Raw genomic sequence first — 72,089 nt, 5'->3', positions numbered from 1 at the left:
GTTTTGGGCCGAGTCTGTTGCTGGCTTTACATTTTTTGTTTTTGGGCCGCGCCTGTTTTGCGGGCTTTCTTTCTTTTTGGGTCGCGCTTGTTGCTGGCTGTCTTTTTTTTTGGCCGCGTCTGTTGCTGGTCGTTAGTTTTCGTTTTGGGGCCATTTTTTTATTTTTGGATATTCTTTTTTGCATACAACACATGAGACATTTTTTAAAAATAGATACCTTTTTTACTCATTTTTTTTGTTTTTCTATTTTTTTCTGGATACATAAAATGCCAGATAGGGTTGCTACAAGCTTGAACATCGTCAAAGAAGGGATGTCTAGGCTTCGTCTAGTCAATGGGTCCCCTGTTGCATGTCAAGCATCGACTCACAACTAGGGTGTGTGTGTGTGTGTCTATATGTGTGTTTTATTTGTGGCCCCCCAGTTGCAAATTCATCATCAACTCGCAATTATGGGACGTGTGTATGTGTGTCGAGGATCCCTAATTATTGCATGTCGATAACCGACTTGCGACTAGAGTGTATGTGTGTGTGTGTGTGCTTTATTCGTGGCCCCCAATTGCAAGCTGACCACCAACTCGCAACTAGGGGATGTGTGTCTAGGATCTCCAATTGCATGCCGATAAATGACTCGCAACTAGGGGTGTGTGTGTGTGCCTTTTTTGTCAAGGGGTCCCGAGTTGCGTGTCAAGCATCGACTTGCAACTAGGGGGTGTGTGTCTGTATGTGTGTTTTATTTTGTGGCCCCCCAGTTGCAAGTTGACCATCAACTCACAACTAGGGGATATGTGTGTGTGTGTGTCGAGGGTCCCCAATTGCATGTTGATAACCGACTTGCAACTAGAGTGTGTGCGTGTTTGTCATTTTGTCAAGGGGTCCCCAGTTGCATGTCAAGCATCGACTCGCAACTAGGGGGATGTGTGTGTTTGTTGACGACCCCTAGTTGCAAGTTGACCATCGAATCGCAACTAGGGGTGTGTGTGTATGTGTGTGTGTGTGTCTTTATTCGTGGCCCCCAGCTGCAACTTGACCATCAACTCGCAACTAGGGGTTGTGTGTCTATATGTGTGTTTTGTTTGTGGCCCCCAGTTGCAAGTTGACCATCAACTCGCAAATAGGGGACGTGTGTGTGTGTGTCGAGGGTCCCCAGTTGCATGTCGATAATTGACTTGCAACTAGAGTGTGTGCGTGTTTGTCATTTTGTCAAGGGGTCCCAGTTGCATGTCAAGCATCGACTCGCAACTAGGGGGATGTGTGTGTTTGTCGATGACCCCTAGTTACAAGCTAACCATCGACTCGCAACTAGGGATGTGTGTGTGTATGTGTTTTGTCGTGGGTCCCCAGTTGCATGTCGAACCACTGACTACAACTAGGGGGTGTGTGTGTCTGTATGTGTGTTTTATTTGTGGCCCCCAATTGCAAGTTGACCATCAACTCGTAACTAGGGGATGTGTGTGTGTCGAGAGTCCCCAATTGCATGTCGATAACCGACTTGCAACTAGAGTGTGTGTGTGTGTGTGTTTGTCATTTTGTCAAGGGGTCCCCAGTTGCATGTCAAGCATCGACTCGCAACTAGGGTGTGCGTGTTTGTTGAGGACCCCCAGTTGCAAGTTGCCCATCAACTCGCAACTAGGGGTTGTGTGTATGTATGTGTGTTTTATTTGTGGCCCCCAGTTGGAAGTTGACCATCAACTCGCAACTAGGGGATGTGTGTGTGTGTGTGTCGAGAGATCCCCAATTGCATGTCGAAAACCAACTTGCAACTAGAATGTGTGCGTGTTTGTCATTTTTTCAAGGGGTCCCCAGTTGCATGTCAAGTATCGACTCGCAACTAGGGTGTGTGTGTTTGTTGAGGACCCCCAGTTGCAAGTTGCCCATCAACTCGCAACTAGGGGTTGTGTGTATGTATGTGTGTTTTATTTGTGGCCCCCAGTTGCAAGTTGACCATCAACTCGCAACTAGGGGGTGTGTGTGTGTGTCGAGGGTCCCCAATTGCATGTCGATAACCGACTTGCAACTAGAGTGTGTGTGTGTGTGTGTGTGTGTTTATCATTTTGTCAAGGGGTCCCCAGTTGCATACCAAGCATCGACTCACAACTAGGGGGATATGTGTGTTTGTTGATGACCCCTAGTTGCAAGTTGACCATCGACTCGCAACTAGGGTGTGTGTGTGTGTGTGTATGTGTGCGTGTGTGTCTTTATTCGTGGCCCCCAGTTGCAAGTTGACCATCAACTCGCAACTAGGGATTGTGTGTCTATATGTGTGTTTTATTTGTGGCCCCTAGTTGCAAGTTGACCATCAACTCGCAACTAGGGGATGTGTGTATGTCGAGGGTCCCCAATTGCATGTCGATAACCGACTTGCAACTAGAGTGTGTGCGTGTTTTGTCATTTTGTCAAGGGGTCTCCAGTTGCATGTCAAGCATCGACTCGCAACTAGGAGGTGTGTGTGTGTTTGTTGACGACCCCTAGTTACATGCTAGTTTAATCTGTTTGTGCTTTTTTTTCACGCTCGAGTGATCGCACGCGTCGCGATCGATCTGTGTCTCGTCGTATTGTCTTGTCGGACTGGGAGGCCTGCAATGGAGTGCGACTATTTTTTTTGTTGGGCCGCCATCACCTTGGTTTGATATGGGCTGTTTTAGAATACGAAGAGTCTAGCCCCAGAGTACATTAAATCGATACGGCAGCCTCCACCGAGTTTTTCACTCTCCTTTCGCCTGTTCCCCTCACGCTGTTGTCCCGTTCTCCTCCCTTGTTCTTCCATTTTTTTTCATTTGTTTTTGTTTCAAAATCTGAAGAAGAACATCGACTCGCAACTATAGAAGGAGGGGGGTGGTGTATGTGTGTTTATCGATGGCCCTAGTTACAACTCCATAATCGACTCGCGACTAAAGTTGTACCATCAACCCACAACTGGGGGGTGGTATTTGTGTGTGTTTGTCATGGTCCCCAATTTCATGTCACCCATCGACTCGCGACTAAGGATGTGTGTGCTTGTCGAGGGCCCCCAGTTGTAAGTCAACCATCGACTCGCAACTGGGGGGGCGTTGTCAATGTGTGTTTGTCGAGGGCTCCCAGTTGCAAGCCAACCATTGACTCACTACTCAGGAAGGGGAAGGGGACTATGTTTCTATGGGTCCAGTTGCATGTCAACCATCGACTCACAACTAAGGGGGTGTGTGTTTGTTGGGGGCCCCTGGTTGCAAGCAGACCATCGACTTGCAACTAGGTGAGTCTGTGTTCTGTCGAGGCTCCCCAGTTTCATGTCGACCATCGACTCACAACTAAGGGTGCTTTTTGTGTGTTTGTCATGGCCCCCAATTGCATGATGACCATCGACTTGCAACTAGGGTGTGTGTGTGTGTTTTGTCGTGGGTCCCCAGTTGCATGTCGACCATCAACTCGCAACTAAGGGTGTGTGTGTGTGTGTGTGTGTGTGTGTGTGTGTGTGTGTTTGTCGAGGGTCCTCAGTTGCAAGCCGACCATCGACTCACAACTAGAGGGGGTGTGTGTTTGTCGAGGGTCCCCAGTTGCATGACGACCATCGACTCATAACTAGGGGTGTGAGTGTTTGTCGAGAGTCCCCAGTTGCAAGCAGACCATCGACTCGCAACTAGGCGAGTCTGTGTTTTGACGAGGCTCCCCAGTTTCATGTCGACCATCGACTCACAACTATGGGTGCTTTTTGTGTGTTTGTCGTGGTCCCCAGATGAATGACGACCATCGACTTGCACTAAGGGTGTGTGTTTGTTTTGTCGCAAGTCCCCAGTTGCATGTTGGCCATCGACTCGCAACTAAGTGTGTGTGTGTGTGTGTGTGTGTGTGTGTGTTTGTCGAGGGTCCCCAGTTGCAAGCCGACCATCGACTCGCAACTAGAGGGTGTGTGTGTTCGTTGAGGGTCCCCAGTTGCATGACGCCCATGGACTCGCAACTAGGTGTGTGTGTGTGTGTGTGTGTGTGTGTGTGTGTGTGTGTTTGTCGACGGTCCCCATCTGTATGCCGACCATCCAGTCACAGCTAGGGGGTGTGTGTTTTTTCGTTGGTCCCCAATTGCATGTGGACCATCGACTCGCAACTAAGGATGTGTGTGTTTGTCGAGGGTCCCCAGTTGCAAGCAGACCATCGACTCGCAACTAGGGGCGTGTGTGTGTTTGTCGAGAGTCCTCGGTTGCAAGCAGACCATCGACTTGCAACTAGGCGAGTCTGTGTTTTGTCGAGGCTCCCTAGTTTCATGTCGACCATCTACTCACAACTAAGGGCGCTTTTTGTGTGTTTGTCGTGGTCCACAGTTGCATGACGACCATCGACTTGCAACTAGGGCTGTGTGTGTGTGTTTTGTCGTGGGTCCCCAGTTGCATGTCGACCATCGACTCACAACTAAGGGTGTGTGTGTGTGTGTGTGTGTGTGTGTGTGTGTGTGTTTGTCGAGGGTCCCCAGTTGCAAGCTGACCATCGACTCGCAACTAGAGGATGTGTGTGTTTGTCGAGGGTCCTCAGTTGCATGACGATCATGGACTCACAACTAGGGATGTGTGTTTTGTCGAGAGTCCCCAGCTGTATGCCGACCATCGACTCACAACTAGGGGGTGTGTGTTTTGTCGTGGATCCCCATTTGCATGTCGACCATCGACTCGTAACTAAGTGTGTGTGTGTGTGTGTGTGTGTGTGTGCGTGTGTGTGTGTGTGTGTGTGTGTGTGTTTGTCGAGGGTCCCCAGTTGCAAGCACACCATGGACTCGCAACTAGGTGAGTCAGTGTTTTTTCGAGGCTTCCCAGTTCATGCCGACCATCGACTCGCAACTAAGGGTGTGTGTGTAGAGGGTCTCCAATTGCATGTCTACCATCAACTCAGAACTAAGGGTGTGTGTGCTTATCGAGGGTCCCCAGTTGCATGTAAATTATCGACTCGCAACTACAGGGATGTGTCTTTGTCGAGGGTCCCCGGTCGCATGTCGACCATCGACTCACAACTAGAAGTGTGTATGTTTGTCGAGGGTTCCCAGTTGTAAGCCAACCATCAAACTCGCAACAAAGGGGTGTGTGTTTGTCGAGGGTCCCCAGTTACATGACGAAACATGGACTCACAACTAGGGGTTGTGTATTTTGATTTTTTTACATATATTAGAACTGAAAGAAAACTACAGCTGAAAGAAAAAAGAAAAAAATTGAAAATAAAAGAAACAAAAGGAATAGAAAGCACAAATCGTTACTACGTACGATCGTCTACAGCTACAGGCCGTAGAGTGAGCAAGCGTGTGAGGCACGCTGGGCCTTGCCCATGCGAGCGTGCTATGGTCACGCTGGTCACACACACAAAAAAGACAAGGCCCTAGCGATCCAATAACAAAAAGAAAAAACAACAAACAAACAAACAAACAAAAGGTTATAAACATATGGTGATTTTAACTTAGATGTGACATAGTTATGTTACATCTAGATGCGTCCTAGACGGACCCTTTGTTTTAACTAGTGAGCGGGCTAGATCGGATGCCACTCTGCATCCCTGCTTGTGGTGCCACCGTGGCCGCCTCTGATATTACTATTTACTCAAATTACAAGATGATGTACGTCGGCACGTCCAAAAAAACTTTCCTCGTAAATGTGGAAACTATGTCTAATATATGATTGAAGTGTAGAGCTGCCGCCGGCCGGCGCCGCGCAGGGCGGACGGGGCGGTGGTGGAAGTGGAGATCTGCCGGCGTGCGCCGCGCAGGGCGGACAGGGCGGCGGTGGAAGTGGAGAGCTGCCGGCCGGCGCCGCGCAGGGCGGACACGACGGACATGAGATGACCACAACGGGGCTTGTCCTTGCAGCAGACGCAATGCGCTGCAAATCAGGAGGCACAATCGAGGCGATAGGTATGCAACAGATCTCGGACTGTGACGTGTAAACCCTGGACACATGCGCGAATATAATCGTGACATGGCTACTGCTATCAAACGTCATATTTTATGTGCACGCCTCAGGAAAATTGGTTTCACAAAATAGATATCTCTTCCCGATTTGCAACACCGACCCATTGTAAACGCAGATTTTTTTTGTCAATCCGTTTGCTGTTCCTGCGTTGCTCTCGAAATCCGTAACCCCTTAAAGATCGGGCCGGAACATGCAGCCAATGCCATGCAGGAAAGGCGGAATGAGGCTCGCGCTACTTGTCGGCCGGTGACCTTTTGCAACATCAACCGGGTCGGCAGCCGTTCGATCTCGTGTTTGGAGCCGTTGGATCGTATTGATGCCATTGTAATACTGAAAACGCAGTCATCCATTGCAACATGGGTAATGTTGTTGACGACGTTGCGGTCACTGTGTGGCAGCACAGCACAATGTCACGTCATTGCATGATGGATCCCAGCGAGCTTCCGTGCCTCTCCCGACGGTGCAACCCAGCAATGTGTGCCCGAAGAACCGGTGTGGTTGCGAAGCGCCAACTCAGCCCATGGTGGCTACCATGCAAGACAGGGCATCTTTCTCACCGCGGGGGGGTCGAGGCCAGCATCCGTGGCTGGATCAATTGTGTGTCCAAGAAAGGATGCGAATTGGTTGAGAATCATTTCACCAGCAACAAAAGATGCTTCAGCTAAAAGCAAAAAATCAACACAAAAATAGATGGATGCCGGTGTAGATGAGTCCGGATATCGAATTGAATTTTCGAGATATATCACAGTTTAATACGAAAAAGATGAAACCAAACCCGTGGTTTTTTGACAAATTTGACCGCGATTGTGGGGCTTCTTTTTCTTCGCTACTCCTATAAGCTATAAGTACTACCCCTTATATTTAGGAACTGCAGAAACATTTATATTTCGGAACTGCGGATAAACCCGACGGATCTCTAGCACTCAACAAATGACTCGAACCAAACAATTCTTCTAGCGGGTAAGACATGGCTCGGTGACAGTGACTTCGCACCGCAAGATCAGGCAGTCGTTCTTGAGATGCTTCACCGTCATCAGATCCTGGCATTTGACGATGGCGTTTGTCCACCAGTCGAGGGAAGTGTCCTTGGAGTTGGAGGTGATCTGTTTCTGTTCCGGCCGCCCTTCCAGATCCTCGTGGCTGATGAAGTCGTTCCAACCCCAGGTGTCGCCGTGACCCGAAAAGCGGTACTCTTCTTTGGTTTTGCTGCAGGTGGGCTTGGAGTACTCGTTGCGCACTATACTCATCTGAACCTTTGCGGTGGTACTCCCGTGGTCGGCATACTCGAGGAAGACGGAGAGGAAGCCCGCGTACTTGCCGCTGGAGCCGTTTGGACAGCACAAGATACGCCAGAGCTTGTCGCCCACGACGAAGTGCCGTGATCTGAGGTCCTGCCCGACGGCCAGCTTCTCCTTGACTTGCGTGTAGTTTTTTATCTGGAACACCATGGAGCCGGTATCGCTCGGGGCGATGGTGGAAGTGGAAAGCTGGCGCCGGCCGGCGCCGCGCAGGGCGGACAGGGCGGACAGGGCGGTGGTGGAAGTGGAGAACTGCCGCCGGCCGGCGCCGCGAAGGGCCGACAGGGCGGCGGTGGAAGTGGGGAGCCAGCGGCCGGCGCCGCGCAGGGCGGACAAGACAGACATGAAACGACCGACGGGGTTTGTCCTTGCAGCAGACGCAATGTGCGTCAAATCAGGGAGGCACGAGCCGATAGATAAGCAACAGATCTCGGACTGTAACGTGTCATCTCTGGGCACGTGTACGAGTATAATCGTGACTTGGTCTACCGCCAACAGTCATCACGTTACTATTTGCACGTCTCAAGAAAACTGATTTCACAAAATAGATATCTCTTCAGGGTTCAGGCAGTCCCGGTTTGCAAGGCTGACAAATTAAAAACAGACGTTTCGATCGATCCGTTTCATGTTTCTACCATAGAAATCCATAGCCCTTGCTTGTGACACTAATGCGGAAACGGGCCATTCAATCATGTTCGTATACATTTTGAACCGAATTTCAACAAACTGGATGAATTACATGTAAACCGGATAATTTTCATCTAAATCAGACAAAAATATTTATATTTCGAACATATTTCAATTTAAATATAGCGAACCAGGCTAGACTATTCTAACATAGTCTATCGCCCGCCGCATCGGCGCCCATTTCCCTCGCCAAGACTTTCCTATGTCGGAAGCAAGGTAATTGGACTGCGTGAGCCCCGGAGGTAATGCTTCAGCGAGAGGAAGAATAACCACCGCAAAGCACGGATCAATGGTTAGTTTTGGGCGGGGAAGATGGTGGCGGTGGCCTACGCCTTTGTGAACAGGGACAAGTCACCGGTTGTGTGGCCTTCTTCGGACCCTAGCGGACGTGTTGGCTCTATTGTCGTGTTGATGAGGCGCAGCCGACACGGGTCTGGCTATGTTGTCCGTTTCTTCGTCAAATTCCACCGCCGCCTCGTTGACCTCTGCGTATATGACTTCCTCTTCCACCTGCATGACGTGGTGCCGCAATCGATCATGGCGGATGTCAACGGTGGCTCCTGCAGGTCTACGTCTGCCATGATGCCCTTGCCGGCGAGTTGCTCCTCCACGAGCCATGTGCCGGCGATTTGCTCCTTCGTGAGCCTGTGCTCGTCGAGGAGGCAGAGGTTGTACCTCTGGTCGGCCTACGCCTGCCGAAACGCAGCATCCCGCTCTTCCAACACCATGTCGGTGCAGTGTGCCCATGCCTCACCCATGGTGATGCCGGCATGGACCGGCGAGGACGGTGGCACCTACTCGTCGTCGGTGTCCTCTTCCATTGTCTCATTCGTAGTGTTCGCCTCCGGAGAGCTCCTCCATGTGCGGTCTTGCTAGTCGGCCGCAATGCCGGTGATCTCCTTCTTCTGTTCATCCAAGAGGCTCTCCCATGGGGCTTTGAAGCTCGAGGTCATGGCGGGTGTGGTGTAGAGAGGAGATAGGTTGCGGAAGAGGTGGGATGATGCTGCTGCAGGGCCTGGCGTTCAAAAGACCAGCGGATGCTAAGCCAAGCGTTGAGGTCTTCAATGGTGGTCGGTAGACAGACAGACAGGTGGCATTTGCATGCGGGCGTTGAAGTAGTTTCCTCGGCAACCGTGCATGTTTATTGGACGGAGGCGGACAGATGGATGTCGTTTGAGTGCGGAGAGGATGTGCATGCATCAGGAACTGGCGCGAGCGGCGCTCTTGGCCGGTGCGCTGCTTCAATGCCGGTTCCAGTGAGAGGTCGCGTCCGCTCTGGGCCGGCATTAATGCAGTGTTGACGCTTTGGAGCGGCGCTGACCGCTTTCGGCGGGAAAGGGAGAAAGCACAGGAGGGGGTTCTGGGTGGCCCACTACAAGAAATATGTCAACTTGTGACCTTCTGTTAGTGACCCTAGAAGAATTGGTCATAGATCTATGACCATTTCAGACCAATTGGTCAAAAATTGTTCGAGGGGCTCCAAAACCTAAACTATAACGACCATTTTGGTCAGAAAGGTCGTAATTTCCTTACACGAAATGGTCATAAAGCAGATAGCACTGGTCTGTTGCCTTATTTCTAGCTGATCATGACTAATATAGATGGTCATAACCTTGTAAATTATGGTGGGTTGCTATGACTAGGCGCCACCTCATCAGTTTTTGTTGGGGAACATAGTAATTTCAAAAAAAATCCTACGCACACGCAAGATCATGGTGATGCATAGCAACGAGAGGGGAGAGTGTGATCTACGTACCCTTGTAGACTGACAGAGGAAGCGTTAGCACAACGCGGTTGATGTAGTCGTACGTCTTCACGGCCCGACCGATCAAGCACCGAAACTACGGCACCTCCGAGTTTTAGCACACGTTCAGCTCGATGACGATCCCCGGACTCCGATCCAGCAAAGTGTCGGGGAAGAGTTCCGTCAGCACGACGGCGTGGTGACGATCTTGATGTTCTACCGTCGCAGGGCTTCGCCTAAGCACCGCTACAATATTTATCGAGGATTATGGTGGAAGGGGGCACCGCACACGGCTAAGAAAACGATCACGTGGATCAACTTGTGTGTCTCTGGGGTGCCCCTGCCTCCGTATATAAAGGTTCAAGAGGGGGAGGCCGGCCGGCCATCATAGGGTGCGCCAGGAGGAGTCCTACTCCCTCCGGGAGTAGGACTCCCCCCCCCCCCAATCCTAGTTGGAATAGGATTCGCGAGGTGGGAAAAGAGGGAGAGAGAAGGAGGGGGGCGCCGGCCCCCTCTCTCCTTGTCCTATTCGGACTAGGGGGGAGGCGCGCGCGGCCCAGCCCTGGCCGCCTCTCCTCTTCTTCCACTACGGCCCACTAAGGCCCATATAGCTCCCGGGGGGTTCCGGTAACTTCTCGGTACTCCGGTAAAATCCTGATTTCACCCGGAACACTTCCGATATCCAAACATAGGCTTCCAATATATCAATCTTTATGTCTCGGCCATTTCGAGACTCCTCGTCATGTCCGTGATCTCATCCGGGACTCCGAACAACCTTTGGTACATCAAAACGTATAAATTCATAACATAACTGTCATCGAAACCTTAAGTGTGCAGACCCTACGGGTTCGAGAACAATGTAGACATCACCGGGACACGTCTCCGGTCAATAACCAATAGCGGGACCTGGATGCCCATATTGGTTCCTACATATTCTAAGAAGATCTTTTATCGGTCAGACCGCATAACAACATACGTTGTTCCCTTTGTCATCGGTATGTTACTTGCCCGAGATTCGATCGTCGGTATCCAATACCTAGTTCAATCTCGTTACCGGCATGTCTCTTTAGTCGTTCCGTAATACATCATCCCGCAACTAACTCATTAGTTGCAATGCTTGCAAGGCTTAAGTGATGTGCATTACCGAGATGGCCCAGAGATACCTCTCCGACGATCGGAGTGACAAATCCTAATCTCGAAATACGTCAACCCAACATGTACCTTTGGAGACACCTGTAGAGCACCTTTATAATCACCCAGTTACGTTGTGACGTTTGGTTGCACACAAAGTGTTCCTCCGGCACACGGGAGTTACATAATCTCATAGTCATAGGAACATGTATAAGTCATGAAGAAAGCAATAGCAACATACTAAACGATCGGGTGCTAAGCTAATGGAATGGGTCATGTCAATCAGATCTTTCAACTAATGATGTGATCCCGTTAATCAAATGACAACTCTTTGTCCATGGTTAGGAAACATAACCATCTTTGATTAACGAGTTAGTCAAGTAGAGGCATACTAGTGACACTCTGTTTGTCTATGTATTCACACATGTATTATGTTTCCGGTTAATACAATTCTAGCATGAATAATAAACTTTTATCATGAAATACGGAAATAAATAATAACTTTATTATTGCCTCTAGGGCATATTTCCTTCAGTCTCCCACTTGCACTAGAGTCAATAATCTAGATCACATCGCCATGTGATTTAACATCAATAGTTCACATCTTTATGTGATTGGTTCACATCTTCATGTGACTAACAACCAAAGGGTTTACTAGATTCAATAATCTAGTTCACATCGCTATGTGATTAACACCCAAAGAGTGATCATGTTTTGCTTGTGAGAGAAATTTAGTCAACGGGCCTGCCAAATTCAGATCCGTATGTATTTTGCAAAATTCTATGTCTACAATGCTCTGCACGGAGCTACTCTAGCTAATTGCTCCCACTTTCAATATGTATCCAGATTAAGACTTAGAATCATCTGGATCAGTGTCAAAAACTTGCATCGACGTAACCCTTTACGACGAACCTTTTTGTCACGTCCATAATCGAGAAACATATCCTTATTTCACTAAGGATAATTCTGACCGCTGTCCAGTGATCTACTCCTAGATCACTATTGTACTCCCTTGCCAAATCAGTGCATGGTATACAATAGATCTGGTACACAGCATGACATACTTCATAGAACCTATGGCCAAGGCATAGGGAATGACTTTCATTCTCTTTCTATCTTCTGCCGTGGTCGGGCTTTGAGTCTTACTCAACTTCATACCTTGTAATACAGGCAAGAACTCTTTCTTTGACTGCTCCATTTTGAACTACTTCAAAATCTTGTCAAGGTATGTACTCATTGAGAAAACTTATCAAGCGTCTTGATCTATCTCTATAGATCTTGAAGCTCAATATGTAAGCAGCTTCACCGAAGTCTTTCTTTGAAAAACTCCTTTCAAACACTCCTTTATGCTTTACAGAATAATTCTACATTATTTCCGATCAACAATATGTCATTCACATATACTTATCAGAAATGTTGTAGTGCTCCCACTCACTTTCTTGTAAATACAGACTTCACCGCAAGTCTGTATAAAACTATATGCTTTGATCAACTCATCAAAGCGTATATTCCAACTCCTAGATGCTTGCACCAGTCCATAGATGGATCGCTGGAGCTTGCACATTTTGTTAGCTCCCTTTGGATCGACAAAACCTTCCGGTTGCATCATATACAACTCTTCTTCCAGAAATCCATTCAGGAATGCAGTTTTGACATCCATCTGCCAAATTTCATAATCATAAAATGCGGCAATTGCTAACATGATTCGGACTGACTTAAGCATCGCTACGGGTGAGAAGGTCTCATCGTAGTCAACCCCTTGAACTTGTCGAAAACCTTTTGCGACAAGTCAAGCTTTGTAGACAGTAATATTACCGTCAGCGTCAGTCTTCTTCTTGAAGATCCATTTATTCTCAATTGCTTGTCGATCAACGGGCAAGTTAACCAAAGTCCATACTTTGTTCTCATACATGGATCCCATCTCAGATTTCATGGCTTCAAGCCATTTTGCGGAATCTGGGCTCACCATCGCTTCTTCATAGTTCGTAGGTTCATCATGATCTAGCAGCATGACTTCCAAAACAGGATTACCGTACCACTCTGGCGCGGATCTCACTCTGGTTGATCTACGAGGTTCAGTAGTATCTTGTCCTGAAGTTTCATGATCATTATCATTAGCTTCCTCACTAATTGGTGTAGGTGTCGCAGAAACAGGTTTCTGTGATGTACTACTTTCCAATAAGGGAGCAGGTACAGTTACCTCGTCAAGTTCTACTTTCCTCCCACTTACTTCTTTCGAGAGAAACTCCTTCTCTAGAAAGGATCCATTCTCAGCAACGAATAACTTGCCTTCGGATCTGTGATAGAAGGTGTACCCAACAGTTTCTTTTGGGTATCCTATGAAGATTTACTTCTCTGATTTGGGTTTGAGCTTATCATGTTGAAACTTTTTCACATAAGCATCGCAGTCCCAAACTTTAAGAAACGACAACTTTGGTTTCTTGCCAAACCACAGTTCAGATTGTGCCGTCTCAACGGACTTAGATGGTGCCCTTTTAAACGTGAATGTAGCTGTCTTTGCATAACCCCAAAAACGATAGTGGTAGATCGGTAAGAGACATCATAGATTGCACTATATCCAATAAAGTACGGTTATGACGATCGGACACACCATTATGCTGTGGTGTTCCAGGTGGCATGAGTTTGTGAAACTATTTCACATTGTTTTAATTGAAGACCAAACTCGTAACTCAAATATTTGTCTCTGCGATTAGATCGTAGAAACCTTATTTTCTTGTCATGATGATTTTCCACTTCACCCTGAAATTATTTGAACTTTTCAAATGTTTCAGACTTATGTTTCATCAAGTAGATATACTCATATCTGCTCAAATCATCTGTGAAGGTCAGAAAATAACGATACCCGCCGCGAGCCTCAACACTCATTGGACTGCATACATCAGTATGTATTATTTCCAATCAAGTTTGTTGCTCGCTCCTTTGTTCCGGAGAACGGAGTCTTAGTCATCTTGCCCATGAGGCATGGTTCGCAAGTACCAAGTGATTCATAATCAAGTGGTTCCAAAAGTCCATCAGTATGGAGTTTCTTCATGCGCTTTACACCGATATGACCTAAACGGCAGTGCCACAAATAAGTTGCACTATCATTATTAACTTTGCATCTTTTGGCTTCAATATTATGAATATGTGTAACACTACGATCGAGATCCAATGAACTATTTTCATTGGGTGTATGACCATCGAAGGTTTTATTCATGTAAATAGAACAATAATTATTCTCTGACTTTAATGAATAACCGTATTGCAATAAACATGATCAAATCACATTCATGCTCAACGCAAACACCAAATAACACTTATTTAGGTTCAACACTAATCCCGAAATTATAGGGAGTGTGCGATGATGATCATATCAATCTTGGAACCACTTCCAACACACATCGTGACTTCACCCTTAACTAGTCTCTGTTTATTCTGCAACTCCCGTTTCGAGTTACTAATCTTAGCAACTGAACTAGTATCAAATACTGAGGGGTTGCTATAAACACTAGTAAAGTACACATCAATAAGATGTATATCAAATATACTTATGTTCACTTTGCCATCCTTCTTATCCGCCAATCACTTGGGATAGTTCCGCTTCTAGTGACCAGTCCCTTTGCAGTAGAAGCACTTAGTCTCAGGCTTAGGACCAGACTTGGGCTTCTTCACTTGTGCAGCAACTTGCTTGCCGTTCTTCTTGAAGTTCCCCTTCTTCCCTTTGCCCTTTTCTTGAAACTAGTGGTCTTGTTAACCATCAACACTTGATGTTTTTCTTGATTTCTACCTTTGTCGATTTCAGCATCACGAAGAGCTTGGGAATTACTTTTGTCATCCCTTGCATATTATAGTTCATCACGAAGTTCTACTAACTTGGTGATGGTGACTAGAGAATTCTGTCAATCACTATTTTATCTGGAAGATTAACTCCCACTTGATTCAAGAGATTGTAGTACCCAGACAATCTAAGCACATGCTCACTAGTTGAGCGATTCTCCTCCATCTTTTAGCTATAGAACTTGTTGGAGACTTCATATCTCTCAACTCGGGTATTTGCTTGAAATATTAACTTCAACTCCTGGAACATCTCATATGGTCCATGACGTTCAAAACGTCTTTGAAGTCCCGATTCTAAGCTGTTAAGCATGGTGCACTAAACTATCAAGTAGTCATCATATTGAGCTAGCCAAACGTTCATAACGTCTGCATCTACTCCTGCAATAGGCCCGTCACCTAGCGGTGCATCAAGGACATAATTCTTCTGTGCAGCAATGAGGATAAACCTCAGATCACGGATCCAATCCGCATCATTGCTACTAACATCTTTCAACACAATTTTCTCTAGGAACATATCAAAATAAACACAGGGAAGCAACAACGCGAGCTATTGATCTACAACATGATTTGCAAAATACTACCAGGACTAAGTTCATGATAAATTTAGGTTCAATTAATCATATTACTAAAGAACTCCCACTTAGATAGACATCCCTCTAATCCTCTAAGTGATTACGTGATCCAAATCAACTAAACCATGTCTGATCATCACGTGAGATGGAGTAGTTTCATTGGTGAACATCGCTATGTTGATCATATCTACTATATGATTCACGCTCGACCTTTCGGTCTCCGTGTTCCGAGGCCATATCTGTATATGCTTGGCTCGTCAAGTATAACCTGAGTATTCCGCGTGTGCAACTATTTTGCACCCGTTGTATTTGAACGTAGAGCCTATCACACCCGATCATCACGTGGTGTCTCAGCACGAAGAACTTTCGCAACGGTGCATACTCAGGGAGAACACTTCTTGATAATTAGTGAGAGATCAGCTTAAAATGCTACCGTCAAACTAAGCAAAATAAGATGTATAAAAGATAAACATCATATGCAATCAAAATATGTGACATGATATGGCCATCATCATCTTGCGCCTTTGATCTCCATCTCCAAAGTACTGTCATGATCTATATCGTCACCGGCATGACACCATGATCTCCATCATCTTGATCTATATCAATGTGTCGTCGCGTGGTCGTCTCACCAACAATTGCTCTTGCAACTATTGCTATCGCATAGCGATAAAGTAAAGCAATTATTGGATGCTTGCATCTTATGCAATAGAGAGACAACCATAAGGATTTTGCCAGTTGCTGATAACTTCAACAAAACATGATCATCTCATACAACAACTTATATCTCATCACGTCTTGACCATATCACATCACAACATGCCCTGCAAAAACAAGTTAGACGTCCTCTACTTTGTTGTTGCAAGTTTTACGTGGCTGCTACGGGCTTAGCAAGAACCGTTCTTACCTATGCATCAAAAACCACAACGATAGTTTGTCAAGTTGGTGCTGTTTTAACCTTCGCAAGGACCGGGCGTAACCACACTCGGTTTAACTAAAGTTGGAGAAACTGACACCCGCCAGCCACCTATGTGCAAAGCACGTCGGTAGAACCAGTCTCGTGTAGGCGTACGCGTAATGTCGGTCCGGACCGCTTCATCCAACAATACCGCTGAACCAAAGTATGACATGCTGGTAAGCAGTCTGACTTATATCTGTTGGAAATATGCCCTAGAGGCAATAATAAAAGTATTATTATTATATTTCCTTGTTCAGGATAATTGTCTTTTATTCATGCTATAACTGTATTATCCGGAAATCGTAATACACGTGTGAATACATAGACCACAATATGTCCCTAGTGAGCCTCTAGTTGACTAGCTCATTGTGATCAACAGATAGTCATGGTTTCCTGGCTATGGACATTGGATGTCGTTGATAACGGGATCACATCATTAGGAGAATGATGTGATGGACAAGACCCAATCCTAAGACTAGCACAAAAGATCGTGTAGTTCATTTGCTAGAGCTTTGCCAATGTCAAGTATCTCTTCCTTCGACCATGAGAGCGTGTAACTCCTGGATACCGTAGGAGTGCTTTGGGTGTATCAAACGTCACAACGTAACTGGGTGACTATAAAGGTGCACTACAGGTATCTCCGAAAGTATCTATTGTTTTATGCGGATCGAGACTGGGATTTGTCACTCCGTGTAAACGGAGAGGTATCTCTGGGCCCACTCGGTAGGACATCATCATATGCGCAATGTGACCAAGGAGTTGATCACGGGATGATGTGTTACGGAACGAGTAAAGTGACTTGCCGGTAACGAGATTGAACAAGGTATTGGATACCGACGATCGAATCTCGGGCAAGTAACATACCGATAGACAAAGGGAATTGAATACGGGATTGATTAAGTCCTTGACATCGTGGTTCATCCGATGAGATCATCGTGGAACATGTGGGAGCCATCATGGGTATCCAGATCCCGCTGTTGGTTATTGACCGGAGAACGTCTCGGTCATGTCTACATGTCTCCCGAACCCGTAGGGTCTACACACTTAAGGTTCGATGATGCTAGGGTTATAAAGGAAGTTTGTATGTGGTTACCGAATGTTGTTCGGAGTCCCGGATGAGATCCCGGACGTCACGAGGAGTTCCGGAATGGTCCGGAGGTAAAGATTTATATATGGGAAGTCCTATTTTGGCCACCGGAAAATGTTCGGGATTTTTCGGTATTGTACCGGGAAGGTTCTAGAAGGTTCCGGAGTGGGGCCCACCTGCATGGGGGGACCCACATGGACGTGGGTAGTGGGGGCAAGGCCCCACACCCCTGGTCAAGGCGCACCAAGATCCCCCCTTAGAAGGAATAAGATCATATCCCGAAGGGATAAGATCAAGATCCCTAAAAAGGGGGGATAACAATCGGTGGGGAAGGAAATAATGAGATTTCTTTCCTCCCACCTTGGCCAACGCCCCAATGGACTTGGAGGGCAAGAAACCAGCCCCTCCACCCCTATATATAGTGGGGAGGCGCATGGGAGCTATACACGAAGTTCTGGCACAGCCCTACCTCTCTCCCTACTCCTCCTCTCCCATGGTGCTTGGCGAAGCCCTGCTGGATTGCCACGCTCCTCCACCACCACCACGCCGTTGTGCTGCTGTTGGATGGAGTCTTCCTCAACCTCTCCCTCTCTCCTTGCTGGATCAAGGCGTGGGAGACGTCACCGGGCTGTACGTGTGTTGAACGCGGAGGTGCCGTCCGTTCGGCACTAGGATCATCGGTGATTTGAATCACGACGAGTACGACTCCATCAACCCCGTTCACTTGAACGCTTCCGCTTAGCGATCTACAAGGGTATGTAGATGCACTCTCTTTCTACTCGTTGCTGGTCTCTCCATAGATAGATCTTGGTGACACGTAGGAAAATTTTGAATTTCTGCTACGTTCCCCAACAGTGGCATCATGAGCTAGGTCTATTGCGTAGATTCTTTGCACGAGTAGAACACAAAGTAGTTGTGGGCGTTGATGTTGTTCAATATGCTTACCGTTACTAGTCCAATCTTGTTTCGACGGTATTGTGGGATGAAGCGGCCCGGACCGACCTTACACGTACTCTTACGTGAGACAGGTTCCACCGATTGACATGCACTTGGTGCATAAGGTGGCTAGCGGGTGCCAGTCTCTCCCACTTTAGTCGGAACGGATTCGATGAAAAGGGTCCTTATGAAGGGTAAATAGCAATTGGCATATCACGTTGTGGTCTTGCGTAGGTAAGAAACGTTCTTGCTAGAAACCCATAGCAGCCACGTAAAACATGCAACAACAATTAGAGGACGTCTAACTTGTTTTTGCAGGGTATGCTATGTGATGTGATATGGCCAAGAAGAATGTGATGAATGATATGTGATGTATGAGATTGATCATGTTCTTGTAATAGGATTCACGACTTGCATGTCGATGAGTATGACAACCGGCAGGAGCCATAGGAGTTGTCTTTATTTATTGTATGACCTGCGTGTCATTGAAGAACGCCATGTAAACTACTTTACTTTATTGCTAAACGCGTTAGTCATAGAAGTAGAAGTAGTCATTGGCGTGACAACTTCATGAAGACACGATGATGGAGATCATGATGATGGAGATCATGGTGTCGTGCCGGTGACGATGATGATCATGGAGCCCCGAAGATGAAGATCAAAAGGAGCAAAATGATATTGGCCATATCATGTCACTATTTGATTGCATGTGATGTTTATCATGTTTATGCATCTTGTTTGCTTAGGACGACGGTAGTAAATAAGATGATCCCTTACAAAATTTCAAGAAGTGTTCTCCCCTAACTGTGCACCGTTGCTACAGTTCGTCGCTTCTAAGCACCACGTGATGATCGGGTGTGATGGATTCTTACGTTCACATACAACGGGTGTAAGACAGTTTTACACAGCGAAAACACTTAGGGTTAACTTGACGAGCCTAGCATGTGCAGACATGGCCTCGGAACACGGAGACCGAAAGGTCGAGCATGAGTCGTATGGTAGATACGATCAACATGAAGATGTTCACCGATGATGACTAGTCCGTCTCACGTGATGATCGGACACGGCCTAGTTGACTCGGATCATGTGATCACTTAGATGACCAGAGGGATGTCTATCTAAGTGGGAGTTCATAAGATGAACTTAATTATCCTGAACATAGTCAAAAGACCTTTTGCAAATTATGTCGTAAGCTCGCGCTTTAGTTCCACTGTTTAGATATGTTCCTAGAGAAAATATAGTTGAAAGTTGATAGTAGCGATTATGCGATCAGTAGAAAGCTTATGTCCTTAATGCACCGCTCAGTGTGCTGAACCCCAACGTCGTTTGTCGATGTTGCGAACATCGGACATACACGTTTTGATAACTACGTGATAGTTCAATTAAATGGTTTAAGTAGAGGCACCAAAGACGTTTTCGAAACGTCGCGGAACATATGAGATGTTTCGAGGGCTGAAATTGGGATTTCAGGCTCGTGCCCACGTCAAGAGGTATAAGACCTCCGACGATTTTCTTAGCCTGCAAACTAAGGGAGAAAAGCTCAATCGTTGAGCTTGTGCTCAGATTGTCTGAGCACAACAATCACTTGAATCGAGTGGGAGTTGATCCTCCAGATGAGATAGTGATGTTTCCCCAAAGTCATTGCCACCAAGCTGCTAGAGCTTCGTGATTAACTATAACATATCAGGGATAGATATGATGATCCTTGAATATTCATGATGTTTGACACCGCGAAAGTAGAAATCAAGAAGGAGCATCAATTGTTGATGGTTGGTGAAACCACTAGTTTCAAGAAGGGCAAGGGAACAAAGGGATACTTCATGAAACGGCAATTCAGCTGCTGCTCTAGTGAAGAAACCCAAGGTTGAACCCAAACCCGAGACTAAGTGCTTCTGTAATAAGGGGAACAACCACTGGAGCAGCATTACCCTAGATACTTGGTAGATGAGAAGGCTGGCAAGGTCGATAGAAGTATATTGGATATACATTATGTTAATGTGTACTTTACTAGTACTCCTAGTAGCACCAGGGTATTGGATACCGGTTCGGTTGCTAAGTGTTAGTAACTCGAAATAAAAGCTACGGAATAAACGGAGACTAGCTAAAGGTGAGCTGACGATATATGTTGGAAGTGTTTCCAAGGTTGATATGATCAAGCATCGCACGCTCCCTCTACCACCGAGATTGGTGTTTGCGTTGAGCATAGACATGATTGGATTATGTCTATCGCAATACGGTTATTCATTTAAGGAGAATAATGGTTACTCTATTTTTGAATAATACCTTCAATGGTCTTGCACCTAAAGGAATGGTTTATTGAATCTCGGTCGTAGTGATACACATTTTCATGCCAAAAGATATAAGATAGTAATGATAGTACCACTTACTTGTGGCACTGCCATGTAAGTCATAATGGTATAAAACGCATGAAGAAGCTCCATGTTGATGGATCTTTGGACTCACTCGTTTTTGAAAAGTTTGAGACATGCGAACCATGTCTATTGGTGTATATGCATGAAGAAACTCCATGCAAATGGATCGTTCGGACTCACTTGATTTTGAATCACTTGAGATATGCAAATCATACCACATGGGCAAGATGACTGAAAAGCCTCATTTTCAGTAAGATGGAACAAGATAGCAACTTGTTGGAAGTAACACATTTTGATGTGTGCAGTCGAATGAGTGCTGAGGCATGCAGTGAATATCATTATGTTCTTACTTCACAGATGATTCGAGTAAATGTTGAGTATATTTACTTGATGAAACACAAGTCTGAATTATTGAATGGTTCAAGTAATTTCAGAGTGAAGTAGCAGATCATTGTGACAAGAGGATAAAATGTCTATGATATGATCATAGAGATGAATATCTGAGTTACGAGTTTTGGCACACAATTAAGACATTGTGGAAATTGTTTCGCAATTAATACCGCCTGGAACACCATAATGTGATGGTGTGTCCGAACATCATAGTTGCACCCTATTGGATATGGTGCGTACCATGATGTCTCTTATCGAATTACCACTATCGTTCATGGGTTAGGCATTAGAGACAACCACATTCACTTTAAATAGGGCACCACGTAATTCCGATGAGATGACACCGTATGAATTATGGTTTAGAGAAACCTAAGTTGTCGTTTCTTAAAAGTTTGGGGCTGCGACGCTTATATGAAAAAGTTTCAGGTTGATAAGCTCGAACCCAAAGCGGATAAAATGCATCTTCATAGGAAACCCAAAACAGTTGGGTATACCTCCTAATTCAGATCCGAAAGCAATATGGATTGTTTCTAGAATCGGGTCCTTTCTCGAGGAAAAGTTTCTCTCGAAAGAATTGAGTGGGAGGATGGTGGAGACTTGATGAGGTTATTGAACCGTCTCTTCAACTAGTGTGTGACAGGGCACAGGGAGTTGTTCCTGTGGCACCTACACCAATTGAAGTGGAAGCTTATGATATTGATCATGAAACTTCGGATCAAGTCACTCCCAAACCTCGTAGGATGACAAGGATGCGTACTACTTCAGAGTGGTACGTAATCCTGTCTTGAAGGTCATGTTGCTAGACAACAATGAACCTACGAGCTATGGAGAAGCGATGGTGGGCCCGGATTCCGATAAATGGCTTGAGGCCATAAAATCCGAGAGAGGATCCATGTATGAAAACAAAGTGTAGACTTTGGCAGAACGGCTCGATGGTCGTAAGGCTAATGAGTACAGATGGATTTCAAAAGGAAGACGGACAATGATGGTAAATGTCACCATTAAGAAAGCTCGACTTGTCGTTAAGATGTTTTCCGACAAGTTCAAGGAGTTGACTACGATGAGATTTTCTCACTCGTAGCGATGCTAAGAGTCTGTTGGAATTATATTAGCGATTACTGCATTATTTATGAAATCTTGCAGATAGGATGTCAAAACATTGTTTCCTCGACGATTTTAATGAGGAAAGGTTGTATGTGATACAACCGGAAGGTTTTGTCAATCCCGAAAGATGCTAATAAGTATGCAAAGCTCCAGCAATCCTTCTAAGGACTGGAGTGAGCATCTCGGAGTTGGAATGTATGCTTTGATGATGATCAAAAATTTTGGGTTTGTACAAAGTTTATGAGAAACTTGTATTTCCAAAGAAGTGAGTGGGAGCACTATAGAATTTCTGATGAGTATATGTTGTTGACATATTGTTGATCAGAAATGACGTAGAATTTCTGGAAAGCATATAGGGTTATTTTGAAAGTGTTTTTCAATGGAAAGCCTGGATTAAGCTACTTGAACATTGAGCATCAAGATCTATAAGGATAGATCAAAATGCTTAATAATACTTTCAAATGAGCACATACCTTGACATGATCTTGAAGGTGTTCAAGATGGACCAGTCAAAGAAGGAGTTCTTGCCTGAGTTGTAAGGTACGAAGTTAAGACTTAAAGCTCGACCACGGCAGAATAGAGAGAAAGGACGAAGGTCGTCCCCTATGCTTAAGACGTAGGCTCTTCAGTATGCTATGCTGTGTACCGCACCTGAAGTGTGCCTTGCCATGAGTCAGTCAAGGGGTACAAGAGTGATCCAAGAATGGCTCACAGGACAGCGGTCAAAGTTATCCTTAGTAACTAGTGGACTAAGGAATTTTCTCGATTATGGAGGTGGTAAAAGAGTTCGTCGTAAAGGTTACGACGATGCAAGCTTGACACCTATCCGGATAGCTCTGAGTAGAGAGACCGGATACATATAATGGAGCAATAATTTAGAATAGCTCCAAGTAGAACAGTTGTTTGGAATAGCTCCAAATAGAGCGTGGTAGCTGCATCTAGGAGATGACATAGAGATTTGTAAAGCACACACGGATCTGAAAGGTTCAGACCCGTTGACTAAAACCTCTCTCACAAGCAACATGATCAAACATAAAACTCATTGAGTGTTAATCACATAGTGATGTGAACTAGACTACTGACTCTAGTAAACTCTTGGGTATTAGTCACATGGCGATGTGACCTGTGAGTGTTAATCACATGGCGATGTGAACTAGATTATTGACTCTAGTGCAAGTGGGAGACTGTTGGAAATATGCCCTAGAGGCAATAATAAAAGTATTATTATTGTATTTCCTTGTTCATGATAATTGTCTTTTATTCATGCTATAACTGTATTATCCGGAAATCGTAATACACGTGTGAATACATAGACCACAATATGTCCCTAGTGAGCCTCTAGTTGACTAGCTCGTTGTGATCAACAGATAGTCATGGTTTCCTGGCTATGGACATTGGATGTCGTTGATAACGGGATCACATCATTAGGAGAATGATGTGATGGACAAGACCCAATCCTAAGACTAGCACAAAAGATCGTGTAGTTCATTTGCTAGAGCTTTGCCAATGTCAAGTATCTCTTCCTTCGACCATGAGAGCGTGTAACTCCTGGATACCGTAGGAGTGCTTTGGGTGTATCAAACGTCACAACGTAACTGGGTGACTATAAAGGTGCACTACAGGTATCTCCGAAAGTATCTATTGTTTTATGCGGATCGAGACTGGGATTTGTCACTCCGTGTAAACGGAGAGGTATCTCTGGGCCCACTCGGTAGGACATCATCATATGCGCAATGTGACCAAGGAGTTGATCACGGGATGATGTGTTACGGAACGAGTAAAGTGACTTGCCGGTAACGAGATTGAACAAGGTATTGGATACCGACGATCGAATCTCGGGCAAGTAACATACCGATAGACAAAGGGAATTGAATACGGGATTGATTAAGTCCTTGACATCGTGGTTCATCCGATGAGATCATCGTGGAACATGTGGGAGCCATCATGGGTATCCAGATCCCGCTGTTGGTTATTGACCGGAGAACGTCTCGGTCATGTCTACATGTCTCCCGAACCCGTAGGGTCTACACACTTAAGGTTAGATGACGCTAGGGTTATAAAGGAAGTTTGTATGTGGTTACCGAATGTTGTTCGGAGTCCCGGATGAGATCCCGGACGTCACGAGGAGTTCCGGAATTGTCCGGAGGTAAAGATTTATATATGGGAAGTCCTATTTTGGCCACCGGAAAATGTTCGGGATTTTTCGGTATTGTACAGGGAAGGTTCTAGAAGGTTCCGGAGTGGGGCCCACCTGCATGGGGGGACCCACATGGACGTGGGTAGTGGGGGCAAGGCCCCACACCCCTGGTCAAGGCGCACCAAGATCCCCCCTTAGAAGGAATAAGATCATATCCCGAAGGGATAAGATCAAGATCCCTAAAAAGGGGGGATAACAATCGGTGGGGAAGGAAATAATGAGATTTCTTTCCTCCCACCTTGGCCAACGCCCCAATGGACTTGGAGGGCAAGAAACCAGCCCCTCCACCCCTATATATAGTGGGGAGGCGCATGGGAGCTATACACGAAGTTCTGGCACAGCCCTACCTCTCTCCCTACTCCTCCTCTCCCATGGTGCTTGGCGAAGCCCTGCTGGATTGCCACGCTCCTCCACCACCACCACGCCGTTGTGCTGCTGTTGGATGGAGTCTTCCTCAACCTCTCCCTCTCTCCTTGCTGGATCAAGGCGTGGGAGACGTCACCGGGCTGTACGTGTGTTGAACGCGGAGGTGCCGTCCGTTCGGCACTAGGATCATCGGTGATTTGAATCACGACGAGTACGACTCCATCAACCCCGTTCACTTGAACGCTTCCGCTTAGCGATCTACAAGGGTATGTAGATGCACTCTCTTTCTACTCGTTGCTGGTCTCTCCATAGATAGATCTTGGTGACACGTAGGAAAATTTTGAATTTCTGCTACGTTCCCCAACAATATCGCCCACAACTCACTTGTGTTCTACTCGTGCATATAACATCAACACATAAAACCTAGGCTCTGATACCACTGTTGGGGAACGTAGTAATTTCAAAAAAAATCCTATGCACACGCAAGATCATGGTGATGCATAGCAACGAGAGGGGAGAGTGTGATATACGTACCCTTGTAGACCGACAGCGGAAGCGTAAGCACAACGCGGTTGATGTAGTCGTACGTCTTCACGGCCCGACCGATCAAGCACCAAAACTATGGCACCTCCGAGTTTTAGCACACGTTCAGCTCGATGACGATCCCCGGACTCCGATCCAGCAAAGTGTCGAGGAAGAGTTCCGTCAGCACGATGGCGTGGTGACGATCTTGATGTTCTACCGTCGCAGGGCTTCGCCTAAGCACCGCTACAATATTATCGAGGATTATGGTGGAAGGGGGCACCGCACACGGCTAAGAAAACGATCATGTGGATCAACTTGTGTGTCTCTGGGGTGCCCCTGCCTCCGTATATAAAGGTTCAAGAGGGGGAGGCCGTCCGGCCATCATAGGGTGCGCCAGGAGGAGTCCCACTCCCTCCGGGAGTAGGACTCCCCCCCCCCATTCCTAGTTGGAATAGGATTCGCGAGGTGGGAAAAGAGGGAGAGAGAAGGAGGGGGGCGCCGGCCCCCTCTCTCCTTGTCCTATTCAGACTAGGGGGAGGGGCGCGCGGCCCAGCCCTGGCCGCCTCTCCTCTTCTTCCACTATGGCCCACTAAGGCCCATATAGCTCCCGGGGGGTTCCGGTAACCTCCCGGTACTCCGGTAAAATCCCGATTTCACCCGAAACACTTCCGATATCCAAACATAGCCTTCCAATATATCAATATTTATGTCTCGACCATTTCGAGACTCCTTGTCATGTCCGTGCTCTCATCTGGGACTCCGAACAACCTTTGATACATCAAAATGTATAAACTCATAACATATCTGTCATCAAAACCTTAAGCGTGCGGACCCTACGGGTTCGAGAACAATGTAGACATGACCGGGACACGTCTCCGGTCAATAACCAATAGCGGGACCTGGATGCCCATATTGGTTCCTACATATTCTACGAAGATCTTTTATCGGTCAGACCGCATAACAACATACGTTGTTCCCTTTGTCATCGGTATGTTACTTGCCCGAGATTCGATCGTCGGTATCCAATACCTAGTTCAATCTCGTTACCGGCAAGTCTCTTTACTCGTTCCGTAATACATCATCCTGCAACTAACTCATTAGTTGCAATGCTTGCAAGGCTTAAGTGATGTGCATTACCGAGAGGGCCCAGAGATACCTCTCCGACGATCGGAGTGACAAATCCTAATCTTGAAATACGTCAACCCAACATGTACCTTTGGAGACACCTGTAGAGCACCTTTATAATCACCCAGTTACGTTGTGACGTTTGGTTGCACACAAAGTGTTACTCCGGCACACGGGAGTTACATAATCTCATAGTCATAGGAACATGTATAAGTCATGAAGAAAGCAATAGCAAGATACTAAACGATCGGGTGCTAAGCTAATGGAATGGGTCATGTCAATCAGATCTTTCAACTAATGATGTGATCCCATTAATCAAATGACAACTCTTTGTCCATGGTTAGGAAACATAACCATCTTTGATTAACGAGCTAGTCAAGTAGAGGCATACTAGTGATACTCTGTTTGTCTATGTATTCACACATGTAATATGTTTCCGGTTAATACAATTCTAGCATGAATAATAAACTTTTATCATGAAATAAGGAAATAAATAATAACTTTATTATTGCCTCTAGGGCATATTTCCTTCAGTTTTGCCTATGTGTCATGTCCATGTGGCAGTTTTTGCCCTAGGTTGTGAACATATACTGGTTAGTGTTAGTCATACTATTTATCTACATGGCATTTGATGTCAATTTTTGCTTATAAGTTATTGGATTCCTCATTGGCTATTGTTTGATGTTCTATACACATTCTTATTCTTATATTTTCATTCTTATTCTTTGCACAGGTGAAGTGCAAATCAAAGTCTGAAGCTGTGAAGCATATCAACAAACAGTAGCATATTATGTGTTGTAATTGTAGGCAGTATGTGATAGCCTGGCTTATTAGGGATGATAGACTACTCATATCAATAAGGAATTCCTTCTTTTCCGGGAGCCCATTCGGACAGAACTCCAAAGTTAAGCGTGCTCAGCTTGGAGTAGTTTCAGGATGGGTGACCGACCGGGAAATTGCTCCCGGGTGTGCATGAGTGAGGACAAAGTGCGCAGAAAAGACTAGTATTGATCTGAGGGGCCAGTCTAGATTCCGCCAGGAGTAACGACCACCGGCGGGTGTGTCCGGGGCGTTACAAGTTGGTATTAGAGCCGACCCTCGCGGTTACACGGATGGTTGCAAACAGGTGCGTGGTCATGTTGTTCATGACGTTTGTGACCCGTCGTGGCACACGGCATGGCACATGTACTGGACTGGAAGCACAGACGTATGTGCCGAGAGGGAACGTTCCTGTGGCCCGACGAGGACGTCGATTCCTCTGAGTGGGGGTGTATATGATAGCCTGGCTTATTAGGGATGATAGACTACTCATATCAATAAGGAATTCCTTCTTTTCCGGGAGCCCATTCGGACAGAACGCCAAAGTTAAGCGTGCTCAGCTTGGAGTAGTTTCAGGATGGGTGACCGACTGGGAAATTGCTCCCGGGTGTGCATGAGTGAGGACAAAGTGCGCAGAAAAGACTAGTATTGATCTGTGGGGCCAGTCTAGATCCCGCCAGGAGTAACGACCACCGGCGGGTGTGTCCGGGGCGTTACATAGTAGTAGGCATATCTGGCTTGTAGTATATTGTAATGATTGTAATAGACCAATGTAGTGTTGTTTTGGATGAATTTCGTTTGCTCTCTGGTCTGATAATTATTGTGTATGTGATTTGAATACCTGTGAAATGATATAATGGTTGTTTGGCAAAGTTCGAAATTTTGATGTGTGGGACCAATTTTGGGATAAGCATGACAAGTGGGACCAATCTGTGGTAGGACCAGCTGCAAAATAAAATGGTTGAAAATAGAAAATCAATAGACTAGCAAAAAGGCTATGCCTAGAAAATAAAAAGGCCAAATTATTGGGCCAAGCCCATGTAGCTAGAGAAAATTAATAGATAAAATATACAGTAAAAAGGCCGAATTGTTGGGCTAGGCCCATGTAGAAAATCGAATTGGACCGGGCTGAATCTTGTGCCACATCAGATTGCCATGCTGGATGCCTACGTGGCCTGGGGAGGTTGCTAGTGACCAAAACGCCACAGTAGACGTATTTTGGTCATAAACGTCTACGACCATTCCAGAAGAAAGGTCGCTATAGTCAGTTTATGATGGCCAGCTTTTGACCTTATGTTTTTGGTCACAAAAAGGTCACAAATTAAAAGCAGTGACCATTCAGTGACCAATAGTGCTGGTCACAAGTTGACATATTTCTTGTAGTGGCCCAGGGTTGTCGTATGCCTGCAGCCCCCCCCCCCCGATTTTCTTTCGGTTTGCAGGAAAAAAGACGGCCGGACCAGTCCACTGATAGATGCAGGACTCCGTAGGATATAAAAATATGTGCCGGTTAGTGCAAATTGTCCAGCGAAACTGAAGGATGCTATTCACGGAGGAATGGAAAGTGAAACAGAAGCTCTAGCTAGGAGGTACTTGGGCCTACTGTGATAGCCTGACTTATTAGGGATGATAGACTACTCATATCAATAAGGGATTCCTTCTTTTCTAGGAGCTCATTCGGACAGAACTCCAAAGTTAAGCGTGCTTAGCTTGGAGTAGTTTCAGGATGGGTGACCGATCGAGAAGTTGCTTCTGGGTGCGCACGAGTGAGGACAAAATGCGCAGAAAAGACTAGTATTGATCTGTGGGGCCAGTCTAGATCCCGCCAGGAGTAACGACCACCGGCGGGTGTGTCCGGGGCGTTACAAGTTGGTATCAGAGCCGGCCCTTGCGGTTACAGGGATGTTTGCAGACAGGTGCGCGGTCATGTTGTTCATGACTTTTGTGACCCATCGTGGCACACGGCATGACACATGTACCCGACTGGATGCACAGACGTATGTACCAAGAGGGAACGTTCCTGTGGCTCGACAAGGATGTCGGTTCCTCTGAGTGGGGGTGTATGTGATAGCCTGAGTTATTAGGGATGATAGACTACTCATATCAATAAGGAATTCCTTCTTTTCCAGGAGTCAATTGAGTAGTTTCAGGATGGGTGACCGACCGGGAAGTTGCCTCCGGGTGCGCACAAGTGAGGACAAAATGCGCAGAAAAGACTAATATTAATCTGTGGGGCCAGTCTAGATCCCGCCAGGAGTAACAACCACCGACGGATGTGTCCGGGGCGTTACACCTACCCACGGCCGTGGGGTGGTTGACAGAGTAGTTTTGATCACATTGCAACAAGTATAAGAAGCTAGTTAATGGATGGGCACCCAAGCTCGTGAACAGTGCAGCCAGGGAGGTCTTGATCAAGGCCATCTGTCAAGCTCCATATATCCCTTTTTTTCGTGAATACACAAAGATTGCGTATTTTTTCATTGATAGAAGGAGAATTACAACATGATACCCACCTATTCCATGACATGTCTTAAATTGTCAAAGAAAACCTGCAAAAAGATTGTTATTATTATTGCCAGGTATAGGTGGGGAGGAGATGAAAATTAGCAGAAAATGCATTGAAAGAAGTGGAAGGACATTGCTATCCCCAAATGTGTGGCTGGAATGGGCTTCCAGGACTTTCATCTCTTTAATCAGGCCATGCTCGCAAAATAAGGATGGATACTAATCCCCTACCCAGAATCATTATGTGCACAAGTACTATACGTGGGAAATATTCTCATGGGAAAGAGTTCATGGATGTTTCAAAGCGCAGGGGATCATCACACACCTGAAGGGGATACAATCAAGGTATGGGAAGATCCTTGGATACCGGGCTTCACATGCTACGATTACACATGCTAGTGATCTGCTTTCATGAGGATCAGCAAGGCTGGAATGGCCAGGTAGTAAGAGCTAATTTTATACATGCTGAGGCAATTCTGCAGATCCTGATAATCTTAGACATGATTTCTGGGCATGGCAGACGGATAAGAGCACAGTTAATAGTATAGCCAACTGATGACTACGATTTTGCCACGTTATTTATAGCTAAGCTCATAGATGACAAATACAATAGTTGCATATAAATACTCCCTCCTTCCATCTATATAGGGTCTAATGTGTTTTTCAAGGCTAATTTTGACCAAATGTTAGAGCAATAATATATGACATGCAACTTACACAAAGCACATCATCAAATTCGTATGTGAAAGAAGCTTTCAATGATATAATCTTCACATTATGCATGGCAGGTATTATTAATTTTATCAATAGTCAAAGGCGGTCTTGAAAAACGCATTAGGCTCTATATAGATGGAAGGAAGGAGTATGTAATATACTACTTTGTTAATATATGGTCCATCTTTCTCTTTTACAAAATGTTAGAAACATGGAAGCGAACTAGGAGCACTCGGCGAGGCAGCACGCTGAAATCTAAGTCCGCTCCTATGCTCGTTTGGGATGCATGCACCTTTTGACGAAATGATTCTTATTTGTAAATTCCTGACCGATGCGTACACCGGAACAATTTGTACCTGTCTATTGTTATTCAATACTATATGCAGCCTGATGGATCCATAGTGTTAATTGGTCTGTACAGTTTCCAAGACAAAGACTTCAGGATGACTTTTGCACGTCGTCTCAGGCTGGTCACAATGGGCAAGAACATAAGCTAGTAACTTCACACTTCCCTAGACTATGTTACTACCTCCATAGTGGGTAGGAACATCTATGTAGTGTCATGCAATGATGTATTTATTAGGTTATAGACTCATTGTTTCTTGGAGTGTGTGATGTTCCGGTAACTTAGCTAGTTATCACAAACACCTCTCTCTTCATTAAATACGTGCCACATAAGCAAAGTTGTATTGGAGTGTGTGATGTTACTCCTAAGTTCCTCCCCACTGTGACCAGCCTCATTAATTGTAGGGTGCAAAATAATGTCCAGGTAACTTTGGTGTGTGAAAATGTGGGTGTTTCGGGGAAGTAGATGTGGCAGTAATAATAAATTTATGCGGCGCATTATGACATGTCGCCGGGTGAAATGCATGGTACAAATTGAAGGTCCGTAATTAATAATTTGATTCGTCCAAAGATTCACATAAACACATTTAAGATTAACACTAGTAGTAGGTCGTACGAGTTCCATAACACGTATTATCTCCGTTCTGGTTTATTAGTTCCCTTTGTAGTATTCAGTACCAAATTTTGACCTTAAATTTAATTAACAAAATATTAGTGCATGTTATAAAAAATAATATAATTAAAAACTATGTTCAAATACAAATCCAGCGATATAATTTTTAATGACATGCATTAATATTTTATTAGTTAAATTTCTAGTCAAATTTGACACACAATACAAAAGGGACTTATAAATCAGGACGGAGGTAGTAGCAACCAGGTCCGGCGCTTTGGAATAAAAAACATGTAGTAGTTGATAATCCATGTCTGGCACACATGGATAGAGTTTGATGCAATAGCATTGGCGTCTCAGCAGCATCCCACTGCTCAGGCGACCTTTGAGACAACGTAAAGCACAGCAAGCAGGTTGAGGACTAGAAGCATCAGGATGATATGATGAAATTTCCTCTGTTCACGATTTGGGATGATGAAGATTTTGGGCCAGATTGCACGGATAAAGTTGATGTAGTATTCTTTCCATTTTGAGAAGTTGCACTTGCCAAACTACAATAACGGACAAGGGAAAGATCAATCCAGCCGTGCTAGATGGAGCTGAAATTATAGATGTATGTGCGGTGGACTTGCCCGTTCATGTTTTTTTTTTTTTTTGCGGCTGCAACTTGCCCATTCATGCTGGCACTTGTAGAAGTGATTCCCTGGGTTAGAAATTGTACGATAGACCCACCATATTGTACCATGCCGTTGTTGCAGTATGGATAAACCATCAGCGGCATTGAAGGTTGCTAGTCGAGGTCAACATGCGATGTGCTTGAACTTGACATGGTTGCCTGTATCGGTTCAATCGGCGTTCCAGAGGCACTTTTTATCACTAACCGGAGAAAAAACTAGGGGGCTTTGTGGACGTCCGGATTGCTGCAACGCCTAGCAATCATGACCCACCCAATAACCCCACCTCCCTCTCCTGCACTTCCTTCTGATGCATGCGCCGCTTCCCGCGCCTTAAAATTCAAGTTAGAGAGGGTCTTTATCCTCATCGTATTCTTTATATAGAAATCCGGTGCCAGGGATCATTCCCTTGACTTGTACTGATGATACATTTTTTACTCCACGAGAAATTAAACAGAAAGCTGTCGAATTGGCCTATTTCTTGCGCGTACCAATTGAAGTATTTTGAGGTATCTTTTTTGAAATGAGTTGAATGAAGAAAAGAAGAATTGAAAGAAGAAAATTTTTCTCAACACACGAAGGAAGTCCCTTCTAAATTGGATTTGTTATTGTAAGGAAATTTTTAAGTATTTATCTAAAGGAAGGAACAAATGATGAAAAGAGAAATTTCTTTTAATTTTTTATCCAAGTGAGATATATCGCATACTAATCTTCATCAATGCTGGCGTGCTTTCGGCCGTCATTGATGTCGCATGATGTGACCGGACGGGAGGGCGGTGCTGACCGACGCTACCTCTCGAAAGTTGCCACTTCAATGTGGGCGCAGCTTCTGAAGGAACCAACTCTAGCTGCTGCGGTTGGTCGTCCTTTCGTATGGTTTGGCCAAGGCATTATAAGCCGTGCTCTGGCGCCGTCCACATCACACTCGCTGCATCGCTCCGCACGTTCGCCTCCTCGCCTCCCTTCTTCCTTCATAAACTCAGGCTATGGACAAGTCGTGGGCCTCGACGCCGGCAGGCGGCGGCTCCAGGACGGGCTTTGGAGGATCGTGGCGACGCCGCCCTCCAAATTCGGGGTCGTCGTCCTCATCGATGGGCGGCTCCTCAACTAAGGTGAAGATCGTCATCTCCTCCCGCAACGAGGAGGACCAGCCGCAACAGCAGCCGCCTCCACAGCAGTCTACGCCGGCGACGCAGGGCGCGGTGTACACCGCCACGGACACGGAGTACGAGCAGTAGATGGAGTTGATGCTCTAACACTCTGTCATCCAAATGAACGGCTCGGTGGCGGGCACAGGGGATGCTCCTTCCTATGGAGTTGGAGCCCATGCCCCCTCCGTGCTATCCATCCCGCAACCGCGACGTCCAAATTAGACGTCGCGTGAAGGAGGAACCCCTCTCTTCGTCGCCCCGGCATGTCAAGGAGGAGCAGCGCTCTCCGCCGCCCTGCCGCGTCAAGGAGGAGCGTCCCTCGCCACCTCCCATGCCCCATGCCTCGGCCGCATTGGCCACTACCTCGGCAGAGACAACTGTTCGTTGCCCCGGAGCGCCCTAACGACGCAGGAGTATGCCGACAAGGAGCGGCGCCGGCGGGACAAGCGCAACCGGCGCGTCAATTGGAGTTTGCAGACTCCGACGTCTTGTTGGCACACATCACGGTAGACCTGGACCTGGCGTACATCTAGGCCTTGGACCGCTCCATGACGACGGTGAATATCGCCAAGTATGGCGAGGTGTGGTCTCTCAGCGAGATCGTCGCCGCCAACACCGCCTCCTTCAAGGCCTGCCGTCCCCCTCCCTCCACGTCCACGGCGTCGGTGGTCGTAGCTGCACTACACACGATGCAGGAGGAAGCGAAGAGGATCATTCGCGAGCGTCAGGTGGCTGCCGGGAAGCCCTGCCACGACGCCACCCCCTTTCGTCGCCAATATACTCCGACAACGGCTTCGGCGACGATGACGAAGGAGCCGCCAGCCAGCCCGGCATGGCCTACGAGGTCCAAGTATATGGTAGTGTAGGGTTAGGTTTTTACTAGTTGACTAGACGAAATATCGTCCGGTTTCACTTAAAATTATCCTAGTTTAAATAAATACTGTCTGTTTTGTTCAAGTTTGAATCATTTTTTTCATTTTTGTTAAATTTTATTTGAAATGTAGCTAGACATATGCGGACACAGGTGGAGCTCCTGGTAGGGCGAGGTTGGGAGCTTGCCCTACCTTGATTTTCTCTGATATTTTTACATACATATTTCTTTTGATCGAGCGCTAAAAAAACGAAGGAAAGTAGAAGCCTGCTGAGAAAACTCGAGGTGTCCCGTGCCATTGGGCAGAATCCACTTTATTGGGCTGTATCCTTCTGTAGTCTGTATGCTGCTGATCTGAACTCCACTATCCTGGCACATGTTATGTGGCTTTGGTCAAGGGCTATCATGGTTAGATCACTTCGACACAACCGATCAACTTTTTGAGCTGGAATGTCAGGGGCCTCAATTGCCCTGATAGGCGGTCGACAGTCAACGCCACTATCGCTTCCTCCTCTTGCCATGTTGTGTGCCTCCAAGAGACGAAGCTCGACAATATTGACCCATTCACAGCGGCTTTTTTGGGGGGCCATAGACTGCGCAGCTTTGCGCAGCATCCGACAAATGGCACCAGGGGGGGTATCCTGCTCCTTTGGGATGATCTCTTGGTGGAACTGTCCAACATTACCGTTACTACCTTCTGCCTCTCGGCCATGATTCGGGTCCGTGACTCGGGCGTGAGATTCAAGCTAACCACTGTCTACGGCCCTACCGACCACTCGCTCAAAGACGTGTTCTTTGCTGAGCTTGTTGGACAGAAGCCACCTGCGGGGGTGGCTTGGTTAGCCTCCGGGGATTTCAACCAGATTTACCGAGCTAGGGACAAGAACAAGCGGAACGTAAATTGCAACCGAATCAACCGGTTCCGAGCTTCTCTCCATGAGTGTGAGCTCAAAGAAATCCATCTCCAGAACAGGAGGTTCACCTGGAGCAATGAGAGGTCAAATCCTACCTTGTGCAAGCTGGACTCTTTCTTTTGCAATGCGGAGTGGGACACAACCTTTGATGATCACGTTCTCCATGCGCTATCTTCATCTCTCTCTGACCATTGCCCCCTTCTACTTGCCGAGGATAAGGGGCCGCGGAGGCCTAGGACCTTTAGATTCGAGAATTTTTGGGCGTCTATGCCCGGATTCACCGAAGTGGTCCAAAAGGCCTGGGCAGAGCCAGTTGAGCACACCGACCCTTACATTCTGCTTTTCCACAAGCTAAAGAAGACGGCCATGCGGCTCTCGGAGTGGAGTAGACGCCACTTCTCCAAGGCTAAGGTCCATCTTCACGCCGCCCTATTGGTTATCCTTCGCCTCGACATTGCCCAGGAGAGCAGGCTTCTCTCCCTTGAGGAGCGTGACCTTCGTGCTCGCCTTAAGAGAAGGGTGATAAGCTTGGCCGTGCTTGAGAAAGCACGCAAAAAGCAGTGTGCCTGAATCGCTAACATCAAAGAAGGAGATGCCAACACCAAGTTCTTTCACCGTCGAGTCAACGCGCGAAGGAGAAAAAACCACATCCACCGCATCGTGAACGATCAAGGGTGGGTAACCGAACACAAGGCTAAGAACAAGATAATTCATGACCACTTCTCGCATGTCATGAAAAGAGGAAGCGGAAGTACGACGGACTTCAATTGGGAGGAGCTCAATCTGGAGTCGCATGACCTGCACGAGCTTGATTCGCCCTTCACTGAGGAGGAGGTCCTCGAGGCAATAAATAGCATGCCTAGCGACAAGGCCCCGGGGCCGGATGGCTTCACCAGCCTGTTCTTCAAGAAGTGTTGGGCCATCTTCAAGCTCGACCTCATGGCGGTGATCCAGTGCTTCGACTCCCTACACACAACAAACCTCCACTGGCTCAACTCTGCGAATATTGTGTTGCTTCCCAAGAAGGATGGGGCGGAGAGCATCGTTGACTTCAGGCCTATTAGTCTCATTCATGCGGTCGCCAAGCTCATCGCCAAAGTGCTCTCTAGTAGGCTTGGACCGCACATGTCCGCCCTCGTCCCCAACGCCCAAAGTGCCTTCATCAAAACGCGGAGTATCCATGACAACTTCATGTCTGTTAGGAACCTTGCTCGCCGCCTGCACAAGAGCAAGACCCCTTCTCTCCTATTCAAGCTGGATATTCGCAAGGCCTTTGACTCCGTCAAGTGGGAGTATTTGCTTGACCTCCTGCGGAGGCGTGGCTTCCCTAGAAAATTTCGGGAGTGGATTGCGGCTCTCCTTTGTTCCTCATCTTCGAGGGTTCTCTTGAATGGGGTGGCCGGCTCTCCCATCAAGCATGGCCAAGGGCTTCGGCAGGGGGACCCCATCTCTCCTCTCCTTTTTGTCATTGCCATTGACCCTTTGAAGCAAATCCTCGACACGGCAACTAGGAAAGGCCTTCTGCACAAGATCCGTGGGAGAGCACAAGATCCGTGGGAGAGGGGTCATCGTGCGTACCTCTCTTTACGCGGATGATGCGGCTGTGTTTGTTGCGCCCATCAAAAGGGATGTGGACAACCTGGCGGCCATTCTGAGGGGATTCGGGGACGTCACCGGTCTGTGCACTAACTTCCATAAGAGCTCAATGGTGCCCATTAGATGTGGCAACCTCGACTTGGTCCGCATAACCCATGGGCTGCCGGCTGTTAGGGCTGCCTTTCCGCTCTGTTATTTGGGGCTACCGCTGTCGATTTGGAAGCTGAAGCTTGCTGACTTTCAATTCTTAGTGGATAAAGTGGCGAGTAGATTGACAACATATGAGGGCCAAAACATCACCACCATTGGACGCGCGGCGCTCGTCAAGTCGGTTCTCGCTTCCCAAGTCATCTACTTCATCACGCCGCTTGTCATACAACCACCATCCTGCAAAACATTGACAAACTCGAGTGGGCATTCCTTTGGTCGGGATCGGATAAGACAACTGGGGCAAAGTGCAAGGTCAATTGGGACACTGTCAGTAGGCCGCTTGACTATGGTGGGCTTGGGGTCCTAAACACCTTCAAGTTCGCACGGGCCTTGCGTCTGCGGTGGCCTTGGTATGAGTGGAAGGAGCCCACAAAGCTGTGGGTTGGAGGTGGGAACCCGTGTGATGAGGATGACCTAAATTTTTTCTACGCATGTACCACCATCACGGTTGGCAATGGTGCGCGGACACCTCTTTGGGACTCTCCTTGGCTTCTGGGTCGCAAGCCCAGAGACATTGATCCGCTCATTTATGAGGCTTCCTCGCGGAAGTGCTGGAAGGTGCGGGAGGCTCTCAAGGAGAGCGCGTGGATTCTCAAAATCAGGCCACCTACACCGACCTCCATGGAGCATGTTTCACAATTCTTCACCCTATGGACGCTGCTCCAAGAGGTCCACCTTGATGAGCTTGCCGATGATGACATCCTTTGGAAGCACACGGCTTCCGGGAACTACTCCGCGGCCTCCGCGTACAGGGTGCAGTTTTTGGGCTTGGTCCTCTCCCCAATGGACCAAATGGTTTGGAAGGTTTGGGCCCCTCCAAAAGTCAAGTTCTTTGCTTGGCTCGCGCTTCAAGATAGGATCTGGACTGCAGACAGATTGCAGAGGCGAGGCTGGCCAAACTGTGGCCCTTGTCCCTTGTCCCTTGTGCAGAGGGGTGCAGGAATGCGGTCCCCATCTATTCTTCAGATGCCGCTTCACCCTCAGGCTCTGGAACATGGTGATTCAGAAGCTCTGCATCCATGACGTGGACACGTCCGCATGGCACTTGTACGACTCCATCAAGGAATGGTGGGCGAGTTTGAGCGCCGAGGGCACCGCCAACCGAAAAGCGAAGGCTTCGATAACCATGTTGGTTTCATGGGTGATCTGGAATGAGCATAATGCAAGGGTGTTTAGACAGAAGAGTGCCCCTCCGCATGTTTTGCTAAACAATGTGATCGAAGAGTCTAACCTTTGGGTTAAAGCCGGGGCGAAAAAACTAGGGTCTTTCTTATTGCGAGAGTAATTGCCATGCCGTTTTTTGGGCTGTAGCTCTACACAGGTCCTCCAAAATCAGTCGATCCAGTCCAGAGGAGGTTTTTGGGAGAGCTCCTATTTGGGGGGGGGGGGGGGGGGGGCTTATTTGCCGTGTTCTGCGGCAAATACACGCCACGTCGCACTAGGGGCGCCGATTGGGCCGACCCATTCAGTGCACTGCAATACGAGTGCGAAAAATCGTAAAAAGGGTAGCGCGAGGTGGCTAGGACTACCACAGGACTGCCTGCTTGCGCTAGCTCGGTGCTAGCCACTGCCATAGAATAGACCTCCCGATTGAAATACATCGGAACTCTAAAAGAAACTAAGTACAGTTCCGAACTTAACACTGTCTGACAAAATTCCGATTTTGTTTCCAACTTTTGAGTAATTTTTTGAACGTACGATTGTATTCACAAATGCAAACAAAATTTATGAAAACAAACAAATTTTGAATTTCAGAAACATTTTTCGAAAACATGAACATTTTTGAAAATGGTGAACAATTTTTTAAAACACGAACATTTTTTGAATCTTGAAAACAAATTTTGAAACGGAGAAAAAATTTGGAAGCGCGAACAATTTTTTAAAGCATGAACATTTGTTTAATCTTGAGAACAAATTTCGAAACGTAGAACAACTTTAAAAAATCCTGAACAAATTTGGAAGCGCAAACATGTTTTGAATACGTTTTTTTTTTTAAATCTGGTATATTTTTTGAATTTCGAAAGTTTGCACTTTTTTGTCTAACGAGAACATTTTTTGAATTTTGAGAACATTTTTTCAAAAACTGAATATTTTTTGGAAACCCTAAAAAAGTTGAATTTTTTGAATTTGTTTTGAGAAAAAGAAATTAAAAACCAAAGAAAGAAAAAAACAGAAAACCCGAAAAAGGGAACAGAAATAACTAAAAATAAAAAGAAGACGCAAAAATAAAAAGAAAAACCTGAAAACCTTGTTCAAGAACCTTCTAGAAGGTTCCAAAAACAAGCCAGGAACCATCCAGAAGGATCCCCAAACCGGAAAATGATTCCACATAAAAAAGAGCTAACTGGGCTGGCCCATTTACTATCGAACATGTGCGGTAGGTCAACAACTTGCGGCAGAATGCGGCGAGCGCTCCTCTTCGGCGCCCTCAGCGCCCGCTAAGTAGTTGGCGCTCGAAGGAGCGCGGTAGTGGGCCGGCCCAGTATTGCTCGCACCAGATGCTCAAGAAACAAACGTTAAAAAATGTTGCAGCGGGTGGGACTAAACTTGCACGCAATTGGTGACGGACATGGCGCTTCTACCACTACACTAGGATGGTTTGTTGTGTTATATGCGAAAAAACAGTCCTATTTGACCATGTTTGAGCCCCAGAACAAAAATATTTCGAAAAGGGGAGGAAAAATTGAACAAGAATTCACAAATTTTAAAATAGTTCATCGATTCTGACAAAATGTCACGGTTTTCTAAGAAATTTTCACAAAAAGATCATCAATTTTTCAAAAAAGTTCACCAGATTTTGAAAAGGTTCATCCATTTTGAGAAAAAAATCACAAATTTCAAAAAAGTTCACCGGATTTTGAAAAAGTTCATCGATTTTGATTAAAAAAGTTATCGGATTTGAAAAAAGTTCATCGATTTTGATAAAAGAGTCAATGAATTTGGAAAAAGTTCACCAGATTTTAAGAAAAAGGTCACAGACTTAAAACAAGTTCATCAATTTTTGTAAAAAGTTCATCGATTTTAGAAAAAGTTCACAAATTTTGAAAAAAGTTCATCAATGTTGAAAAAAAGTTCACCAAAAATTGAAGAAAGTTCATTGATTTTTAAAAAGAGTTCACAGATTTAGGAAAAGTTCACGTATTTGAAATAATGTTCATCAATTTTGAAAAAAGTTCACAAATCCGAAAAATTTCACCAATTTTGAAAAAAGTTCATGGATTTTATCAAAAATTATGAATTGAGTAAAGGAAAAGGAAAAGAAAAGCGAAAAAAGGAAAAAGGAAAAAAAAATGAAAAAACAGAAAAACCGAAAGAAAAAAGAAAGTAAAAATAGAAGAAAAGGGAAAAGTCATCACGAAAGGGCGTTGTGGTCGGGTTGTTAGTGGAGTTTGTCGAGACCAAGAGGTCCCTAGTTCGACTCATCACACGCCTGTTTTTGCAGACTTCGCAGTTTTAACCGAAAAAAGAGATAAAACGGGCCGGCCCAGCTCGGAGTAGGGGTGTGCGCCGGTTTGCGATTAACACAGTAACGGGCGCAACGGGCGCCGAATAGGAACCAGCGAATGCGGCGAATAGGGTTTTCCCGGACGCGTCGGGCAAACGGGCCGGCCAATAACCAGGCAACGAGCGATAGGAAAAATGACTCGAAAAAGAAATGCGCACACAACAGTGTCGAACACGCGACCTCATGCTTACTAGCAGCCACGCCAACAATCTGACCTAGCTCCTGAGTATGTCCAATTGCAGTGCAAATTTTAAAGTACAATGTACAACGACAAATCTCTTTTTTCCTTCAAAATTTCCAACAATTCTTGCAAACAAATGTGAACAGTTTTCCATAAATATATTTGAAAATCGTGAATAAATATCGAAATTCGAACAAACATTTAAAACCTGAACAATTATTGAAAACATGACAACTATTTCGAAATTCCAAATTTTTATTGATTTTTTATATACGTTTTTTTTTGTAAAATATATATTGAACATTTTTTTATATATGCTGAACAATTTCGAAATAGAAATTGAACATTTTTGTGATATACGCTAAACAATACTTAAATACATGTTGAAAAATTTCTAAAATATATATTGAACGTTTTTTTACTATGCGCTGAACAATTTTTAAATGCACATTTAACATTTTGTGATATGCGTTGAACAATATTAAATTTACATTAAACTGTTTTGTATAAAAATGTGTTTTGGAATTCATATCTTTGTTCTAATGATCGAACACAAATTTGAAAAGAGAATAAAGGAAAAGGAACATAAAAGAAACAAAAAACAAAAAGAAATATAAACAGAAAAAACAGCGATGCGTACCTGGGCCGGCCCAACTCGGAGCGCCTTCAGCAAAGCCCCGACGTTTGGGCGCTCATGAGCGTCAAATAGGATCCACCGTTTTTAGTTAGTCATCGATCTTGTCCTCCGCATCGCTCGAATCCTACCCAACGGCTAGCACGAGCGCGCGGGGGCGATAGCGAGGAGGAGTGGTGCGCAGGCCGGCGACCAGCAGAAGTGGACATGCGTCACACAGCAGCGACGGCGCATTCGGCAGCAAGCAATCCTTGGCCTTGGCGTGTGAGGTGCCGATGTTGTCGGTTTGCCGGTGAAGAGAAAATGAAAAGATGGACAGTAAGAGAAAAGGGCTAGCAAAGACAAAAAATTGAATTTTTTCTTTTTTGAAAATCTACAATGTAGTGATCTCAAAAACATTCTTCGTGTGATGAATTGCATATTTAACAAGCTAGCTTGAAGCAGTTGGTAATCATAGTAGCTTCAATCAAGCACCCCATAAAAGTGATAACGCTACGGGACTATCCACCAACAGTGGGAGTAACATATGTAGAAATATCACAATATCTAGATAAAATAGATGATGTGACAAGCAATAAATGAAGAAAAAGAGAAAAATGGTAGCATAGCTAGTTACTGCATGTTGCATTTAACATAGCTATTTACTACTCCCTCCTTTCCGGTTTATAAGGCTCAATTCAAAAATCTCACCAACCAAGGTAGATGGTCAATGATGGAATACTTTTTGTAGTTTGCAAAAGCACCCAATTAATGCTCTTGTTTTCCTCAAAAAAGTGTGTTTAACAATGCATTAATTGCAATACATGCATGCATAAATTACATGCATTGGTCAATTTTCTCCTAATATTTGCATGCAATGATTTAATGCACCTTGAAATCTGAACATGTGATAAGAAACAACTAAATTGAGCCTTATAAAATGAAAAAACTAAAATTTTGAGATAAAGCCCTATAAACCGAAAAGGAGGGAGTAGTAGTATGAGTAACATCACACATATCAAGATAAGATGAGTCTATAGCCTAATAAATGAAATGTTGCTTGTTACCACACATATGTTACTCTCGTTATAGAGGTAGTAACATAAACTAGTAATATAAGCATATATCACTAGTCTATTGTATTACCCATTGTGGATAGTCTGAGATAGTCTGCTCACTAAAAGAAGGACAGGGCACTGCAGGGTCTTCTGGACACCATTAAAGCTTTCGTTATAGGCATGTTTTTGGGTTGTTTTTATTTTAAAAAGATTGCACTTCCATTGCATTTGGTTATTACATTTAGGATTGTATAAAAGTATTTGCGTTCATTTTAGTGTGTATGGATTATTTTGGTCTTGCATTATATCTTTTTCTGCTTCACACCACAAAGAAAAAAAATTGTCCTCCACCACTGTATGCGGATAGCTTTGGATGGTCGCCTCTCATATTCTTGTCCGCGGATTGGTCCCCTGTTCGCAGACGGATGCAGGAACAAATTTACGGGCCAGTGTTGGAGATGCCTTTATGACAAGGTTTATTTCTGTTTTCTTATACCTCTCGCGTGTGTGCGTGGCTTTTGGTTTTATAAAATAATAATAACATCGTGTGCGTGGCGTTTCCTCCAGACCTCCATTTCTCAATCTTTTATAAACTCCGTGTGCGTGGCGTTTTATTGTGACATCTTTTTTTTGTTCCGACTGAGATGAACGGAACGGAACGGAACGCGTGCAGTTTTTTTTTGAACATAAACACGTACAGCTTATTTTTTTTGTGAGAGCAAGCATAAAGCTTTATTACGCAATAGTTGCTCCTGTAGCTGACGCTGTAAACACGTACAGTTTTTTAGCAACATGGAACACGTAGTTGAACCGCACGGCACTTGCCCCCACAACGAACGGGCACATGAACCGCACGGAAGCCCAGCACGACACGACCCACGCGCCGCGCATGCGGTTGGTTTGCGCCGAGCCCACCGCACCCCACGAACCAATGCCCAGCGCCGCATCGGGCCTCGCTCCGTCCGTCCCACGACCCAACCCAACCGCCGCCCGCCGCAATCGGCGACCGCCCGCCCGCCCCGCTCCCCTCCTCCATCGCGCGGGAAGGAAGCCTATTAAAAAACCTCCGCCGAATCCCCGCCGCCTCCTTCCTCGGCAAGCCTTCCCCCTTCCCCTTCCCCTCCCATATACCTCCGCCTCCCGCCTCCCCTCCCACCCAATCCACCCCCACCTCCACCCCACCCACCCGATGCGCCGCCGGCCCGCGCGCGCCAGGGCCGCCATCGCGCCCGCCCCCGCCCCGCACTCGCCGCCGGCGGCGATGGACGGCCTGCTGAGCACGCCGGCGCCCTCCCCGTCCACCTCCGTCTCCCTCGGCCTCGGCTCCCCCGCCGCCGACGACGGGTCCCTCAAGTCCCCCGCCGTCGAGGCGCCCCGCCGCAGCCTGCGCCTGGCCGGCGCCGCCAGCCCGGGCACCCCCGCGGCGGCCTCCTCCGACCGGGACGCCGCTTCGTCGGGCGCTCGCGGGAGGAGGATGGGGAGGCCTCGTGCTTCCGCCGTTGCTGCGGCTGCTTCCCCGGAGGCTGGGGAGTCGGGGAGCGATGGCGGCGGCGGCGACGAGGCTATGGCTTCGGGCGGCAGCGGCGGCGGCTCCAGTGCTCAGGGGACGCGCAGGAGCTTGCGGTCAGGGTCTCGGCTCGGGAAGCGGCCCGTGGAGCCAGACGTTCACGCAGAGATGGCGCTCGGACCGGATGGAGGAGGGTCCGGGTCTGGAGACAAGGTGCACGACGAAATGCTGCACCAGGACGCCGAGGGCACGGCAAAGCGGCGCAAGGGCGTGTCGGCTCGGCTGGCCGACTACGTGGCTGATTCAGAGAGCGACAGCGATGATGACTTTGTGCTGCCGGCGAAAGGGAGTGCGAGCACCATGGCCGGACCGGCGGCTGATTACGTGCCTGATTCGGAGAGCGACAGGGAGGATTTTGTGCTGCCGGGGGATCATGGCATGAAGGTACCGGCAAACTTGTTTGCTCCTTTTAACCTGACTGAACCGAATGTGGTGGCTATGGGTTCGCATATGACCAGCCAGGGGAGTGGTGGTTCTGTGAGGACTCGTAGAGGGGGAATTGGACAAGTTAATGACAGGAATGAACAGCTCTTCAGTGAGGAGTCTATGCTCATGCATGATTCGGCAGAGAAGGCAGCTGCGGATATGGATTTCAGTGAGGAGGTTCTCAGGCATGAGTCTGGAAATAGAGGTGAAGGAAACACAAAGCTGGTTCTTGGGAACAACGATTCTGGTGCTGCTGTCAGTGTGGGTACCAGGACCAGGAAGTTCAGTCGTGATGATAAAGGAAAGGGGAAGATGGTTGTGGAAGAGGTTTTATTGCCCCAGAAGTTAAGTGATGATGAGATGGATTGGCAACCTGTGGTTTTAGAGGAGAATCAGAGCGTCTCAGGAGCAGCTGATGCTGATGTGGAGCCACTTTGGAGGCAAGCGGCAAGAGAGAGAGCTATTAAGCTGGCACCAAAATTTGCATTCTTCAAAGCAGATGAAGATGTACATAGTGATGAAGATGATGAAGAAGAGTTAGAGCCTGCGGCTGATGCTCAGGATTGGCCAGGTCCATATTCTACTGCATTGAGGATCATGGATGATAGAGATGCCAAATTGAGAGCCAGGGAGTTGGGTCCGTCGTCTAAACTAGCTAATGATGCTGATAATGTCATTCTGTGGACACCTTTGAAAAACAAGAAAGCTCCGCTGCGACCTGTCCCATCACTTGCAAGCTTATGCATGCAAACTCTTGCAAGCCATGCTGAAGGTATTGAATCACTTGGAGGCATACCTGAGGACCTAAAACATAAACTTCTCACGGAACTGTGCCGTTCTAGGAAGATGAATACCCATCTTCTTACTGAAATCTTGTGTGACAATCCTGTGGCACTGCAGCTTAGGGAGTGTTCCTGGTTGAATGAGGATGACTTTGAGGCTGTTTTTGGTAAATGCATGATTGAATCCTTAGAGGTACTGCTTTTCACTTATGCTATTCATGTTTCATGATCACATCATCTACTGCTTTCGCTAAACATATGAGTTTGTTATTGAGAAACTAAGATATCATTGCTTCTGTTGATTATGAGTGTTTGACCAGCAGACTTTGCTGCCCTGTTTTTGGGCAAGTCATCTTTCAAGGACTTATTTTCTCTTTTCTTTTCTTTCCTTTTGTGAAGGTTCTGCAGCTTGACTTATCTGGGCGATGCATGCCTGACTATATTTTGCCTACTACCTTGGCAAAGGTTCCAAATTGCATGCCATTATTAAGAAAAATATCTCTGATGGGAAATTACCGTCTTTCTGATAATGGGTTAGACAAACTCATCTCAGCAGCACCTTCTCTGAGTTCGCTAAATTTAAGCGAGTGTTCTCTTCTCACATCAACTGGAATTGAGAATCTTGCTAATAGGCTGCAATCTGTATTGAGAGAACTATATATTAATGACTGCCTAAATGTGGATGCCATGATGATTCTTCCTGCTCTAAAGAAAATTAAACAACTGGAGGTTTTATCAATGTCTGGCATACAGTCTGTCTGTGACAAGTTTGTGAATGAGCTCATTCCTATACATGGCCCTAATATAAGGGAGTTAGCGTTTGCTGGTTGCCTGTAAGTATCCCTACTTACAGCTGTAGTTTCTTCAGTGTATATTATATCTTGTAGTTCTCTTAGAAGATTACAGTTTTCTACTTTACCTATTTGCCTTTTACTTCAATGCAGGAGCATTTTTTCCGTAGAATTTCATTCTATAACTGAAGTCATTAGTTGAAAGTTGTTACTGAATTAGGAAGCCTGTTATAATATATTTTGTTATGAAAACTATCAAACATCACTGGTCATATCATAGATTTTCCATGATATGAGACAGAAGCTGAAAGTGCAGCATGATTTTCCATGCTACTAATGGCATTGGTACCTTACTTTCATCTTGTCTTTCAGATTAGATCCTTAGTATTAATTCAGTTATAGATGGAGTCACTGGTCATTTGCGCCTTTGTTCTTCATATCCAGGAGGACATTATAATATTCTTCTGGAACAAACTAGGTTTCTACTGCCGCAAAGATGGCTGGACCTGTAGGGGATTGTGTAGTAGGTTAGAGAGGATGAACAATGGCATAAATGGATTGCTAAAATTCTTTTTTCTTGATTGATAACTATTCTCTTGTTCATTGACCCTCCTAACTCTAATCTTGCAAAACCCAATCCGATCTCTTTCCTGTTTAAATGCCTCCCCTATCTATCTAAATAATATTGCATATCTATATCCTATATTGTGGAGTAAGTTAAGGAGCCCCCTGTGCTATATGCTAACCAATCGTGTCCTTCATGGTCGCTTGCAACCATAATGTGTCCACTTACCAGTAATTATGACGAGTCAGGTTTTTTAAGTTATGTGGTGGGCCTTGGAGAAACACAAAGTCCCAGCAAAGTACATTACCCTCATCAAGGACATGTACGATAATGTTGTGACAAGTGTTCGAACAAGTGATGTCGACACCGATGACTTCCCGATTAAGATAGGACTGCATCAGGGGTCAGCTTTGAGCCCTTATCTTTTTGCATTGGTGATGGATGAGGTCACAAGGGATATACAAGGAGATATCCCATGGTGTATGCTCTTTGCGGATGATGTGGTGCTAGTTGACGATAGTCGGACGGGGGTAAATAGGAAGTTAGAGTTATGGAGACAAACCTTGGAATCGAAAGGGTTTAGGCTTAGTAGAACTAAAACCGAGTACATGATGTGCGGTTTCAGTACTACTAGGTGTGAGGAGGAGGAGGTTAGCCTTGATGGCCAGGTGGTACCTCGGAAGGACATCTTTCGGTATTTGGGGTCAATGTTGCAGGAGGATGGGGGTATTGATGAAGATGTGAACCATCGAATCAAAGCCGGATGGATGAAGTGGCGCCAAGCTTCTGGCATTCTCTGTGACAAGAGAGTGCCACAAAAGCTAAAAGGCAAGTTCTACAGGACGGCGGTTCGACCCGCAATGTTGTATGGCGCGGAGTGTTGGCCAACTAAAAGGTGACATGTTCAACAGTTAGGTGTGGCGGAGATGCGTATGTTGAGATGGATGTGTGGCCACACGAGGAAGGATCGAGTCCGGAATGATGATATACGAGATAGAGTTGGGGTAGCACCAATTGAGGAGAAGCTTGTCCAACATCGTCTGAGATGGTTTGGGCATATTCAGCGCAGGCCTCCAGAAGCTCCAGTGCATAGCGGACGGCTAAAGCGTGCGGAGAATGTCAAGAGAGGGCGGGGTAGACCGAATTTGACATGGGAGGAGTCCGTTAAGAGAGACCTGAAGGATTGGAGTATCACCAAAGAGCTAGCTATGGACAGGGGTGCGTGGAAGCTTGCTATCCATGTGCCAGAGCCATGAGTTGGTTGCGAGATCTTATGGGTTTCACCTCTAGCCTACCCCAACTTGTTTGGGACTAAAGGCTTTGTTGTTGTTGTTGTTGCAGGTTTTTTAAGTTAACTATGACATGTTTATTATGCATATAAAGAGAAGTGATATGAGGGTACATTCTGACTTTTTTTTTGTCATTGCGCTGTCTAATTTGCAGGAAACTGACCTCATCCTCCATTAAGACTATTGGGGTGAACTGCCCCCAGTTATCATCTTTAGATATACGAAACTTGAGTAGGTTGCGTGACTCAGCAACGAGACATCTTCGTGATGGCTGTCGTTTTATAAAGAAATTAAAGCTTCAAAAGAATACATTCAGGTATTCCCATTTTTCCATTCATATTCATGTTTATATCTGCTGAAATTTTGCATATGAAGGCTCTCAAAATTTTGTGGTGTATATAATAATTGAATATGAACTAGCTTTCCCTTTCAATTAGCAATCTATCAATGATTTTCAGTAAGCTAATTTACACATGGGGTTATTTGTAGATTTGTAGAAGTGCCAATATGGTTTGGTCTGACTTTAATGAGTGTTTTTAATGACGTCAACTGATTTGAGAAGTGAATTCATGATTCTTACTCCACTACTTGTCAAGGTCTTATGTGCTGCTGGATGGCATGTGTAGGCAACCTGTTTGGTGGTCATGATGGCCTGTTTCAATAGATTACATTGCTACTTTTTATTTTAGGATTAGGATGTTGGAAACACCAAAATGTAAAATTCAAAGAGATAAGAAAAGCAAACACACCACTAGGACTCTTGACTGGTTTCCTGTTTCCCAAAAGTTCTCGACATTCAAACCAGAAGAGAAGGATTCATACTTTAGTTATGTGTACAAGATACCATCCCCTGACCATTTCATATTCACACATTATTATTCTCCTGGGATTTTTGCTGTCTCAACCAATGCATCAGCACAGCTTAACACTTATGAATATTTAACATGGTTTCCATTTTTATGATGCTTCAGTTTATGAATATATTGTTTTTCGTAGTCTTCTTTTGTATTGATCTGCACATGATTTTTGTGTAAATGATATCGTGCAAAAAATCTTCCTCATGCTGCAATGAACCTAATCAATTTTGCAGTGATGAAGCACTGTCTCAGTTTTTGGAAGAATCTGGAGGATGTCTAACTGAGTTGAGCCTAAACAACATTGAGAAGGTACTTTGTCCATGCTCCTTTTTGTCTGCTCGGATGTGTGTTTCTCATTGATATGAAACCTTCAAATCATAACTCTATCATCTAGTGTATGCACCTGTATCCATGACATCGTACTTGAAATAAGATTATGCTAGCTGGTGCACTGTTATTAAAATCTATGTTTGATGATCCATAAAATTTCAAGGTAGTCATGAAATAAATAGACAATAGATATTTTATAAGTTGTAGTACTAATCCTCTATTGAGCAAACACACTTTCACATTATACTCCAACTCGCGCATGCTGACATATAAGAGTATACAACACATACATAAGTCATGCAAACTGTTCTGACAAACATCAAACTCCTATATCATGGAACATAGAACCCCCTTACACAGAGGACACCAATCCCTGAGGCCTCCGCCTTGTTTAGATCTAATACTGATGTGGAACAGAAAATGCATCTTGCCTTTGGCCTCACATTTACTGTACTGTTACTGTCTACTTTGTTTCACTGTATTTTTGCGATGCTTCTTGGTTGTTTCGTATGTGACCAACTTTTATGCACATTTTAATCTATATAATTTATTGCTCTTACTTTAGGTTGGAAACCTTACTTCACGGTCGATTGCTCTCAAGTGCTCCGTACGCTTGGAGGTTCTGGATGTTTCCTTCTGCCGTGGTCTGACCAATGAAGCTTTGGGCCTGATTGTTGACAGTTGCTCATCATTGAGAACTCTCAAGCTATTTGGGTGTACCCAGGTATGCTGATAGGCGTATGTATGAAGTATTACTCGCTCTATAAAGTAATTTAAGAGCGTTTAGAGATCACTACTTTACTGATCTGTGATCTAAATGCTCTAATAATTCTTTACAGAGGGAGTAGTTATCAACATATAATGTGAGACATTTTTGCTGGCCCATTCTTCTCATGAAAACAGCTTTGTAGAGAGCAACATCATGAACTTCTATAATTCATAGCTGTTTGATAGCATCAGTTGTTTGAGACTTCATTTCGTGGGACCATACTCAGTGTGCGAATCATTTGATTGCAGATCACGGATATTTTCCTCAAGGGCCACTCGAACTCATTGGCTAAAATTATTGGGATAGAAGGGAGCATACTGGAGCAATTGGGTGGTTATTAGTCACCCCAGAATGATTCTACATTTGCCTGACCACTCAGCGGTCCAGCTTGGGCTGGGAAACTCTTCTAGAACCTACCTTGCTGATGATACCAGCTAGATATCTAAAACTTTTTCAGTTAGATTTATAGTAGCATTTCGCTATTAGGTGCATGACACTGATCATATGGATGCGTCTAGAACTTTGTTATATGATTCATGATGGAAGTGTTATTTTGGCTATTAGGTGATGCGTCTAGAACTTTGTTATATGATTCATGATGGAAGTGTTATTTTGGCTATTAGGTGCATAACTGATCATATGATTCATGATGGAAGTGTCATTTTGGCTTTGAACTTTGTCACACATATGGATGTTGTCTGGAATTTTGTTATATGCATGTTGGTTATGCAGCTTATCCTATATGATGTGATCTTATGTTTACATCTGAAACCATCAATTTTGTTATACTGCACACATTGCAAATGGGCCTGTGCGCAATGTGGTATACTGTGCACACAGTTGACCAATGAAACCGTGCACACGAAAATAGAAGGCGTGGCCTATATACAGGGGTATTTCTCCTACACCGTCCATGCCATGACAATTTCTCCCCAATAGACATCGTGCATTGATGCTCACACGGCCTTCGTCTAGGAGATCCATATGATGACCATCTGGCTAGAAGTGGTGACAATGCAAGAAGTGAGATTGTGCAATTGATGGAAGTAAATTCAAGTCGACTAGCAATACACAAATGTACGAGCTAGTGATGCAGAATTTCCATACAAATTTCTGATGCATCCTATTCCTATAGATCACATCTCATTACTATTTTGATATCATGCATCTTTGTGCTGTGCTCCTCACTCAAATAATGTCACTTTTGTGTCCCCTCATGTCCATTTGAATGGATGGTTCCGCCACTATATATAGGGAAAATCCATTCTACCACTAGGTGGTAGTTACCCCTGCCTTGATTGCCGTCGGATTACATTAGATCTGTAGATTTCTTAACGGGTCGTGGGCACGAAAGAATTGGATATTTTTCTACCTGCTATCGCTACCTTCCGTTTTTCCTGGCGCTAGACTGGACCCATATATAACAGGATCGTACCGATCTCATCTAACAGATCTTCTCTTTCTCTCTCCTTTTTCTAATCTCAATTCACGTCTCTGTGCTGAAATCAAAAGCTATCCCAAGAAACTGACGGCTGTAGCGATTACAAATTGCAAAAGGAGGTATGCAACGTGAACTACTTCCCGTGATTTCCATGCGTGTACAATAGTTTGATTTTTTAATCCAGATTTCCAGGCACATGTACATCAATATAATCATTGATTATTTTGCACAGCCATTGCCATCCGCCGAGTCTCCTTTCCTGCACGCAGTTATTCCTCCAAGCATGCGAGTGTTCGTCGGCGTATCAAGACCTGCACAAAGGCTAGCCTGTCGTGTGCGGCAGCAACGATTGACAACCACGTAACTGCTCCAGTGCTGCAACGGAGACAACGATGAACTGTGGCTGATGCACACGACTGATACGTGCTCTGGCGCAACGTGGCCGATAGATGACTGCCCCGGCGCGTCGGCGGCAACAACAACGTACATATGAGAACATGGTTCACGCATGGATGTGCCACAATCGTGTTAAGTCCGTGTGATGGATGCATGGCATCACGCATGCAACGCATGCAGCAAATATATGCAAATCATATACTATGGCTCATTGGTTGTATAAAAGTACTTATTTTTCTTTTTGTATAAGCATACTCTGTTGTATGCATGAAGTATATAAACTACATACTCCTTTCAAGAAGAAGTATATAAACAACATACTCCTTTCAAGTTGAAGTATATAAACTCCATACTCCCTTGCTGAAAATACTTTATTTTATACGTGCCTCGTATTAAGTAGTGACACGTACTCCTGTTTAAAAATTATACGACACATACTCCATCCCGAATTATACTCCATACTACAACTACTACACATATACCACCTTTTGGAATTTGGGGAGGAGTATATACATACTACCTTTTGCGCAGGGTACTGAACACGCATGCTATGGACATTTTTTTTTTCAAATGCAGATGCTACGGACATATTTATGTTTATAATCTTTACAAAATTTCATACTTTAATGTTTATTGGCAATGAGATTACGTAAGTGCTAAAATCTGTCTATATACTAACATCCTTCCAAGTAAACGTACTCTTTCATCGGGTGCAGAAAATTAGCGTCACATTGCCTGAACAAAAAATTAGAGCCAACATGCACTTATCATATTTATATATACTACATACTCTTCTTTTTGCGGGTGATATATACTACATAGTCCTTTTTTTGCGGGAATATACTACATACTCCAAGCTACATATATTCCATACTTAAAGGTATATACTCCATAATTTTCCCAGAAGTATTTCACCATACTTTTTTATTTTGCAGGGAATTTCACCATAGTCCATGCACATACTAATTAATTATTCTCAAGGAAGATTGTAAAAAAAACTCAAGGAACACGCTCTTCACGTTATTGGATCTTTTAGTATCCACTAACCTATTTGGTTCGGTGGTACCATGGGACACGTGGAAAGGCAATAGCTAGGTGGTAACTACCATTGCTTGTAGCTAAAATTTGTCCTATATATACTATATATATACTATATATATATATATATATATATATATATATATATATATATATATATATATATATAAGCATGTACTCCCACCTTAATGGATAAGGTTGAAGGAGCTGACCCATCCGTCAAATTTGTTACACAGTATTAATTCCAATGCATGCGTTATCCACACCCTAGAAATTAGGAACTGCCCATGCGCCACTCAAACATTTAAGTAATTATATTTTTCATCCATGCAGTATATTATCAGTGAAAGTGCTCCACGTGATACCACTTTGGAGTATTTACCTAGTGTGCAAAAATTTGGAGAATATATACTGCTTGCAACTGAGTGCTATACGTGAGTATAAACTACTTTTTTGTGGAGTGGGTATATACTACTTTTTAAGGTGAGTATGTACCACATTTTGATGAGATGTGATATACTATTTTGTTAGCCAGTGAGTATATACTACTTTTTGTTAGTGAGTATATACTATATTTTACTAAGATGATATATACTACTACTTTATACATGAGTACATTTATATATTTTATCGAGATGGTATATACTACTTTGTTGGGAGTGCCTGCATACTACATTTTTTATGACTGCGCATACAGCTACATTTGTGAGTGAGTACATACCAAAAATTGTTCTATGAAGGGGATTATACTTCGGCAAGTGAAAGCATAAATCAGAATGAAGTATAGTCAATGATGAAGAGTATTTTATTCAGTAGAAAATATAAAATGAAAAGGCAGTATGCACTAAAATATAAAGCAGACTAAGGTAGTTAATAACTTCAATAACAAGATTACAAAAAAAAGGAGTGTTGGACCGGACGACATGTTTCAGAGTAATAAGTTACAAATATTCTGTCATTGCCGAGCATAAAGTTCTGGAGTATATTGCATAGAAGCAAGAAGCTACAAGACACAAATGTGTCTATTTGTGTTAAATTAGTTCTTCAAAATACAGAAAATCACACGGTTGACCATCTCCTGTCCCAAAGACCTTGCACACGCCACAAAGAAGAAGAAACGACAGCAGCCGGTCGCCGTGGTCTAATGCATCAGCTGTGATTTCTTGTATGTGATATCTGCACATGGAGACATCTAACATATAAAGCCTCCTAGAGTGGTAGTCACAACGAAGGCCTTGAGTGCACGGTACCATGGAAGAGAAAAAAGACCACCGCACCGCGCCGCGCGTGGGGGTGCAGCGCACCACGCGAAGGAAAAAAACCACCGCGCCGTGGTGAGCCCCGCGCCCGTCCGCTTTCTCCTCGTTTCCAACCCTAAAATCTTTTCCCCCTACATCCGCTCATCCCCTCCACTCCCTCGACAACGGTGGCGGCGGCCCCCTCTGGTGGCGGAGGAGGAGGGGGGAGATGGTGGCGCGGCGGCGACCTTCCCCCCTCGTCATCCTGGATCCCACCGGACCCGAGGCGTGCGGGCGCGGCGGCGACCTGCAAGGGAAGGGCGACACTCGAATCGATCCAGCGCCATGGATCGTTCCCTGCGCGAGAAAGAGAAAATGAGGGAGAGAGAAGGAAGGAGAGGAAGCAGAAAGAGAGAGGAAAGAGGAGAGGGAGGTGCAGCGTTGACCGACGGCTCGCGCGGTGGTGCGGCAGACGGCGGCCTCAGCGGGTGTGCGACGACACCACGCAGCTCCTGTGCCGCGCAACCCTCTCCTCGCAGGCTCAACAGGAGGTTCCCAAGCCAGCTCGGGCCGCTGCTACCTCTTCCTCGCCGCCCAACAGGTCGCCGTGCTGGGGGAGCAGGGTAGCATCGGGTCCACAGGCTGGGGTGGAGGCCTTCCCAACTCAGACTGCGCGTCCTCCTCTTCGCCGCGTCATCGCCCTGGCCAGCTGAGCACCAACCCGACGGCTCCGGCATCCGATGCCAACACAACGAGGTGAGCTTCACCAAATACTCTCTCTCTCTCTACCTATCTCTTCATGCGGCCCCCTCCCTCTCTATAATCTTTCGAGTTTGATTTTGTTTCCAGGTTATACTCCAATCAAACATGTGAATATTTACCAGAGTGCTTCAAGATCGATCTGATGATCCACTACCGCTCTGCTGTTGGGACTAATTTGGATGGGAATGGTGATTTGATGGTTGATTATGATTACTTGGTTCTTGCTCTTGGAGTTACTGTGAATACATTCAACACTCCTGGTGTGATGGAGCATTGCCACTTTCTGAAGGTAAAATCCTGATTGGCATTGTGTGTCTCTTTACTGTTCTGCTATTTCTCATGTTTAAATCCTGAGATGTAAGTTATAGTTTAATTTCCTGCAAACTCTTGAGATATATGGTATTTGTACCGTGCAGTATTAGTCATATCTTGTGCTTACAGCCTCACATTGTAAATGTCAGGTAGTGGAGGATGCCCAAAAGATTCGGAAGAGCGTGATAGACTGCTTTGAAAAGGCGTCACTTCCTAACCTCAGTGAAGAGGAGAAAAGGAAGATCCTTCACTTTGTGATTATCGGTGGTGGACCTACTGGGGTTGAATTTGCTGTGGAGTTGCATGATTTTCTTGTCGAAGATCTGGTGAAGCTATATCCTGCAATTGAAGAAAACTCTCAACTCCTACTTGCGCTCCGCCTCTTCCTCCTTTTCATCGCTCAATAGGAGGCAGCTCATCTGGCCGTGCAGCAGACCACGTCCTGAGCGGGTCGGTGACGGCGGTTGCAGCTGGTGCACGGCGATTCCAACGACAACAGGAATCTGCAACTTGTTAGACTTCTTTGCAACCCCAACAAGGCCCTCATCTGCTTTGTCTACATATATGCATGATTTCTATGATTGGAATCAGATAGCACTAACTATGTGTCAGACTGCTAATATTTATTTGCTTGATGATCCTTGAAGCGCACTCTACGCTCATACATGATCCCACATATTCTAGGTATAATGATACTATCTTTAGTGTTCTGTTCACGGGAATTTGACAAGTCACTGCTTAAGATTTCTTAACTTTTGTACAGATGCTTTCTTGAGGCTTTGGCTAAAAATCTGTGGTGTACGTCACTCATCAGGTTGAGTTTTTACCAGTTGCTGATCTTATTATTCTGGTTATATTGTCATGAGTAAAAAAAAATAGTGCACTTCTTTTTGAGGAATCTTCATGCATATTTGTTGCATCCTTACAAAGTAATTGTACTTTAGGTAACTCTGACGGGCTAATGCCTTAAGCTGGGACATACAACAAAATACTTATTTTATGGGAGGAGTTTATGGAACTGGGTAGTGCTCATCAGGATGCTCTTGCAGCAATTGACACAATCGATGTGGCTAATGGAGCCAGTGAGTAACCTTGCCACCCTTCAGTATGGTCAGTTTTAATATATACTACAATTTCTGTATGCAAGAGTGACCTTCTACTGTTCTAAATGTAGTGTTCCGTTTAAAAAGAAATTCCATGCGAAGATTTAATGTGTACGATCGAACTATCTTTAGTTTATAAAGGTACTCTTTCTAATATTTTACTGTAATAGCAGGTTTTAGCCAATATTTAGTATTGAGGTGTTGATGACAGCAAATACTATCCTGCTTGTCTGTTTTCTAGACGTGTTTCTATATGCTTTTCAGTTGTTAGTTGTGATACTTTTTATTGTATTTCGAAATTAAGATGTGCTCTGTATATGTGATGATACTATATACTTTCTATAGTTATTGAACTATATACCATTTTTTTATTTATGCTTATGGAGTGCTTAGTTAATTGCTTGCAAGTAGATTTTATAGATACCAATAGAAATAATAACTTGGGATTTATTTCTGTTCAAGCTCTGTGATCTAGATGAGCAAAGCAACAACTTTGGCTTTATTTCTTTGTGATGTAGATGAGCAAAACAATAACTTGGATTTTAATTCTGTTCTCTATGATGTAGATTAGCAAGATTTTTAACCAACAAAGTAATTTATTTTAGTATGGTTTTGTCACTATGATTGGTAATATGAAGTTTATTTATTCTAGGTTCCTATCTTTAGACAGTCACATCCACGTTCGTACTTTTAGAATAGTTGTTGCAACGGGGAAGAGCATTTCTGCAATAGCAAGATATCATGACCCAATGGGCATAGGCCGAACCAACCACCATCACTATTGCTTCAGGATTAGATAGCCAACTTCCACTCATGAGGTGAGTTTGCTTACTCTACTTTCAGTGTACTGTGCAGATATGTTGGTTAGAAATTATGCTATGTGCCTGTCAAGTTGATTAGATATGAAAAATATGCTCTATAATACCGACATAATACTTGTTTAAATTGGCTTTTCCCTGGTTCATCAGTGCACACATGAAACCGGTAATAAGAAGAGAATCACCTGATTTTTTTATAGTCTATTTTAGTAAGCATGTTCATAATATTAGGATAGTTTAATTTGAGAACAATTGGCTGGAGGAACGATGTAATTTGATACTCTGTTATGTTGATCTCCAGAGAAATTTGGTTTTTGGTTTTTCATTGATGTACGTTAATCTGTTGTGAATCTTGTTTGCTTGCACCAATTATATGGGTAACAATTAGAGGGGAACTTTTGGAACTCATACATTCTATTTCAGTTAATGTTCAAAGCAACTTTCCTGTGTGAATCTGATAATCTCACTGAAACCTGTGTTTCATTGTGTATATTCAGCCTGTCGAGTCAAGTTTCAGACTGATCATGTATCCCCTTGATATTCACTGGATGGAATCCCCTGTTTTACTCAAACTGAACCTTCTACAAACATCGGAAAAGCAACAGTAGTAAAGATGGACAGAAATTCCAAAAATAAGGTTAGTTCTTTTTTGTTCTGTATCATTCTCTTTACCGTTCCTTTTGGTACTACACTCCAAAAAAGAGGCAATCGGAAATATTTAGGTCCACTGAAAAGTAATTCTGGAGCTCGCAGAGTTCTCATTTTTCAGATTTGCAGTAGTATTCACTTTTGGTTTACATGATATTGGTTGTATCTCCCTGACAACTGCTCTTCGGTTGGTGCAGGTGTTTTTTATGGATGTAGCTGGTTGCGATGAAGCTAAACAAGAAATAATGCTATCACTTATTACCTTTGTCCTTCAAATTTGAGTATAGGCCTGTGAAATAATGAATATTTGTGTCTCATTGCTCCAGCATGGTCAATAAAGATATGTTGACCCAGGAAATGTGGGTTTATCATAGGTCCTACTGTATACGTTGATATATGAAATATGACATTTCCGGTTATATGCTATCACTTATTACCTCTGCCCTTTGCATTGAGTATAGGCCTGTGAAATAATGGTGTATTTGTGTGTTGATTCGTCTGTTTTCCTTCATGTTCTGGTTAAGGTACCAGGACAGACCCAGAGTTATTTGTAAAAAAGTGCTTTCCAATGTACCAATATTTTGTATCCTTTCTAATGCTTAAAAAAGAGGCGAATAATTCTTTTAGAATATGTAATATCCGACATGTGTAACGCACCTTAAGAGACTACTAAGTTATCCTGTATAATTGGCACGCCCTACTTTTGTAGTAATAAATATATCATGTGCTGCTCCATACAGGTGATACATTGCATTTACCATAGTATTTGATTACATATGATAACATAAAATCTGTTTTTTCCTTAGCGGTTCGGCACACTTAGTGCATAGAAACAGAGTACAGGCAAATTGATTAGATGCATTAGTTAAGAACACTGATTTTTTTTGGAAAGCTTCATCATGACATCGATATTGGTTTCGCCTTACTGCCACTCAGAGGTTGGATGGAGCATCGAGGATTTCAGGCTTGGGGTGGCCACATGTTGCAAGATAGCAGGAAGAGTTGGATGTGTTCTGCAGAGACCAGGTGATCAATGTCGTGTACAACACTTCTAAATTTGGTCATTTATTTATCCTCATAGCTGGTTCCCTTGATACTTTTTCTTAGAAACATGATCAAAGATACAAAAAGTTTTACTTCTGAAGCAGAAGTGGCAGTATAGTGTGCATGCCGTATTGACCTGTTCATGCCAATGGCAGAAGTATCTGATTCATCCGACCTAATTCAAGTTAACTTGAGTGCAGCAGTAGATAAACATTCACTTACAAATTCTACTCCAAATGGACAGTAATAGTAGTACGTGGGCAGTGTAAAATGTGTTTTTGTTAGTTCAGTGAAAATTAGAGATCAACCTGATGGTACTTCATTTTTATTCTAATCTGCCAAATGCTATTAAGGAAATGAAGTTTCTTCCTCGATCAAGTTATCAGTCCTTGGTTCACTCTTGCCCTTTGCGCTGGATGAGACGGGGAGGAGGAGGAGGAGGAGAGTGTGGGGGCATCTGGAGAGGAGCGAGGGGTGAGAAGTAGCAAGAGGTTCCTTAATAGCATTTGGCAGATTAGAATAAAATTGAAGTACCATCAGGTTGATCTCTAATTTTCACTGAACTAACAAAAACACATTTGCTCCACATTTCCCTTTGCGCTGTCAGTGAAAATGTTATACGTCTTAGCTACCTCTGCTCGCTTTCGATGTTCAGTTCACTACTTTACTGCTCTTTCCTTAATTTCGAGAGGACACAGGAGAGGGAGCTACAATGGCAGGAGAAGAATGCAACGAGGTGCGGTCTTCTGTTCGATGCCAAGGGCCTGTCCGGCAGTGATTTCCTCGGTGAGTACTCCACTACACGCCTTCCGTCGAATCCGGAGAAGAACATTTATCACCACCACCATGCATGTTCTTGGCTTGGCTTGGGGTTCGTCTGCTAATGGAGATTGATCTGATTTTACCTGTACTTGCAGGGATGATCTAGATGATATAACAAAAGGATTATATATGCATTTGTGTGCTTCAGAAAAGGTTACTGCTACATTCAACTTTTCACCAGAAATGATTCGTATATCCTGAAGATGTTGCTAGCGTCTTGAAGGATTACTTATATTTGCTCCCTAATTTCCTGGATTATACGAAGTGAGTTGGATCATCGAGGGTTGGCGAAACTGATATTCAAATTTGTTTTGTTCTTTAGACCAGACATTAGCCCTTTCTCTCTATTTAACATATTTCAAGTTCTCATGTTACATTATACTCCCTCCGTCCCATAATGTAAGACGTTTTTTGACACTAATGTAGTGTAAAAAAAAGTCTTACATTATGGGACGGAGGGAGTAGTAAATATTCAATTCACTTCTATTTTGTAGACAGGTCATTAGCCTTTTCTCTCTATTTAACACATTTCAAGTTCTCATGTTACATCAAAAGTACGCTGGTTAGGATGTTTGCAACATGCCGTGTGTTGTAATCTTTGTCCACTGTACATGCACATATTAAATACTTTCATTAGTACTTTTACATATTTCAAGTTCTCATTGTTCAGTTTGTTGGTTTACTAGAGAATGTTCCTGATCCTTACTTTCATAGGTACATTTAGAAGTCACAATAGAGAAGGTTTGTAGCCTTGGCTCCAAAGCTTCAAGCTCTTATAGAAATTAGAACTGAGGGCCTTTTAAAATGAGTCCTGCATAATAGTGTTTTTCAGTAGGATGCAGAATTTTTGTTTGTCTGATCGGCTATCATTGGTGCTGATTTACGTACTGATTTCATCATCATATGACTACAATAAAGAAGCTGTGTGTATAAATATTTCTAACTGCTGATACTTTGCATCAGTGATTTCAATTCTGTTGGTCCTCCTTAACATTGCTTGGGAATGTGAGGCTTAAAAGTTTCAACCCTGTGCAATGTGCTTCTCGGGTGTGGGTTTGTGTCTGACTAATTAACCGTTCTGTTAATACTGATATGTCCTTGTACATTATATGGGTATTGCATCGCTTGTACTTATAGTAAGTGGAAATTTTTCTCATATGTTTCAATATGTCCCCGAATAATATTAATGCACACTCTTTCAATACATGGCTTACCCTTGGCCTTTGCGCCATTGGCGCAACTGGTCATCTAGTTCTGTTAAATGTTAATTGAATGGACAAAGAAGCAGTTTACTAATGGAATGAACCAGGTACGTCCATATACTTATTAGATTAGTGCTTCGATGAAAAGATCGTCGTACATGCGCTGGAAAGACACCAAGTAGTAGATTGATGCAGAATACTACGTATCCACGATGCATGCACCCCCGCCCACACCATACGATCTACACAAACATACATGTCTCATGCACGAAAATTGATAGGCACCCCCTGTTGTTTCTATCCGATGGGGACAGAAGGATATCACCGCCGTCATATATGTTGATGGGGACAAGCAAGCAACGCGTAGTGTGCAAAATCCTGAGATATGAATTAACAGAACACCTATGAATTTTGTTGAGTGCCTACCTTACAAGATGAGTACGTCATGGAGCCACAGCTGACCGCATGTCGTCTTTGTCGTCGTGCCACGGCCTGAGTGCTTGGCGAGGAGCTCATCCATCCAGCCACCGCCGGCCGCACGGTCAGTGTAGATGCCGTCGAGTCACGCTTTTCCTCTGGGAGGTCTAGCACACCCGGCCGTTGATTCATACCCGATAAAATATAAACTTATCGCTAATAACATGGATAAGCTAACCGAGAGCTATCTTTCAGGAATCAGTTAGTTAATTAGTATTGTATTAATTAATTAATAGCTAACGGATTTGCATGGTGCAACCGAATAGAAACTCCATGCAGGATGGCCACGACGGTGGATGGAGCTAGGAGTACGTACTCCTAGGAGTACCAACCCATTTTCCTACATATATATGTATATATATATATATATATATATATATATATATATATATATATATATATATATATATATAGGTTTTAGATGAGTGAGTAGCTCGGACTTTAGTGTTTTACCTACTATGCCGCCCACTATGACTAGGGCGGCATGTGCAAAAGATCTGGTACAACACCGAGTTGATACAGTTTGTGCATAGGATTTCCATATTTTCGTTCATGAAAGATCACAATAGCTAGTACTATGGGCACGCTCCCTTCTTCATTTCAGCAAATATGGCATACATTAGTACATTAATCCTTCTAAACTCAAATTAATCAACTTGAGATTTTTCCTCATACATAAGAAAAAGACATAACCTACTCTCTCTGTCCAGGATTATAGGGCCAGTGGGCCACAAAGTATCAAGTGGTACCTACTGGATCTTTTTTCTTTTCCGAAACCATATATTATTAATTTTTAATAATGTCAAAAAAATCATCTTACAAAGAGGAAAAATACAAAAACCTTGAGGCCATGCCTCGCGATAGCAATATCTAATTGTACCATCGAAGCTACGATTACATATTAGCAGACAGGGCGCAACACTTTTAAGACAACGCCTTCAGGAAGGAATCATTGCTCGTGCGCTTGGTTGGTCCAACGAGATGTCATACCATGGGCTATCACCCTAAGGAAGATCTTCGAAGCCATAAGGCACCCCAAAGAAATCCCCTATCATGTAATTCACAATTGTATCCCCTATTCTAGAAAAAAATGTATTTCTTGGGGGATGGGGGGGGGGGGGGCAATTTTTCTTCATCTAGCATACCTTCGAACTTAATCCCACAAAAAATAACTTTTGCTTCCAGATGTTGCATACAAACTTCATTTGGACATATATTTCATAACCTATTTAATCCAAAACTTGATCTAGGATACATATTAAATATAATGTTGCACAATAAGAACTGTCTGCGATGATTTATGGTGCATATTAGTAAGAACATAGTGGTTTCTCTAGCTAACCTAAACTAAGAACATCAGCTATGCAATGGCTCCCACAAGAAGAACTGTTGATGATCCAGGGAGTATGAACCAAATCATTACTATAGCTACGACTGCATGGCGAAAGCTTCTTAAATTTCCTTCTCTTGACTTGCATCTCGTTGATTTGGACTTGCTTCTCGTGTGCGTCTGTCAGTGCATCACACCTAGCTTCTCTCTCAGTGACCGATAGTACTAATATAACATATGGTTAACGAAAACTTCACGAGATCGACCCATATCTATGTGCTGCCAAATCCTCTCTGTGCGTGTAATATTCAGAGCAACGAGATTTGTATACCAAGTTGCAAAACATAGGAAATTTTTGTTATACCTCGCTTTCACAACCACCACACGTGAAGAAGTCTCGATTGGTATTCCCCAGTATGTGTGAGTTTTTTTAACATTGGGACACTTGCAGCTGCAAATGAGAAGGGGGGGGGGGGGGTGCTCGTCGGATTGTGGGCAGAAGTGATGGTGGCGCTACTAAATTGCGATGATACGACATAATGCGTAGGCCATGGTGGGGATCTCCCGATGGGAGCGACATGGAGCTCGACCGTGGGGCAGTGAAGAAGAACCATTCCAGTGCCGTCGATCGGCGTGGGCTCACGCGACGGGCTCCTACTGCTTCCCCAAGCTCACGTGGCTCAGTTTCCCGTCCACATCGAGGCTCACTGGCAACAGATTGAAGCATTGTGATGGGGGCGACTGTGACGGCGATGATGAGTTTGATGCCGACGGCAGAGGAGAAGGTGGTGGTGGTGGGGGGGGGGGGGGGCGTAGACTGATTCATCGCTGGCGGCTCTCAGACGACTACACAAGTGACGACGGCGCCACATAGCTAGGGGAGAGAGGCGTCATGGGCTGCTTAAATATCCCGATAGTTCCCCTTCTTGGAGTAAAAATAATCTAGAGTGTGGTTTTCTAAGGTATGAAGACCTATAATTTTAAGGAGTTAGATGTTTAGTTAATATGCCAGGTATGTTGGGGAACGCAGTAATTTCAAAAAAATTCGTACGCACATGCAAGATCCATCTAGGTGATGCATAGCAACGAGAGGGGAGAGTGTTGTACACGTACCCTCGTAGACCGAAAGTAGGAGCGTTATGACAACGCGGTTGATGTAGTCATACATCTTCACGATCCGACCATCACCTCCGCGATCTACACACGTTTAGCTCGGTGACGTCCCACAATCTCTAGATCTTGCTGAGGTCGAGGGAGATTTTTGTCCGCACGACGGCGTGATGTCGGTGATGATGAAGTTACCGACGCAGGGCTTCGCCTAAGCACTACAATGATATGACCGAGATGGAAATCTGTGGAGTGGGGCACCGCACACGGCTAAGACAACTGTCAACTTGTGTGTTCTAGGGTGTCCCCCTGCCCCTGTATATAAAGGAGCAAGGGGGAGGCCGGCCGACCCTATAGAGGTGCTCCCCAAGTAGGATTCCTACTAGGAATAGGAACCCTATTCCTAGTAGGTTTCCAACAAGGAAGAGAGGGGGAAGGAAGGAGAGGGAGAGAGGGGGAAGGAAAGGGGGGGGGGGCGCCACCCCCTTCCCTAGTCCAATTCGGACCCAAGGGGGAGGGGGTGCACGGCCTGCCCTAGCCGCCCCTCTCTCTCCACTAAGGCCCATGAGGCCCATTAGTTCCCCCTGGGGGGTTCCGGTAACCCTCCGGCACTCCGGTTTTATCCGAAACTTCTCCGGAACATTTCCGGTGTCTGAATATAGTCGTCCAATATATCAATCTTTATGTCTCGACCATTTCGAGATCCTGGTCATGTCCGTGATCACATCCGGGACTCCGAACTACCTTCGATACATCAAAACACATAAACTCATAATACCGATTGTCATCGAATGTTAAGCGTGTGGACCCTATGGGTTCGAGAACTATGTAGACATGACCGAGACTCACTTCCGGTCAATAACCAATAGCGGAACCTGGATGCTCATATTGGTTCCTACATATTCTACGAAGATCTTTATCGGTCAAACCGCATAACAACATACATTGTTCCCTTTGTCATCGGTATGTTACTTGCCTGAGATTCGATCGTCGGTATCTCAATACCTAGTTCAATCTCGTTACCGGCAACTCTCTTTACTCGTTCCGTAATGCAACATCCCGTAACTAACTCATTAGTCACATTGTTTGCAAGGCTTATAGTGATGTGCATTACTGAGAGGGCCCAGAGATACCTCTCCGATACATGGAGTGACAAATCCTAATCTCGATCTATGCCAACTCAACAAACACCATCAGAGACACCTGTAGAGCATCTTTATATAGTCACCCAGTTACGTTGTGACGTTTGATAGCACACTAAGTGTTCCTCCGGTATTCGGGAGTTGCATAATCTCATAGTCATAGGAACATGTATACGTTATGAAGAAAGCAATAGCAACAAACTAAACGATCATCGCGCTAAGCTAACGGATGGGTCAAGTCAATCACATCATTCTCTAATGATGTGATCCCGTTCATCAAATGACAACTCATGTCTATGGCTAGGAAACTTAACCATCTTTGATTAGCGAGCTAGTCAAGTAGAGGCATACTAGTGACACTCTGTTTGTCTATGTATTCACACATGTACTAAGTTTCCGGTTAATACAATTCTAACATGAATAATAAACATTTATCATAATATAAGGAAATATAAATAACAACTGGGTTCATTACCCAAACCATAGTTTTTCTTCCTAATTAAGTAAATATAACTTTTGGGGGAACTGTTATAGATGCACTTAAGGGCATGTTATCTTCTCCGTGTCAGAAAATATGGAAGACATTAGTACTTTAGTATTTCTAGAAGTCAAATTTACCAGCTTGGGTGTTTCTCTCATACATAAGAAATGAAAAGACATAACCTAGGTGGGAGGGACGACTGCCTGGGACCAGGCCTAGGAGGGGAACATTAGTTGGTATTACAAAGTATAACACAATAGTAAAATTAGCACGTGAGCTATATCTTGCTTATAGTGAGATGTATGCTCACCTTGCCTCATGTGCGGACCGACCGGGCCGGCCCACTACTATAGTAGGTCATGCGTTTTTCTATTTTGTCTGATTTTTTTTTACTTTTTCTGGCCTTTTTTATGTGTGGGTTTTATCTTCACTGTTTGGGTCGGGTGTCCTTTGTTTTTTTGTAGAACCATACTTAGTTTGTAAATTATTTTATTGCATATCACAGATATTTTCCTCAAGGGCCACTCGAACTTATTGGTGAAAATTATCGGAATAGAAGGGAGCATACTGGAGCAATTGGGTAGTCGGTAGTTGGTGCTAGAATGATGCTACATTTGCTTGACCAGTCAGCGGACCAACTTGGGGAGGAAACTCTTGTAGAACCTACCTTGCTGATAGCAGTTAGATTTCTATAACTTTGTGAGTTTGATTTTTAGAACTTTGGAGTTAGATTTCTCTCATTTTGTCATTAGGTGCATGACTGTGATCTATGATTCATGGTATGGAAGTGTTATTTTGGGAAGTGTGATTTTGGCTTTAAACTTTGTCACGCATATGGATGTCATCTAGAACTTTGTCATATGCATGTTGGTTATGCTATGTTGATGTGATCTTGCCTATGTGATGTTTACATCTGAAAGCATGTGATTTTGTTATACACATTACAAATGAGACCATGTGCAGTGTGGTGTACTTCACACATGATTAATCAAAGAAAACCATTTGCAATGAGGGCATCGATGCACGTCTGTCGGAGGCAGTCATGGACATGAAGCGACATCACAAGGCGACTGCCAGTGAAAACACGGGTAATGTAGTGGCACATTGCACACAATGTTTCAATGTTTGCGATGTGTTGTCCTGTAAAGAACAGATCCAAAATCCATGTACAATGAACCTTTTCAATGTTTGCGATGTGGTGTTTTTGCACCACTAGTGTTTGTCTCATGGCTATTTCGACGAGGTTTCGGATGAGTCGAACCTAGTGCACCTACTACAACTAGGAGTTTTGCTCGTACATGCAAATAAAAGACATAGCCTATACAATGTGGAATTCCACCTACACCATATCGCAACAATTTCTCCCTCACAGATATGTCGCACATCAATGATCGTGCAATCTTCATCCAGGAGAACTAGATGATGAGCATCCGGCTGGAAGTAATGAATCCCCATGCGAAGTGTGAGATTGTCCAGTCAATCCTACTTAGCAGAAGGGCCGGACATTATCTTGGTGGGTCTAAGATGCAAGTCGATCTTCAACGGATGTACATGCACATCGTGCAAAACACACATAGGAATTCCCAACGCACCCTATTCCTATAGATCACATCTTGCTACTATTCTGACATCATGCATCTTTGTGCTGCCCCCCACTCAAATAATGCCACTATTTTGTTTCCTCCCATTTCAGTGGATGGTTCCGCCAATATATATGCTGGTTTCACATGAGTGAGTAACTTGGACTTCAGTGCTTCACCTACTATGGCCAGAGCAGCACGTGCAAAAGAGCGGCAACTCAGAACCATGGATTATTACGACGCTATCAAAGAGGAGATCACAATAAGGCTAATAACATGTGCACGTTCCCTTCTTCATTTCAACATCAAGATATTAGTAGTACATTAATCTTTCTAAAATCTAATTTATCCATCAACCTGGGGGTTTTCTCATGCATAAATAAATAAATGGGAAATCATAGCATGTATGTAAATCATCAACTCACCTCTACCATCTTACTTTCTTACATTCTCAAGGATGGTGAACCACATCGTGTAGTTCACCCAACGATCCATCAATACATGTACCAATATGATCCCTACACGGCATGCAAAAGCAAACAAGATTTGAGCACCTTTGCTTCTACACACACTGAACAAGACTATAGATGGGCACTTCGATCATCATGGTCCTCTAGTTGTTAGGCCAAGCAGTCGAGGCCGAAGCACCTCATCAGCAGGCTCATGAATGGAAAACTAAAATTAAACATTAGTGTTATTGGAAACGTCATGTAGCGCGTGCAGGAAAATTACAATCATCAAAATGGAAAACATATACCATGTTACAATTTACTAACAAAGAAACCAACTACCGAAGTGTATGTTCAGCTAATTTGTTGCAAAACTGACCAAGAACAAAAATACATGTCTATGTAGAATTGGAGTTCTTGTGTTGTAAAAATTATAATCCTGAAGTGCATGTGCAACGATCGATCTTTTTTAAAACAATTCATTTTTTTCAAATAATGTACAATTATTCGGCCATATTTCAGATGAATGAGTGACTCGGACCTAGTGCCTCACCTATTGTGACTAGTGCTGAACATGTCAAAGAGTGGCACCTCAGAACCGTTGATTGTTGGTCCATTCCCACCATGGTCCATATTTGGGAGTACCATTAATTAGCTCAGCTCTTTTGGTCTAGTAGTCGGGATCCATAATTAGCTTGGCTCTTTTGATTTAGTCATTACTCCCTCCGTCCTATAATGTAAGATGCTTTTTGACACTACACTAGTGTCAAAAAGCGTCTTACATTATGGGGCGGAGGGAGTACTAGGAAAAGGGCTATAGCTAATATGGACATTAATGGTGCATAATGTATGTGGTGCGCCACTGCTGTATAGCAGTGGTGCATCAGATACATGTGCGTCATTAGTGTTCTCATTACTAATGGCGCATCAGACACACGGTGCGTCATTACTAGTAAATTTTTATTTTTTATTTTTTTAAAACTATTAATGGTACACCAGGGCACAGTGCGCCATTACTTAGTTTTAACTAGTAATGGCACACCACAAGCTCTGTGCGCCACTACTATTTTTTTTTACTTTTTTTCCAAAACTAGTAATGGCGCACTGTTCCCTGGTGCGCCACTACTAACATTTACACATCACCAAATGCACCCCCCCGACTGCCTTTTCAGTTTCAAAAAAATAAATGAAAATAATAGAAATGTCAAAAAAAATAAAAGAAAATAAGATTCCCATGATATGTGGTCTAGTTGTTAGCAAAATTTACAAACATGAATTTTCGACTTTTTTGCAAAATCTCTCGAGAATTTGTAAAATGAGCATAACTTTTGCATACAAACTCTGATGAAAAAAAAATTATATGAAAAATTATCTACTCGAAAAATTACATCCGAATTGAATTAAATTAGTAATGGGGCTTTTAAGATTTTCAGAATCCCAAAAACCTAACAAGAAAAAAGATACGGGGCTTTTAAAATCTGTAGATCTAATTTTTTTTAAAAAAAATCAAACTCAGTAATGACGCACCTGCCCATGGTGCGCCATTACTATCTTCCCACCTTCAAAATTCAAACTATATCAAAAAAATAAAAATAAAAAGTTAGTAATGGCGCACCTGTCAAAGGTGCGTCATTACTATCTTCCCGCCTTCAAAATTCAAAATAAATAAAAAAAATAATTTTTTTTAGTAATGGCGCACCTGGCCGCGGTGCGCCATTACTATGCCGTATATATGGCTGGGCGGGGTCCTCTCCTCCTTACCTCTTCATTGTTCTCCTCCACTCCACCTCTCCTCCTCCCCTCCACTCCATCTTCCCTCCTCTCCTCCACCATACTCCCCTCCTCCTCTCCGGCGACCTCCTCCTCCTCCTCCTCTCCGGCGACCTCCTCCTCCCTCCTCTCCTCCCCTCCCCTCACGGTTTCTCCTTCCTCCTCTTCGGTGAGCTCCTCCTCCCTCCTCTCCGGTGATCTCCTCCTCCCTCTCCTCTCCGGTGAGCTCCTCCTCCCTCCTCTCCGGTGATCTCCTCCTCCCTCTCCTCTCCGGTGAGCTCCTCCTCCGTCCTCTCCGGTGAGCTCCTCCTCCCTCTCCTCTCTGGTGAGATCCTCCTCCCTCCTCTCCTCCCCTCCCCTCACGGTTTCACCTCCCTCCTCTCCGGTGAACTCCTTTCCGGCGACCTCCTCCTCCTCTCCGGCGATGTAGGCGACCTCCTCTCCGGTGACCTCCTCCTCCTCCTCTCCGGTGACCTCGGCCCTCCTCTCCGGCAAAAGAACGTACAAGATCCAAAAACCAGAACAAAATTTGAAAAAATATCGTGCAAAAAAACGAGCAAAAAAATCGCGATCCAGATCCAAATTCAAAATTCAAAAATAGCAATGGCACACGGTGGGGGTTAGACGGTGCGCCACTATTATTTCCCCGCCTTCAAAATTCAAAAAAATCAAAAAATTTCAAAAAAGAAAAGTTACTAGTGGCGCACCTGTAGCAATAGTAATGGCGCACTACAAGGTGCACCACTATTACCTGCAATAGTAATGGCGCACCAGAGGTGCGCTATTAGTATTAGTTACTAATGGCGTGATGATAGTGGCGCACCTGTAGTGCGCCATTAATGGCCAAAACAGGTGCGCCACTAATTAGCCTTTTTCTAGTAGTGAGTAGTCGGGATCCCTAGGTTCACCGTGAACAAATACTACATTATCTTTGAAAAATTAAATTGATCAACTTGAGAGTATTGCTTGTACATGAAAATGAAATACATAAACTATAAATAGGGAATTTCACCTCCATCATTTGGCAAAAGTTTATCCCTCATAGAGACATCGTGCATTGATACTCAATCGGTCCATGTCCAGGAGATCCGATGAGCATCTGGCTAGAAGTAGCGAATCCCCATGTGAGATGTCCGATTGTACGATTGATCTTGCTTATACAGAGGGGCACACAATGTCTTGGTGGGAATAAAATGCAAGTTGATTTTCGATGGACAGATGGGCGGGTACATCTTGCAAAACCCACGTACAAATTCCTGATGCACCCTATTCACAAAGATCACATCTTTCTACTATTTTGACATCATGCTTCTTTGTGTTGCTCGTCACTCAAACAATGTCACTTTTGTGTCTGCTCGCTGCCATTACTATGGATGGTTCTGCCAATATATATACAAGTTTCAGATGCACGCGTAGCTCGGACTTCAATGCTTCACCTACTATGACTAGAGCAGCACCTCAGAACCGTCGATCATCGGTACATTAATCTTTGTAAAATCAAATTGATCAACTTGGGAGTTTTGCTCATACATAAAAAATAAATAAAAAGACATGACCTATATGTAAGTATTCAACCCACCACTATCATCTTACATAGTTACAATCTCAAGGGTGGGGCACCACATCATGCGGTTCGTCCATCGATCCAGCGGAACATGTATCAATGTCAGCCCTAGATGGCATGCACAAGAAAACAAGATGTAAGCCCCTCGCTTTTAGACGCACATGCCCACACACACAGAGAGAGGTAAACAATAGATGGGTACTTCCATCGTCATGGTCCTTAATTATTATGTGAAGCAGTTAGAGGCCGCAACACCTCATCAGCAGGTTCCTCAACCACGTCCTACCCTTCTGCAAGTTGAAATTTAAGGCAATTAGGTGTTGACAAAAACTAAAATTGAACATTAGTGCCCTTAACTGAAAATATATTCGATACTACTATTTTTTGTTAGAGAAACCGACTAGTAAAGCGGTATTTTCAGTTAATTTGTTGCAAAACCGAAGCCAAGGAACCTAACTTTTCCTATTCTTTGGACAACGCTAACGCCCACATGTGTGGTGTGAGCCAAATCCGTCCACATGCCTTATAACACACAGACTATGCCACGTCACCGCATGCATGCATGTGAGAATCTTTTTGGATTTTCAATTTTTAAAATATTTTATCTCTTAAATGAAAAATCTGATTGAAGATCTGTTTTCATCATTAAATCCCTCGCGACGAGATTTTTGAAACTAGATCTCATATCAATATGTTTCGACAAATTTTTTTGGGTTAAAAGTTGGCATGTCTATTGCACATGAATTGCCATGATGTTTACACTGAAGTTGCCATGATATGTTTCAGCTATTTTCTTCTACATTTAAAAGTAAATTTTGACATATTATAAAACGGGGGATTAAGAAACTAGACTCGCCATGAACCATAAACTAAAATTGCCATGATACATGCATTTAAAATTGCCATGGTTCATACAAAAAATAATTTTCATGGTCAAAACACAGGAATTGCCATCATAAAAAGACTAAAATTGTCATGCTCTAGAAACTAAAATTGTCGTGACAACTTTAGTTTAAGCACTATGGCAACTACAGTGTAAACATCATGGCAACTTTTGGGCAAAAAAATTCGTTGTAACATATCAACATGAGATCTAGTTTTGAAGATCTCGTGGAGACGAATTTAATGGTGAAAACAGATTTTTAATTGATTTTTAAATTAGGAGATAAAACATTTTAATCCAGAAACCAAAAAGATTCCTGCTGATGTCATCTATTCATACGTGCCAAAATGAGTGGTGATGAAGGCGTGTGGGCGATGTGCAAGATGCCACACGTGTGTGCATTTAGCAAAAAAAGTCTACTAAGTAGGGTTGGAGTTCTTGTGTTGTAAAAGTTATAATCCTGAATTGCATGTATAATCAATTTCTTTCTTATGTTGTAACCTTCCTAAAACATTTTTTGCGTGGAAAACTTCCCGAAACATGCAACGACCATCATACTACACACAAAATTGCATACATACCTGTAGCGGCTTGGCGCAGAGCATGTCCGGTGGACCTTATAGAGGTCATCGTCAACAGCTTTCACCGCCCTGAAGGAGAAGGTTTCCAACGCCATGCGGGGCCCAGAGTCAGCCTCTCAGGTTTGGCTCGCTGGCTTGTGCTGCTTCCCCATGGCGACAACGTCACCGCCGTAACCAGTGAGTTCCTGTTTGAGTGATTTGTGTTCCATGACATGCTCGAAGCACAGGTTGACGGCCGCCGTCCAGCCATCACCGTCGCCTTTGTTGTGGTTATTTCCCTTTCTGAACGCTGGGACACGCCTCTTGCGACCTACCCTCGCTCTCTGTACACATACAACGCCGTCACCAAGCTATCGATCGACCACAAAAAGCCAAAATAGGAGATGCATTAGGGCATCTCCAATGCTGATAAGCAAATTTGCTCCGATATTTGTCCGCGAATAGGGGAACCAGTCCGCAGACACGCATGCAGAATCCGGCCATCCAACACTACCAGCATACAATTGAAACAA

The 72,089-nt window shown here is 44.4% G+C and overlaps 1 protein-coding gene and 2 long non-coding RNA genes across 5 annotated transcripts; 2 read left to right on the top strand and 1 right to left on the bottom strand.

Moving 5' to 3' along the window:
• Positions 1 to 43,169: 43,169 nt before the first annotated feature.
• LOC123149123 (uncharacterized) lies at positions 43,170 to 50,059 on the top strand. Its single transcript, XM_044568655.1, has 6 exons — positions 43,170 to 44,981; positions 45,188 to 45,621; positions 47,588 to 47,749; positions 48,524 to 48,599; positions 49,186 to 49,344; positions 49,638 to 50,059. The coding sequence occupies exons 1-6, from the start codon at positions 43,203 to 43,205 to the stop codon at positions 49,728 to 49,730; spliced, it is 2,703 nt and encodes a 900-aa protein (XP_044424590.1). The 5' UTR covers positions 43,170 to 43,202; the 3' UTR covers positions 49,731 to 50,059.
• A 3,131-nt stretch (positions 50,060 to 53,190) lies between these two features.
• On the bottom strand, positions 53,191 to 60,803 carry LOC123149122 (uncharacterized). The gene is made up of 2 exons (XR_006474357.1): positions 60,640 to 60,803; positions 53,191 to 53,440 (listed from the first exon to the last, which is right to left on the bottom strand). It is a non-coding gene; the product is annotated as an uncharacterized lncRNA (long non-coding RNA).
• LOC123149121 (uncharacterized) lies at positions 53,624 to 59,660 on the top strand. Of its 3 annotated transcripts, none has more exons than XR_006474356.1 (10): positions 53,624 to 54,258; positions 54,352 to 54,553; positions 54,726 to 55,260; positions 55,340 to 55,390; positions 55,521 to 55,658; positions 56,374 to 56,497; positions 56,995 to 57,134; positions 57,343 to 58,171; positions 58,888 to 58,975; positions 59,107 to 59,660. It is a non-coding gene; the product is annotated as an uncharacterized lncRNA (long non-coding RNA). The 3 variants fall into 3 exon arrangements; XR_006474354.1 differs by having other exon boundaries at positions 56,332 to 56,497; XR_006474355.1 differs by having other exon boundaries at positions 55,521 to 55,686; positions 56,332 to 56,497.
• Positions 60,804 to 72,089: the final 11,286 nt, after the last annotated feature.

The sequence above is a fragment of the Triticum aestivum genome, chromosome 7A, assembly GCF_018294505.1.
Source record: "Triticum aestivum cultivar Chinese Spring chromosome 7A, IWGSC CS RefSeq v2.1, whole genome shotgun sequence".
Lineage (NCBI taxonomy): Eukaryota > Viridiplantae > Streptophyta > Magnoliopsida > Poales > Poaceae > Triticum > Triticum aestivum.
Note: the sequence above shows the minus strand (reverse complement) of the source record. Positions and strands in the feature narration are given on the sequence as shown.

Coding starts and splice junctions, on each gene's coding strand:
- LOC123149123 (XM_044568655.1), top strand. CDS start 43,203: ATGCGCCGCCGGCCCGCGCGCGCCAGGGCCGCCATCGCGCCCGCCCCC. Junction 44,982..45,187: donor GCATGATTGAATCCTTAGAG/GTACTGCTTTTC, acceptor CCTTTTGTGAAG/GTTCTGCAGCTTGACTTATC. Junction 45,622..47,587: donor TTAGCGTTTGCTGGTTGCCT/GTAAGTATCCCT, acceptor TCTAATTTGCAG/GAAACTGACCTCATCCTCCA.